Source organism: Arachis stenosperma, chromosome 6 (genome assembly GCF_014773155.1).
Source record: "Arachis stenosperma cultivar V10309 chromosome 6, arast.V10309.gnm1.PFL2, whole genome shotgun sequence".
NCBI classification, from domain to species: Eukaryota; Viridiplantae; Streptophyta; class Magnoliopsida; order Fabales; family Fabaceae; genus Arachis; species Arachis stenosperma.
The window spans coordinates 124,892,314-124,964,402 of NC_080382.1; the positions used below are offsets into that span (position 1 = coordinate 124,892,314).

Consider the following 72,089-nt stretch of genomic DNA (forward strand, 5'->3'; position numbering starts at 1 on the left):
TTATTTCTGCTGAGGACATGATGGATGCAGATTTGTTAAAAAGGATGGTCTTAAATAACTTCTGTAAGTACTTCTACTTGTCCACCAAATAGCCTAATTTGTTAGGAAGGTTAGTTATCGAGATGGTATTAAAGACTCTAATAAATTGGTTTAAAGTTCAACCCTTGTTGCTTTATTTTCCATAATTAAGTTGCTGCAAGATAAAATGGGCTAACGCTCTATGTGGTTTCATATTTGGCTCATAATTCCATGAACTACTATAAGTTCTTTGTTGATGTAGCTGGTTTTACTCTTATATACAAGTCAAATATATAGATCAGAACCTTATTGGTCTGTAATAGATTTGGTATATGTTGTATACAAAAAGGGTGTATTCTTGAGTTAAGAAAATTGTTGTTGACTTATCAATAGACCAAGATAAATCAACTGTTGTATGATACAATTGTAATTGGTAGAAACTAAATTAACTACTAAGATTTATTGTTTTTACTATGTAGCTGAAGCAAAAAGTGCATGAGGTGCTTAGCCTACAGATGCTGAGGATAAAACATATGATGGAACAACCAAGAGACGTGGAAGGATAATGCTAAATTTGTGAAGAAACTTGCAACTAAAAATAATAGAAGTTGAAGTCTTCATAAAGCTTGTAAATCCTTGTAAAATAAGTTAGGCACCATCTACGCCACTTTTAGATCTTTATTACTTTCACATTGGAGATACAATGAAGGCTTGTTTTGTTTCTTTTTATTTCATGTTGAAAAAGTAACAAGAAGCAACTATTATTTATTGTGTACAATTTTGATTCCATCATCAAAATAGAAGAATCAATGATGCCAAAAGTTGTGTGATTATTATTAGTTAAATTGCATTTGGTTCAGACAAATCATTGTTGTTAATCATTCTATTAGGAAAAATCTTCATTGATTAAAAAGAAAACAATGCAATTCTTAAAGAAATACAAATATATACAATTGCAATATAAGAAAACTCGAAAAAAGTATAAAGTAACATCCATTTAGTATGAAAAAGGAACATCCTGCTACTTGCTAGAAGTAACCTCCACTTAGATCTTTGTAAAAATAATCAAGTACCTACATGGAGAAACATGTCAAGGATTTCAAAAAAAAAAGTCCATGCAATTCTTAAAGAAATACACATCCACAACTGCAACGCAAGAAAACTCGAAAAAAGTATAAAGTAACATCCGTTTAGTATGAAAAAGAAACATCCCGCTACTTGCCAGAAGTAACATCCACTTAGATATTTGCAAAAATAATCACTTATATATTTGCAAAAACAATCAGGTACCTACACGGAGAAACATGTTGAGTAAGATTAAAAAAAAAGTCATGCAATTCTTAAAGAAATACAACATCCACAACTATAACACAAGACAACTCAAAAAATGTATAAAGTAACATCTAGTTAGTATGCAAAAAGAACATCACGATGCTTAACAGAAGTAACATCCACTTAGATCTTTGAAAAAACAATCAGTTACCTATATTGAAACACATATCGAGTAGGATTTAAAAAAAAAGAAGAAGGAAAATGTATCAAAAGTGTTACAGAATAAAACAAGAAAAATGTATCAAAAGTGTCTCAAATGGTGACGGTATCCCATGTATACATTATCATGAATTTTCTAGGCATCCTTCTTCTTCTATTATCTTTCTCCCATGCAAAGCATTTTCGTGGGTAACTCCTCTTGCTATAGCATGGTTTTCGTGCTCGGTGCTGTGAATGGGGTTCTTACCTCCTTACGCTTGTTTCTGGGTTGGTTGTGGCATACAGGATGGTTGTCCAACACCTTTAGAGCTTGTTCAATAAATGAATTCTTAGGACCTAGAACTATTTTGAGCATTATTTCCTTTCGAAACTCCTTTAAAATGTCCTAAATGGCAAAATCGGTTATCAGTGAGAGATTTAGAAGCGATAAAGTAATTAGTTTGAACGAATTGTAAGTTAATTATAATAGTATTGTTAAATTGACCTGATCCGAATATAGCAGATCCTGCCTTCAGTTCAGAACTCCAAATAAATCGACTCTTGGACCATGATTAAGACCAAACTTAAATTCGACCGAAATTAAACTAAATTTAATCGAACTTTAGCATCGAAATTCCATACCACCTGTAAAAAACAGCAACATCCAATCTCTAATCACATGCAATTCAGTAAAATTCAACCCCTAATAACAGCAACATCCAATCTCTAATTTCAGCAACATCCAATCTCTAATCACAGCAATTCACCAGCATCCAGCAATTTAGCAAAATTAAATCACATAGACTCCAACCACAGTTCCTGAATCCTAGCACAGATTAGCAAATAAAATTAAACTAAATCTAATCCAATTTTTTTCCTAACTCCCAAACTACATAAAAAAACTAATGTAGCACGTGCAAACAGAATCCAACAAATCAAACGAAAGACCAATAATATAAACTTTTTGAATGGGATAGACCTATCAAATAATTGAAAAAAACCATCAAATCTATAGTAAAAAAAACATCCAATCTCTAATAAAAAGAACCATACAGTTGTCCAACTGGATAATCATCTCATAGCTACCAATAGATCGAGTTAAAACTCCAATAAATCTGTCCAAAAAATCACTTTTTGATGCTACAATTTTAAATGACCACATTCAAACCCAAGTTCAATTTGAAAAAAAAAAATACACTTACTTAGAACTATTTTTTTTAAACTCCCAATCCACAAGAAAAAACACCAGCTAGCATATACAAAAGAAATCCAGCAAACCACACAGAACCAGTAACATGAAAAATTAAGTTTAACTCATACACTCAAACATCTAAAATTACTTAACAAAAATGTCCAGTAATTTAGCAAAATTAAAGAACATCTCATATGAACACCAATCCTAGTATCTGAACCCTAGAACAGATCAGAAGCATCCAATCTCTAACAATTACAATATCCAACCCTTAATTACAGAAACATCCAATTTCTAACAATTGCAACCTCCAATCCTGATTTCAACAACATCCAATTTCTAATTACAGCAATTCAATAGCATACAGCAAATTAGCAAAATTAAATCACATCTATTACCACCGCAGTTCCTGAAACCTAGCACATATTAGTAACATTCACTGTCAAACGAAACCATGCCCATCCATTTACTTGTTACAGCCACCTGAGGAGGTTGTGGAGCAACAGCAAGCAACGTAACTGGAGGAGACGGATCCGCATGTCCAGAAACCACTGCTAGCCTTCATACGGAGGCGTTGACTGGTGCATGATACAGAGCTTCGACCGATCCAACAGTGAAGACAAACCCGCGACAGCGAGATCGAATAGGGCTAGACTCGCGTCCGATGGTGCTGTCGTCGAGCTTGGCGGACTACACAGTGCAGGCAGTGGTTGTTGAAGAAGCCAGCGATGACGTAGGGTGCCAGGTCGGGAGGGTGATGCGCCGTCGTTGGGGGATGCTCACCGCTAGAATTGAGGTGGGAGGTGATAAGCCGTGGTAGTAAAAAGCAGTGGGGTGAAATGGTGAATTTTGAAATATCATGGTAAATACTAGGTAATTGGGGAATGATTTTTTGTTGAATTGGGCTTGGGAGTCCAATCCATTAGAGAGTTAGCAGGAGTTGGCTGGACTCCCTCTTGGTTCCCTAGCAAAGTTGTTCTTTAAAACACTTTTTTTTTAAGGATGTCTAGGTGTCAAACCGTGTTTGGATGAATTTAATAAACCGGTTTAATAGTTTGAAGATTAAAAACCAGAAAAAAACTGATTTTTTTATAATAATAGTAATAAACCCAATTGTTTAGACCATAATTATTAGATCTGGTTCATTTATATAATCGAACCAGGTCATGTTTTTGTTTACTTTTTTTTTACTTCTAAAAACGATGTCGTTTAGCAATCCTAGTCTCTTCCCTCAACCTCACTCTTTCATTGAAACTCGAGCTCTATCATATCTCTCACTGTGGCTCATTACTACTCTCGCGCCCAAGCTCTCTCCCTCTCTCAACTTCGGTCTCTCTCACTGTCTTCGGTGTAGCACTTAAGCTCGTCGTCGCTCTCTCGGCTTCAGTATCTCTCATCGTCTCCGGTTTAGCACTTAGTCGCGCTTGCACGCCTTTCCTGCCCTCGTCGTAGCCGGCGGCAAAAGCAACAGGTCCCATGATCAGTCGTCTTCGTCGCTCTCTGTCATATCACCGTCTCACACTTAGTCTTGCGCTTTGGTTGCACTCCGTCGTTGCCAGCGGCAGAAGCAGCCAGTCCCCGGGTTGGTCGTCGTTATGGTCTTCTTACTTTGACTATGTTGTCAGCTTCCTCCTTGCCGTCATCTTCCTCTCCACTATCATCTTCCTTCGCACAACTAGAAGCTGGTCCTCGACTTGGTGAGTTCCAATAAATTTTTCTATTCTTCTTTTTCTGTTTTGTTGTTGTCTTTGATTTTATTGCTAAGAATATCGCTGAACTAATCTTTTTGTTGCTGAAAATCATTGCTTACATAAATTTGTTACTGATTATCGTCGTCAAACATTGAATTTCTTGCTAATTTATTCAAATAATTACTTAGCTAAATCTTTTTTATGCTGAAAATCGTTATTGAGTTGAATTTGTTAGTGATTGAACTTGGAATTTGTTATTGTCTTAATTAACTATAAATCTTTTCTTTAGGAATCCAAAGAAGAATTAATTAAGTGGGGTTAGCATTAGAATTGTCTATTATCTTTAACTTCTGAATTTGTATAACATATAAAACTGTTTTGATAGCTTTAATTTTGCATGGAAATTCTAATAGATTGTAACTGTTTTTTATTATTTATTGTCTTTTGTTTATTTCATCTCATTAAGATGCAATGGATATTAACTGGAAACTACTTAATTCACAAGAAAATGTTAAAGATTGTATAATAACCGGTGTGGAAGAGAATGTGAGTTGCATTTGTGATTGCGATAACAACAGTAGTTTACTGTAGATTGTAGCCTTTTATTTTAGAATAATTTACACTAATAAATTGAATAAAGTTTAAAATCACACAGATGTTCTAAATAGCTAAATCAATTTTCGTTACACGCATGTCCTAGAATATTTCTATATAAATCGAATCAACTATATTCAATTTAGCTATAATAGTAGTAAATCGAATCAACTAGATTCGATTATATATATATATATATATATATATATATATATATATATATATATATATATATATATATATATATATGCTACAGAAGTGGTAAATCGAATTAACTAGATTTGATTTACTTACTACATATACATGTAAATCGAATATAGTTAATTCGATTTACTAGATCAGCAGCAGTATATATACGTACAGTAAATTGAATCAGCTTGATTCGATTTACTATTTATACAACTTATTGACATTTACTAATTTTAAGTTAATTATATTAACTTTAAAACATAAATGCCAATAAAAAAATACTCCCATTTAGATTCAAATAAAATATAAAAAAACAAAAAAAATAGAAATTCAACTTTTGCATTTTAGTTTAAATTCCAGAATATTTACATTTTTATAAACCTGTGAATTTAAAATGAACAATAAACGATTTCTAAAAATTCATTAAAAATCATTCTTTGATTCATTAGCATCTAAAAATTAATTATTAGAATTTTTGATATTAAAAAAATTAATATAAAATATAGTCCTCCAAAATAGCATAGGAGTTAAAACTTAAACTTTTTCAAAATAAGAAGTAACGATAGTTATATAATATAAAATAACCAACTATAAAATAACCAATTTATTAATTTGATGACATAACTTCTAACTCAAACTTAAATTTTTTAGAGCCGGCTATTTTTCAAAAGGGCATAAGCAAACTATAGCAAGTATAGGCATTAGTGATCAACAATGCAAAAAATAGTCAAAATGAATGAAGATAGGAAATATAATAAAGACGACAACAATTATCAATTATTACCAAATAAAAAGTCAATATTATGGTGCTTTTTAGCACCCGCTGAAACGAGCTGGCAGGTAGCTACGCAAGACGCATGGTCTTGCTATACGTGCATGTATAGATAAAAAACTGATGTAACAATATAAGGTGCAGGATTTTGGATCTGTTTGGGAAGCTTTAAAAATAACGTTTTTGAGCTGTTGACTTATGAAAAGTAATAGTATTAATGTCGGGTGTAATTTTTAAAATCAAATTGCAACTTTCTAAGAAGTTATTTAGGAACTTATAGAGAAATTAAAAAAATAACTTTTCTTATAACAAAAGTTTTTTTATTACATTTATTTTAAAATAAGTACTTTTAGAATTAAAAATCCAAATACAAAATAATTTATTTATAAGCTACTTTTAATATAGTCATTTATTGTCTAAACTATTTTTTCAAAAAAAATTTAATTAAGTTGTTTACCCAAATTGGAGCTTTGTCGGTTCTCTACTTTGATTAATTACTACATAAAGTGGACTAATTTCCAAGTTTGAACAAATTGGTAAGAGAGCAGGGACGGACCCAAGCACAGCAATGAGGGGGCACTTGCCCCCACAGTGTTATTAATTTTTGTTTTAAAAATATAGTTATATATAATATGCCCCCACTTTAAATTTTAAATGATACCACTACAAATAAAATAAATTCAATTAGCTAAAGTTTTAAATTAATTTTTTTATTTTTATATCATTTTGATTATTATTTAACCTAATCAAATTTAATTATTGTACCGTTACTCTTTTATCCTCTTAAACCCTCTTTTTATTTTTATATTTTCAACCTTCTTTTTCTATTCCTTATTTAGTGGTCATCTTCTTTTCATCAAAAAATAAATTTTAAATTTTCTATTTTTTTATATAGCTCTCCATGACTCTATGTATCTTTCAGTTTTATTATTTCTCTTTTTTATATTTTTAATTATAATTTTTAATTCAAACAATTATAGTTTAGGTATTAATTTAATATTTTATTTTTTTTGTGACTTTACATATTTTATTTTATTCTCGATCTATTCATTCTTATTACTTATTTTTTTATCTTTTGTTCTATTATATGTACCTATGTTGCATATAAAATTTTAAAATAAACTAATTAATTTACCAATTTAAAATATTTTTTATTTTTTAAAAATAATGATAAAAAAATATTTTAATTACAATATATAACTAAACAGATGTATAAAATCTTTCATCTAACATTATATCAAAATTAAATTAAAAAATATATAACAAATTTAATTATTTTAAAAAGAAATAAAAAAATTGTAAATTATGTTTCTATTATTTTATATAAACATACTTTTTATATAAAGATTTAATTTTCTAGTATTTATATATAATTTTAATTTCAAATTATAAATACTAATGTATCATTAAGCGTTAATATGCCAGTTAATTGACTTAATTCAGTCTTCTTTTATTAAATGTGTATAAAATATTAGTTAGAATAATAAGTTATCTATAGTTTAATAAAATATTTTAATTTTAAGTTTTAGAAATAAAAAAATATTTTTTAAAAAAAAATTATATATAATGAATAGTATTTTAAGAATAAAAGTATTCACTAACTCTTTCTAATTTTTATATCTTAGTATAATTAATAATATTTAACAAAACTTATTTAATATATATATATTTTTTCCGTCATTCCTAAAATTTTCTGGATCCGTCACGGTAAAAGAGTTAATTTTTGTCCATTTTTGTTGTTGATGGGTATGGACATTCCCTTCTCTTCTCAGGTGGGGGGGGGGGTTGCATGATGTTTCGTTTGATAAAATATTATGTGGGTTGTGATGCTGATAATAATAATGATAATAATAATAATAATAATAATAATAATAATAATAATAATAATAATAAGAGCTGTAAAAATGTGTCAACATTGAAGAGTTATTGTACAAACTAGTGAAGCTATAAATGAAGGAGGTACTTATATGATATTACTTTGTTGTTGTAGTTTTATTTTATTCAAAGAAAATGTTTATGATTTTTTTATTATGGATTATAAATATGTTTTGAATTAAACAGAGTTAATAATTCTTCTCATATAGTTTTGAGGGTAAAACGTGCATATAAGCCAATGGCATACATAAATTTCACAATTCAGCTAAACGGAAAAACGAGACATGAATCAACCAAAGCATACTTATATGTAATTCGAATCAGACCAACTCGAACTATAAACGTGAGTAATTTGAATTAGAGCTGTTCGAATTATATGAAGGGTAATTCGAAGCTGATCAATTCGAACTATGAACTCATGAATTCATAGGTAGTTCGAAGAGAGCTTATTCGAATTATGCATAGTATAGTTCGAATCACCCTGACTTGAATTATATAGTGAGCAAACATTAGGTAGTTCGAATCCAGCTGATTTGAATTATGAAGGGGCAGATGTGTATAAGTATGGTGTGAATGTGAGTTTCTCTCATTACAGTGACAAAATGGCTAGTGTGGAGAGTTTTGTAGTGTTAGTGCATTACAGAGAGTCAATTAAGAGAAAAATACGATCTAGTGTGAAGTTCACTGATAAGGATCTTCTGAGTATTTTTATGAGACCTACGACGAGATTTGATGACTTCGTGAATTCTATAATACAGAAACTTGGGCTGTAAAGCATGAAATGGTTTCATAAGTTATTCTATCGCATTCCGATCTCAGTGCTGCGAGATGACGTAAAGTACGATTGTTTTATCGTAGGGAGTGATGAGGTTTTGCAGGTCCACTTCTATTATCGTTGGCAGTTTTCTGAGGTTAGGACACCTGAGCTGTTGGCAAAGTTGGTTGATGTGGTATCTAGCTCGGGGGGTTCGAACCGGAATACCCACACTATAGGCATGGTAGCCGGTTCTAACTCGAGACCTATTGGTGCATTTTCGTCCGTGCCTATGAATGCACCTCGAGACGAGCCTGTCGCCTCCCCGTCGTTCGCCGTTGATCTCAACTGCAGTAGTGGCAGAGAGGTTGGTATCGTGGATAGGGTGCCGACTTCTTTACAGTGTGGGGCACCGGCTGGTATGAGTGATGCATTGTTGGATGATGATGATGATGATGATGTGGAGCTGGACCACATTGCTGATGACAGTAGCGATGACATTGCAGCGAGTAATCCAGCTGGGACTGGTGGTAGTTCTAGCTCTGGGACACAGCAGTATCCTCCGCACTTTTCATCTTTGGACTTGGATGCCACGAGACAGGAGGGGGTTCCTAGGGAACCCACTGGATTTGGTGCTAGAGATACCCAAGGTACTAGAGGTCTTACAGGGTTTCAGGTTGGTTAGCAGTTTCAGTATAAAGAGGAGGCTGTGTTAAGCGTGAAGACGTATAGCATCCGACACGGGGTACGGTACAAAGTGGTGGAGTCCAATTATCGCAGGTACGTTGGGAAGTGTACCGAATTTGGGAACGGGTGCACATGGTTGATTAGGTTAAGTCTCCGGCAGTGCAAGGGTATTTGGGAGGTGAAACGGTACAACAGACTTCATACCTGTCTCGTGACGTCGATCTCGAGCGACCACAAGAGTCTTGATTATCATGTGATCTCAGCCTTCATCATGCCAATGGTTAGAGCTGATGCATCCTCTGCATCAAGGTACTGCTGAATGTGACAGAGGCACACTTTGGGTTCATGCCGACTTATAGGAGGGTCTGGTTGGCGAAGCAGAAGGCCGTCGCCCATATTTACGGTGATTGGGATAGTCATACAACGAGCTGCCGCGGTGGGTCTTAGGAGTTCAGCTAACTATGCCTGGCAGTGTTGCAATGCTGAGGATGAGTCCTATTCGTGGGGGGGGGGGGGGAGGGCAGGTGGACGGCTCTCAAGCCTATTTCACCGGCTTTTCTGGACGTTCTCACCATGTATTGAGGCATTCCGGCATCGCAAGCTATTGGTGAGTATTGACGGGACCCACTTGTATGGTAAATATGGGGGTACGTTGCTCGTTGCGATTGCACAGGACGGGAACTCCAACATCCTGCCTGTTGCATTTGCACTTGTGGAGGGTGAGAATGCGGAGTACTAGTCATTTTTTCTTTCCCATCTCTGCCAGCACGTGACCCTGCAACCGGGTCTCCTAGTGATATTGGATAGGCACAATGGTATCAAGGCTGCACTTGAGGCTTCAGATGGAGGATGGATACCACCTGTTGCATACCGTGCATTCTGTATTCGACATATGGCCGTAATTTTTGCTCTCACATTCAAGGGTAAGGATGCAAGGAGGCTTCTTGTGAATGCAGCTTATACCACTAACAAAACCACCAACAAAACCACCAACAAAACCACTAGCATCATTCACTAACGAAACCACTAACAAAACCACTAGCATCATTCACTAACGAAACCACAAATAAAACCACTAATAAAATCGTTAACAAAACCACTAACAAAATCATTTACAAAATCACTTACAAAACCACTAATATTATTCACTAACAAAATCAATAACAAAACCAATGACAAAACCACTAGCATCATTCACCCCCTAAACCACTAACAAAACCCTTAATAAAACCACTAACATCATTCACTATCAAAACTACTAATAAAACCCCTAAAATAATTCACTAACAATGCCACTAACATCATTCACTGTCAAAACCACTAACAAAAAATATATAAAAAAAAGTTATTCGCTCCCATTTTAAAAGAACAAGTTCGCACTAACCTCTTTGTTGATAACACCAACTATATGGGCTACTCCATCAAAACGATAAAGTCTGTCCGGATTATCCCCCATCGGCTAAATATTTTGTTCAAGCCTTTGTTGGAGTCGTTTTGGGTCGTTTTCTCTGGAATTTGGTGGGGTTTGGATTTGGAATAGTGGTTCGAATGAGGTTAGTTCGGACTTCTTATATAGGCAAAACAGGGAGTAATTCGAAACAGCTTGTTTCAAATTACTATGAGTACCAAAACTTGAGTAGTTTGAACCTAGCCAATTCGAGTTAGTGTGTCTTAGTGTGTGTGTGTGTGTAATTCGAATCAGCTTGATTCGAATTAGTGTGTGTATAATTCGAATCAGGGTGATTCGAATTAGTGCTTGAGTGTGTGTGTGTGTGTGTGTGTGTGTGTGTGTGTGTGTGTGTGTAATTCGAATCAGTATGATTCGAATTACTATGAATGTGTAATTTGAATTGCACTAATTCGAACTATATAGAAAAGTGCTATTGGTGGAACCTTGTAACGTTTTTTACTTTGGTGGAATCATGTAAATATACCCAATGCTTGGTTTATATGGGTCATTTGCCCTAGTTTTGAGTTATAATTAACGAAATAGGTTAAGAGAAAAAGAGAAAAAGAGTTGTGCTTTAAATGCCAAAGAATTTCCTTTCATTAAGTTTTATAGATTGTGACAACGTGTTAGGTCATAGGTGATTGTTATGTTAGTCAAATCCATATCAATTTCATCTGGCCTGGTTAATGTTTGAAATTAGTGTAAGTATGATTGGTTTGATTTTATGTTTTTAACCAAATACAGGGATGTAGTTTTGCTTCCCTCTAGGTTTAAATTCAGCATGTGTGCTCCTAATATAATTTATAAGAACTTGCTTGGGGAGTGATTACATGGAGGTCTTTCCTTGCATCTAAGTAGAATAGAGAAATTTCCTATTAACAGATCTTTTATATTTTGGTCGTTGATAGCAATCTATTAATAAAATTATTCTCTATGTTAGTAAACTAAGTACTAATTCAGTTGCCAGCATACAATTTTAGGAAATGATTTGAGTTATGAGAAGACAATGTTAGGGACTACCTTAACTATTCTTTTGGAAAAAAGAATATGACTAAAATGAGATAACTGAGACTAATACCAATTTATGTGTCAGTGACAATTTTAATTGATTTATCTTGAATTTCATAGTTCAACGTAAGCATAGATTCCATTCTGCATTAGGAGTTGTAGTTATATGTAGCATAGTTATGTCAATATATAGGGCCTCGGTCCTATTTTATATGGCTAAAAGAATAAAAGATCCTACAGCTAACAAGGCCAAATTTTCAAAAATTTCACAAAACCAAAAGTTTTTACAAGCCAAAAGTCTTAGAGCCAATCCGCAGGCTACCTAATCTTTTTTTTTTTAAAACATTGCCAATTTGCTATGCATGCACAAACAAGGCTTTTATGTGAAAAATTATGCATTCACTCTCACTTTCAGTACCGCGGCAGATTAGTCCTTGACCTGTCGGGTTGGGGGATACCGTGGGAAACCAAAGCTTTTGATCCGATCCAAAGAAATTACACTATATTCCATAAATAAGTTAGTGACGGTCAAACAGGCACTAGTTAGCTTCTTGACTTTGTGGTTTGTGCACTATTAACAATTCTGTAGAAAAGCTTATCTCAACTTTGATACTAAATCACAATCAATCTATCTATTTTGTATTTATGAGTGGACCCTATTTTTTTAATCACACTTTGTTATTTATGGATAATACATTGAAATGAATAATGAAGAGGAACATGCACCATATACATATATGGTTAATTAATTAATTAATATCATTCTTCAACTATCATCTACCACCTCAAACTCTCACCTCTCCAGTTTAGCTTTCAAGTTGAATGCATGAAATTATAATTAATCAAACGAACTCTATTGTTTTATACTTTTTATAAGTATAATATAAGAGTTTACTTTCAACATACGTAAAGAACTTTACATTGCAAACTCACTTTAAATGCTTTCACTTAAAATATGGTCTTTGACGAAGTTTGTGGTGTAAGGGATATAAGTAAGTATAGTTAGTTGTGGAGTTAGTTAGGCTGTTACGTAGGGAATATAAAGTTAGTTATTCTGTTAAAGCCTACCAACTATATGTATATACACTCATGTAATGTGGCAGTGTTGATTGGCCAATTCATTCTCTTCCCTCATCAAAATAAATATAGAGCCTAGCCAAAGATCCCTGTATTTTCATACTACATCAGTTTGGTATTGCACGAAAATCAATAATAGAATGATCAATGATGTACATACAATTTATATAGTGTTGTAATATAGATAAGGAATGAAGCACAAGAATCTAGAATGAAATATCATGGAATCTGTTGAATATGTACATTTGTGTGTATATGATGTAGTATAATGGAAATTGAATGTGGAAACTATGTTTATGGTTGAGTATGGAAATATGAGTGTGATGAAGGAAGAATGGAAAATAGTTAATCAAATTAGGAGAAGTAGAAAAGAAAGACAATCAATGTTCCTACTCAGTCATATTTATACTATTCCCTGCTTATAACTAACTCCACTTTCGTAACTGGGCTTAGGTTGAGTCCATTTATAACTGTTATATATGGCTTGAAATATAAGAATGGAACAGCTCCGTTTTAAACTCTCTTTCCATTCCTTTTTGAGACATCAATTAGAATTTTAGATGAAGAGACAAGAGAGAGTGATTTGGGAATAAAATATTTTCCCTTCCTACCTCTATTATTACCATTTTCAACACTAAAAAATCAAACACCACTCCTAAACAATCAAAATATATTGTTCACAACTATTAAAAGATTAAACAAAAAGATCTAAAACTAGAAGAGTTGAAAAAGAAACAAAAAATGGAAATATGAAATGATATGTAAAAACTCAAAAACAATTAACATTTACTTTGTTGGAATCAGGATAACATGACTCCAGCAAATTAAGAAGAACCAAAATAACTAAGGCAGTTATCCAAATGAACACCAGATGCAGCAATGCGAGGAACAAACTTTTCTTGATTGAGCATAGCTTAAGCAATAGCCCATACTGAATTGAAATAGTGTATATTTCTAAGCTATCAACTGTTGGACTATGACTTCAGACAAAGGTAAAATCAGTGATGATTTTTTGAAATTAGAAAGTCCATGAGCCACTTGCTGCATTGATAGTCTTGACTTTGGATTTAGAGCGCAAGCATGCCAATGCCAATGTTACCACCTAAACTTTAGCTTGAATGTCTTTTTGACATGATGGTAAACGGATGCGTGAGTCCAAGAGATCTTTTACTATTATGTTTTTGCTAGAAGATTTGAACAAAGATGAGATTAGATCTTCCGGGCGTCTTCCCATTAATGTTTCCAATGCCACCACTCCAAAACTGTATACATCACATTTTTCTGTCACAGTCAACATATAGGCCAATTCTGTGCAATAGACCATGAAAGTTGTCAACAAATCTAATTTCTCAGATTTAATTATACATTAATTAAAGTATCAAAACATTTTACAATTTTTTTGTAAAGCAATAACTTCACCTGGTGCAAGATATTCATATGTTCCAAATTTCACGGTTTGGTTTGAAGAATCAGGATCAAGAAGTCTAGCTGTGCCAAAGTCTGAGACAACAGCATGCAATTGAGTTCAACAAAATGTTGTTGCTTGTTACATCTATGTGAACTATTGCTGGGGAACAATCATGATGCATATAAGACAAAGCATTAGTTGTTCCACTAACGATATTCACTCTTTGGCTCCAACTTAGCTCCTCAACTTCATCATCAATTCTCAAGGCATAAAATAAGCTTCCTCTTTCCATGTATTCATAAACTAGAAATATACACCGATTATAAAGACAAAATCCATGAAGCTTGACAATGTTTTTATGGATGATTTGTGTTAATATCTTGACCTCATTACGGAAACTCTTATCAAAAGAAGGATTTTGAGACTCCAATTGATGAAGTTTCTTCAATGCAACAACTTTGCCACTTGGAAGTTGTGCTCTATACACACTGCCATATGCACCAGTTCCTTTACAGTATCTGATATCAAAGTCCTGCGTTGCTTCAATGATATCTTCAAAAACAATTTTCCCATTGTAGTTCCATATAGAAAACAAGTCACTATTCTTTGCTATCAATTCCTCAATTTTTCTACTTTTGATGCGTCTTGTGAAAAGCAATATTGCTAGAATTATGATATAAGAATGATGCAGGTGATAGGGACAACAATTATAATGAGGTGCTTAATTTTACTAGTTTGTGAGACAGAACGGCAAGATCTTAAGTTTGGTGTATTGCAACCAATTAAGGAATCTTCTTTAAAAGAACAATAGTCAGGTAACTCTGACTTCATGCCAACTTCTTGAGAAAAGTTAAAGGAATTGTATAAAAGGTTTATATGCCATATTGCAGCAAGTTCCTTATGTAATACACCTGTGAAGTTGTTATCACTAAGATCCAACGTATCTAGTATAGAATTCTCTCCAACCATAACTGGGACCTCACTGTGAAGCAAATTATGATTAAGGTTGAGGTTAACAACACAACTAGCTTGGGAAGTAATGCTTCCATTCAAAAAATTGTAGCTTAAGTCTAGTATTACTAATGCTGAGGAACAAAAAATAATAGGAAATGGAATAGATCCTATTAGCTTGTTGTGAGAAAGATTCAATATAAAATACTTGTGTTTGCAAAATATAATTGTATTGTACCAAACAATTGATTTGATGAGAGAAGTAAAGAATGCAAGTTGGCAAGTGGAAAAAGTTGTGGAGGAATAACGCCGGACAATTTATTATGAGAAAGATCTAAAACCATTAGATTATGCAAATTTATTAAATGCGAAGGAATAGAACCATTAATTTGATTGAGTTCTATATACAACTCTTGCAACTGAGTTAAAGGAAGAGAGAGTTCATTCTCTAATTAACCAAAAGAAGAAGGAATGACGCCACTAAGAAAATTGAAAGAAATATCAAGGTGCTTTAAGTTGAGTGAGATTTGAAAGTGTTGGAGGTAGCTTACCATGAAGATTATTATGGGACAGATCAAGGTAAGAAAGCTTAGTGAGAGTACCAATTTCTTTGGGGATGCTTCCGGTAAACCCCATGCTATAAAGATCCAAAGAGACCAAAATACTAATATTTTTTTTTTCTAATAAATACTTGAAGGATTTAGTGAGTCATGTCGGAAAATAGACCGGGACTGTTATGCCCAATGAAAAAAACGTTGGGAATTCATCTGTATATTAATCTTTTTAGGGACTAAAATATTTGATTTTAAAATCTTAGTGGCTGATTTGGGTAATTACTCTGGCGAAAGATTAATTTGTCTGACAAAGTAAAACTTTGGGGATGTTTTTGTGTATTAATTTTTCTTGAGACTAAAATATTCGCTTTTTTTCTAACCAAGTTGGATTGGTCTAGTGGTTAGCTCACTAATCTGCTTAATTAAGTGTCGGGGATTCGAATCATGCCTTGTGCATGCAACAACCCTTAGCTAGCGGCAAATCCTTAAATCGAGCTCAGTACGTCCTCGGATTAGTCCTTAGCTTGCCAGGCTGGAGGATATCGTGAAAAACAAAAATGTTCGCTTTTAAAATCTGAGACTGAATTGTGTAATTACTAGTAAAAAAAAATCAATTGCTTAAATAATAATAATTTCTTACCTTATTCATCGTTTAATCAGCAGTTGTTTTCACTTTTGCTATCTCCCCATAGATTAGAGTGGAAACAGAGGAATTTGTGCAAGTTATTATATTTTCCTATTCAAACATTATAATTAAACAACTTTTCACAAAAATGAACAATGTGACAAAAGAAAAAACCAATATTTACTATACATAAAATGAAAGTCATATTGAGATGTTAAAACTGAAAAAAAAAATTACTTAACTAGTAAAATGATCAATTTTAATTGAGTATCTTTATGCTTGGATACAGTATTTGACATACAACAAGGGCCAAGAGAAACGTCAAAGCTGAAAAATTCAGCTTAACCAATATAAATTAACCTTCAATATGCTTGGTTGTCACGTGTTTCACAAAAAAATGGAAGTAAAAAAATCGGCACCAAGAGAAAAGGTAAAAAATGGGTTAGACGAGAATCTAACTAAGTACTATTATAAGAGACTAATAGCACTTCATTTGGTTGCATGCAAAGATTAAATTTAATATAAAAAAACCTACATTTATTCTTAAAACAAACATTTTTTTCATGTTTAAACAACACAAGATGCAATAATAAAAGGAGGAACAAAATTTACATTATTATTAAGCTTAGCTCAAACAACTCATAATTGTTCAAAATTAGGAAGTTGATATGCCACTTGCTGTATTGATGGTCTTGACTTTAGCGCAAGCATGCCAATGCCAATGTTAGTACTTGAACTATTGTTTGAGTGTCTCTTTGACATAATGGTAAGTGGATGCGTGAATCCAAGAGATCTTTTATCATTATGTTTTTGTTAGCCAAGTTGAACAATGACAATATTAGATCTCCTGGATGTCTTCCCATTAATGTTTCCAATGCCACCACTCCAAAGCTGTAAACATCACACTTTTCTGTCACAGTCATTGTATAGGCCAATTCTATAGCACAGACCAAGAATGGTGTTAAGAACCCAATTTTTATCTCATATTCAAGAACTAAATCTATTTAATAAAATATCAAAAGATTTTACAAGAAAATATCACCTGGTGCAAGTATCCATATGTTCCAACTTATAATGTTTGATTTGAAGAATCAAGATCAAGAAGTCTAGTAGTTCCGAAGTCTGAGACAACAGTATGCAACTCTAAGTTCAACAAAGTGTTGTTGCTTGTTACATCTCTATGAAACTATCGGTGGGAAATAGTCATGATGCATGTAAGTTAAAGCATTAGCTGTTCCACTAACGATATTCACCCTTTTGCTCCAACTTAAATCCTTAGCTTCATCATTATCTGTCATGGTGATGCATGTGCATCATTGGCAGTTTTTACTTGTTATTTTAATTGTTTTTAGTTTGTTTTCATGCAAATTTAGTTAATAAACAAGTGAATTTATATGTAATGAATCATCAAGCATGAGTGGAATTTGTAGCTATTTCATGAACATACAAGAGTTATTTGATGCAATAAGTAATGTTGAAGAAATGCATTGATTGAGTAGATTGTATTGCACTTAGAGCCCATTTGGGAAGTAGCAGAAGCTACTTTTTTTACTTTTGGATTATGAAAATTTGCAATATGCGTGTTTGGCACCATTTAAAAAAAAGCTTTTAATTTCTCAAAAATTTAATTCACAGCTTTTTGAAGAAGTAGAAATATATGATTTCTCTGCTTTTTGATAAGTCATTCTACCACTTCCTTAAAAAAATTTAACTTCAAAACAAAAAACATCTACTTTCCTTCTTGACTCTCTGTGAAAAATATTTCCTGTTTCTGTTGGAAATACTGACCCTCCATCACCATTTTGACACAAGGTCTGCTGGAAGTACTAGCCTTCCACCATCATTCTCATGCAATGTTCCATCTGCTGGAAGAAGTATTGATCCTCCACCACCAGACAATGTTCCATCTGAACAACCTACTTCATATATTCCTTCTAGGTATTTTTTTTTATCATTTTATCACTCTATTTTTATTATTAAATTTGTATTTAACCGTGGTATGAAATTTTAATTTTAATTTTATTTTTTTCACATGTGATTTTATTTTTATATAGCTTGCTATTATTTTCATAGTTAATTATAGCAAATTCTTGACCTCAATAAAGGAGAAGGGAGTTCTAATAGGAGTAAAAAAATAAAAAATAGCAACAAAATATACATTGACACATATTTTATATTTATTTTTTATTTTCACCTACCATATCATACATAATATTAGTGATTAGGTTATGTAAAATCAATATTCAATATTGAAAAGTATTTGTTGTCATTGTTATTTTAATATTCATTCTCTTGCGTAAACAATTTTGTATTTTTTGAGTTATTTATCCAAACGCTACAACTTTAAAATAAGTACTTTTATAACTAAAATTCAAACACAAAATAACTTATTTATAAGTTGCTATTAATAAAAGTCCTTATACTTTAAGCTCTTTTTCCAAAAGAGTTTATTTAAGTTATTTACCCAAACTGGACCTTAGATGGAATGAAATATCTTGTATTGATTCATGGAATATCAAGCTTTGATACAATGTATTTCGTTGATGAGGAAAAGCAGAGAAAGAGAAAGCAGAGCCCTGAAGTAGCGTTGGTACTGGTGCTGGGTTGAGAGCTGGAATTGCCAAATGCCCAGCAATGAATCCCTTGGGAGCTAGACCTGGCGCTGGATTTAGAGTTGGCAAGGACAACACCAAGAGCTGCCCTGGGAGCTGGACTGGGCGTTGGAATGGGCGCTGGAAAGGGTGCTTGATTAAACCAACGCTAAGAGCTACCTTGGGAGCTAGATTTGGCGTTGGAATGGAAGTTGGAATGAAAGTGGGAGTTGCCTTGGGAGCATGTTGGCGTTGGAATGGAAGTTGGAATAGGCGTTGGCAAGAACAACGCTAACGGAGGTAGTCACACGTATGCGTGACCCACGCGTACGCGTGACAAGTGAAAACAACGTCAATATTGAATTGGCGCTGCTTAAAACAACGCCTGCGACGAAGGTCACACGTACACGTGGGCGATGCGTACGCGTGAGGATGAGAATTTTGCCTCCAGAAGTAAAGCTTTGGCGTTGGAATGGGCATTGGAATGTGCGCTATTTCAAACAACGCCTGCGACGAAGGCCACGTGTATGCGTGGGCAACGCGTACACGTGAGAATGAGAATTTTTTCCCCTGGAAGTAAGGCCCTGGCATTGGAATGGGCGCTGCTTCAAATAATGCCTGCGACAAGTGCCAGCAACGCCCAAGATAAAGGGCGCTCGATTGAACAACGCCAGCAACAACACCAAATATTAAAGGCATTATTTGGGGCAACGCCAAGGCTTCCCAATGCCTATAAATCATGCCCAAGAAGCCCACTTCTGGAAGCACACTTCGAAGGTACACCTGAAGCTTAGAATTAGTATAAATAGAAGGGGCTTTGAACTGTAAAAAGAGACTCCCTAGCTGGGATTACACATCACTTTTCATACTTTGCTTGTACTTAGTTCTTAGTTTATTTTCCAGCATTGTAATTTTGAATTCTTAGTGTAATAGAGCAATGATTCACTAAACACCAATTTCATTAGGGGGAAGAGCTCTACAAAGATTGGAATGGATTAATGTTCTTCTTTTTCTCTTCTTGATTCTATCTTGTTATCTTTGAGAAGAGTTTCCGTTCTTCAAAGATCCAATTGGATCTATTATAACTCTATGTGAACTTTAGAAAAGGAATCATAGTAATTCAGTTTGTAACTCTTTTCTCACAATGAATTTGGCTTGATTCAGAGTTGATATTGTGACATGTAATCTCTTCGAAATTGGGTCTTAGGAGTTGTGTGATCTTGGATTAGATATTGTGCCTTGTTTATCTAAGAGAGAGCTTCCGTTCTTTAAAGATCCAATTCAATCAGAAGAGGGATTGGATCATTTAGAATTCTCTGTGAACCTTGGAAAAGGAATCATAGCAATTCAGTTTGAAACTCTCTTCTCATAATGAGTTTGATCTTGATTCAAAGTTGATACATGACATATAATCACTTTGAAATTGGGATCTTATGAGTTGTGTGGGTTTAGATTATAGATTATGCTTCATATCTTTGCATGAGCATTGGATCAAGGAATTGGCATTTGATCATGAATTGAGAAATTGAGTAACCAAGAAATTGGAGCTCAACTACATATGATCCGCCATAGATCTAAACATTGCATGCAAAAGAGAGAAGAGAAGTTCATTGATTCAGGAAGATCCAAGCATCTCCAATCTCTAATGAACCTTACCCATTAGTATTTCCTTACTTCATTTCATCCCCCTTCCTGATCGAAATTTCCTTTACAATTCTATTACATTTTCGCAAGTTAATTTCCTTGTCATTTATCTTCCAAAATTTACTTTTATGCGCTTTAAATTCTTAGCAATTTACTTTCTTCTCTTTATATTTCCAGTCATTTAAATTCGTCATTATAATTCACCCAAATCCCATTATCTTGCTTGTTCAACTAGAATAGCTAATGGATTAAAACTGCTTAATCAATCAATCCTTGTGGGATCGACTTTATTCTGAGTGAGTTATTACTTGATTACGATTTGGTATACTTGTTGGTGGAATATTGTTCATCAAATTCATATCACATGGCCCGAACTAAGCCATGACTGGCGCTCAAGGGACAAGTCCCTCAGCAAGCCAACCGACTAAATTTTCAGAAAAAAACAGACAGAATCACCTTTATTCCTAGAATCTTACCAACATGAATATTATCTTCCTATATCAATAGTAAACATCCATTTTCAAGGACAACAACAATAACATATTGCAATCATATCCAAAACCCAACATGTCAAAAGTCGCATAATATATATTAAGTTGATAACTAAAGTACATAGTTAAATCTATATTTTACATAACCAAGTCATACTTACTATCTAAACAGTTTGAGATTTAAAATAACATAACCCACACGAAAACCCTGCCTGTAACATATGGAGCATTGACAAACTCTAGATTTTTGCATGAAGGTTCCATTACATATCACATATCCCTTCGAAAGAAGAAGGGCTCACCGAAATGAATAAGATCTACTGTGGGGCGGGTGGAATGGAACCTGAAATGACACCTGTATCTAAAAAATATGGAAATATGATAGGGTGAGTTTTGCAACTCAAAAAGCAAACATTATATCTATAACCCACACGAGACAATACAAATTTTACCTTGAAAGTTATAATTCTTTTCAAAGATGAGAAATTCATATTAATTAATTTTGCAAACAAATAGAAAAATAGTTAAGCGAATGAACTGAAATGGGAGTTCTCATTCTAGAAGTCAAATTAAATCAAATATTACACATTTAGGGCAGCTCCACCTCTAAGCTCTAAGGGTAGCCCTTCCCTCTCGTATGTCCGTACGGTATAACAGATCTAACGTGTGGCTTACACGTTGGGCTAGCAACACCCTTGCTAGCTGAGGTCTGAGTTAGATGCATCTAAGTTAACGTCATAACTGCCGTTAACTACGGTTTTCTAGTCAGAGTCTCCCAAATCAATCCAAACCAAATCACTTATAACATATTACTAAATTTCATAATAAATCAAATATATATAAGAATGCATACTAAAATTTAATTAAAGTTTAATAAAATCAAGTAAAAAACATGTATTCTTTACAAAATATATAAATATCGTCTCGTATGTATTTTTATAAAATTTTAAGTTTTTCACAAATCAATATTTATTTCAAGAATTCAAAAATCACAATAATCAAATATTTTCAAAATCTAAAAATAATTATTCAATTTAAATGTTTATAATAATACACTTAAAAATAACTATAAACATAATATCCACTCACAACTTGGTTTTAAAGAACCAGAAGCAACTCTAACCGTGCTAGCGAGCTATCACTTGATATCCAATAACTTTACAACTCTAGAAATATGACAATAACAATATTTGTAAGCTAACAATACTGTCAATTAAAAAATTTTTACTCAAATTTGATAGAAGTCCCAATTTTTTTAACTCTAATTCAGATTTATGCATATCCTAAATATAGGGAAGACAAAAGTTGGAGATATAGCTAATTATTGAGTCAAAGAGTTACCTTGAAGCCTTAATAATAACCAAAACTCAAAAGTTGAATTCTTTCTTCATTCATTAAGTTGAAATTTTATTATTTGAGGATTTTGAGAAAATAAGATTTTGAATAAATATAGATAGAGTAGAGAAAAAAAAGGAAGAAAGATGATGAAGGTGAGTTTGATGATATTGGGTGGTTGGTTGCAAAGAGAAGAGATAAGAAAGAGATGAGAAAATGTAGTTAGGAAGAAAAGGGAAGAGAGGGTTTTAAATTTTGTTTTTCGAAAGAAATGAAAAGAAAGTGAAAGATAGAAGGGGGAGCCGAGAGAGAGGTGAACAGAGACAAGGAATATTTAAGTGGGGGCATGTGCCCCCTACGTGCTCTCCCTTTTTTCTTCTTTTTTTCCTCTTTCTCTCTCTCAATTACTATATTCTCTCCCCCTTAAGAAATTCGGTCCCCGAATTTCAAACTTATATGATAATTACCTTTAGTTTCAAACAAATACGGATAGTTGTCTTACATGGCATCCTCAACCTCCCAAGTTGTTTCTTCTTCCAAATGGTTTTTCCAAACAACTTTCACAGATGCTATCTCTTTAGAACATAGTTTCTTTACTTGGCGATCAACTATAGCCACTGGTTCCTCTTCAAATGATAAATCCTCCCTTAGCTCTATGGCTTGTGGTGCGAGCACATGAGATGGGTCAGGAAGATATTTGCGCAACATTGATATGTGAAACACTGGATGGATCATGCACAACTCAGGTGGCAATGCCAAGCGGTAAACAACTGCACCTATTCTATCCAATATTCTAAATGTACCAATGTAACGAGGACTAAGCTTGCCTCTTTTCCCAAACCTCATCACTTCTTTCATAGGTGACACTCTAAGAAATACCTGATCACCCACTAAAAACTCTTAGTTATGCCTTCTGTTATCAACATAAGCCTTCTGCCTACTCTGAGATGCTAATAAATGTTCTCTAATTAAGCGAACCTTCTCAATTGCATCTTGTACCAAATTTGACCCCAAAAGCTTAACCTCACCAACCTCAAACCACCTAATAGGTAACCTACATCTTCTCCTATAAAGAGCCTCAAATGGTGCCAGTTGAATGCTAGCTTGATAACTATAATTATAAGAGAACTCGATCAAAGGTAGATAGCTGTCCCAATTCCCATCAAAATCTAGAACACAACACCTTAACATGTCTTCCAATGTTTGGATCGTCCTTTCTGATTGTCCATAGGTTTGAGAGGTGAAAAGTTATGCTAAGATCCAAACGATTTCCTAACACTTTCTGAAAAGATTTCAAAAAATGAGAGGTGAACTGAGGTCAGTGATCAGAAATAATGGACACTGGAATTCCATGTAGTTTAACTATCTCATCAACATAAAGTTGAGCATATCGAGCTGCACTAAAAGTTATTTTCACCGAAAAAAAAGTGGGTTGACTTCGCCATTCTATCCATAATTACCCAAATTGAATCAAAACCCTTAAAGCTAGGAGGTAAACCTGTTACAAAATCTGTCATAATCCTCTCCCACTTCCATTCAGGTATCTCAATTTGTTGCAATAACCCAGCAGGTCTTTGATGTTCAGCTTTAACTTGTTGGCAAGTCAAGCAATGAGAAACAAAAACTCCTATGTCTTTCTTCATGCCTTCCTACCAAAACAATTGTTTTAAATCTTGATACATATTGTTGGAGCTCGGGTGAACCGTGTACTTAGAATTGTGAGCCTTCTCCAAAATAGTTTTCCTCATGTCGTAGTTATCTGGCATACATAAGCATTGACTACAATGCAAAACATCTTGATCAAGGGAAAAGTCTAAGTTCTTCCCATTGTGAATCTCTTCTATAAGCTTTCTTAACTTTGGGTTATCACTTTATGCTGACTTGATTTGTTCTATCAAAGAAGATTGAGCTTGAACTTGTGCTAAGAAAACTCCTGATTCTCCAAGATCAAATTGAATTCCACCAGCCTCCAATTGGTGGACTTCTTCAACAGTTGGTCTCCTTGCAAGAGTGATATGGGCCAAGCTACCCATAGATTTTCTACTGAGGTCATCCGCCACAATATTTATCTTTCCAGGATGATACAAAATGGTACGATCGTAATCCTTTAGCAACTCCATCCATCTCTGTTGCCTCAAATTTAAATTTTTTTATTGAAATATATACTTCAAACTCTTGTGATCCGTATAGATCTCACAGGTCTCACCATAAAGGTAGTGTCTCCAAATCTTCAAAGCAAAAATGACTGCTATCATTTTCAAGTCATGAGTTGGATAATTCTGCTCATGCTTCTTGAGTTGTCGTGATGCATAGGCAATAACATGGCTATGCTGCATTAATACAAAACCAAGTCTTATTCGAGACGCATCAAAGAAGACTGAGAATCCTCTAGACCCAGAAGGTAAAACAAGAATCGGCGCTGAGGTTAGACAAGCCTTAAGTGTCTGAAAACTTTCCTCACAAGCTTTTGACCATTGAAACTTTACATTTTTCTGGGCTAACTTGGTTAATGGTGTAGAAATTCTAGAGAAGTCCTTGATGAATCACCGATAGTAGCTGGCCAACCCTAGAAAGCTACGAATTTCTCTGAACCGCTTCAACCTTCTTTGGATCCATTATGATTACATCTTTTGATACAACATGCCCCAAAAATGTCACTTGATCAAGCCAAAACTCACATTTAGAAAACTTAGCATAAAGCTTGTGATCTCTTAAGGTTTGCAACAATCCTCAAATGATACTCATGCTCCGTAGCACTTTTTGAATACACCAAGACATCATCGATGAAGACGATAACAAAACGATATAAGAAAGGTTTGAAGACTCGATTCATCAAGTCCATGAAAGCTGCAGGCGCATTCGTTAGACCAAAGAACATTACTAAGAACTCATAATGTCCATAATGAGTACGAAAGGTAGTTTTTAGAATGTATCCCTCTTTTATCTTCAATTAATGGTACCTTGAACGCAGGTCGATTTTAGAAAAATAGGTAGCTCCTTGAAGTTGATCAAACAAATCATCAATCCTTAGCAATGGATACTTGTTGCAAACCGTTATCTTATTGAGTTGACGATAGTCCACACATAGTCACATCGTCTTATCCTTCTTCTTTACGAATAGAATAGGAGCTCCCCATGGAGAAGTGCTAGGATGAATGAATCCTTTCTCTAGCATGTCCTCCAATTGAACATTTAATTCTCGTAACTCGATTGGAGCCATACGATAGGGAGGAATGGACACATCATGGACTCCCAGAATTAATTCTATAGAAAATTCAACTTCGCGGTCAGGTGGTATCCTTGGTAACTCATCAAGAAACACATCAGAAAATTCTCTAACTATAGGAACCTGATCAAGACTAGGTACTTTAGCATCAACAACTCTAACAACTGCTAGAAATCCTTAGTTTTTCTTATTCATCAATTGCATAGCACTCATAGATGAGATGATGCTAGCTAAAGTGGGACAATTGTCACCCTTAAAAATAAAAGGTGAGATACCTGGAATATCAAACTTCACAGTTTTTGAGTAACAACCTACATCAGCATGACAAGCTGCTAACCAATCCATGCCTAGAATAACATCAATATCTTCCATTGGTTCTAGAAGAATTAAGTCAGCTAAGATATCAACCATATTAATTCTAACAACACAAGACCGAAACACGACTCGAACCACCATGGAGACTCTAAGTGGAGTGCCAATATGAAATGGGTGGGACAATAGTTCAGATTGTTTATCGAAACGAGATGCAAGATGGGGAGATACATATAAATAAAGAGAACCCGTATCAAATAACACTCGAGCATCTAAAGAACAAACTTGTAAAGTACTTTCCATCACAGCATTAAAAGCTTGAGCATCCTGACGTGTTAAAGCGTACACACGTGCCTTATCTCTCCCTGTTTGACTCCTTCCTCTGTTATAAGTCTGACCCCTGTCACCTACTCCTTTGCCACTAAGACTAGAAGAATTTCCAATAGACATAGCTGAAGATGATGGCATTGGTGTTGTAGGACGTGCAATACCTGGAGTAAAGCCTCCTCTAGATTTGGACAATCTATCCTAAAATGACCAGATTGACCACAACCAAAACATGCTCCAGTGACCTTGAAACATATATCGGAATGGTAAATCTCACACTGCTGGCAGTAAGATTTACTTAGAATTTTCTGATTAGAACCTTATGCACTATATTGAGAAGTGCTCCCAACAAAAGATCTTGGACACGAAACACTCATGGAAACAGATCCAGAAAAAGCAACCCCAACAAAAGATGTTTGAGGACGAGCTCGATAACCCGAATAACCTTGCTGATTAGTCTTACCATGATGAGACTAAAATCCTCCTGAACTGGATCCACTATCCGCTTACAACTTGGTTAGAACTGGAAGCAACTTTGAGCGTGCCACCGAGCTACCAATTGATGTCCAATAACTTTAAAACTCTAGAAATATAACAATAATAATATTTGTAAGCTAACAATGTTGTTAATTAACAAAATCTTACTCAATTTGCCAGAAGCCCTAAATTTTCTAATCCTAATTCGAATTTATGCATACTCATAAATATAGGAATGACAAAAATTAAAGATATAGCTAATTATTGAGTCAAAGAGTTACCTTGAAACCTCAATAATAACCAGAACCCAAAAGGTGAATGCTTCCTTCACTCATTAAGTTGAAATTCCATGATTTAGAATTTTGAGAAAATGAGATTTTGAATAAATAGAGATAGAGTAGAGAAGAAAAAGGAAGCGAGATGATGAAGGTGAGTTTGATGATATTGCGTGATTGGTTGCAAAGAGAAGAGATAAGAAAGAGATGAGAAAATATAATTGTAAAGGGAAAGGAAGAGAGGGTTTTAATTTTGTTTTTGGAAAGAAATAAAAAAAATAAAAGACAGAAAGGGCGGGGGACAAGGAATATTTAAGTGGGGGCATGTGCCCCCCACGTGCTCGTCCTTCCTTCTTCTTCTTTTCTCTCTCTCTCTCTCTCTCTCTCTCTCTATTATATCATCCATACTTAAGGCATAAAATAAGTTTCTTGGTTCCATGTATTTGTATACGAAAAATATGCACCGATTGTGGAGACAAAATTCATGAAGCTTGATAATGTTTCTATGACGAATTTGTGACAACATCTTAATCTCGTTGTGGAAACTCTTGGCAAAAGATGGATTTTGTGACTCTCTTAGGTGAAGTTTCTTCAATGCAACAATTTTGCCACTTGGAAGTTGGGCTTTGTACACACTGCCATAAGCACCAGTTCCTATGCAGTATCTTATATCAAAATCCTGTGTTGCTTTGATGATGTTTTTAAATGCAATTTTTCCATCATAGTTCTATGTGAAAAATAGGTCTCCATTCTTTTTTTAACTTTGTTCAAATTTAACCTTGTTGGTGCATCGAATATAACATAATATACCCTCAAAAATGATAAGTAGGAAGCAACAAGTGATGGGAAGAGCAATTACAATTAGGTTTTTTAGTTTTTTTTTTTAATTTGAACAGAAGAATTAACAGACTTTGGAGTATTACCAATTAATAATTTTGCATGAAAACCTTTGTATCCTTGTGAACACTAAAAAAAGTTAAATGACAAATTTATGAGGTATAGTTGTAAATTCTATAGTTAAGGTACCTGTGAGATTATTGTAGCTAAGATCCAAACTTGATAAAGAAAATTCTCTCTAAGGAATATAAGGATTATCTTTAATGGACAAAAAAGATACGCTACCACCAAGAAAATTGTAGCTCATGTTAAGTTTATCAATATAACCTATTTTTGAAGGAATATTTTTACTTAACAAATTATTACTCAAGTCTACTTTTTCAAAACTCATGAAACAGTTTAGTATCAAAAATGGGTTCAATCCTTTTAACTTGTTATTGGATAAGTTTACGTCACAAAGAGAATCAAGATTTTTTTTTATCTCTGATACCCAATTGATTGTTAGAAAGGTGAAGAGAGACCAATTTCGTGAGCTGAAATAGCTTAAGTGGTATAACACTAGATATCATATTATGAGAAAGATACAAAGTGTGTAGGTTGATCAAATTTTGAAACTTTGAAGAAATAGAACCATTTATTTGATTGAATTATATGTATAATGAAAGATTTAATATTTGTAATTGTTTCAAATTTTTTATTTTTATTGATTTATGTCCTTCAATTTAATCTGAATCTAAGTAGAGATATGTCAAATTCTTTGATTGTCTCAAAGTAAAAGGAATTGAACCATTGAGTAAATTATATGAAAGATTCAATGATATAAAATTACTTAAATTATGTATTTGTAGTGGTATGAGACCTTCAATTTGATTTGAATCTAACTTCAGATATATCAATTTTTTCAATAGACCAAAAGTAGATGAAATGATGCTACTAAGAGAATTAAAAGAAACATGAAGGAACTCAAGATGAGTGAGGTTTGAAAATTTTAAATGCAGCTTACCATAAAAGATTATTACTCGACAAAACAACATAAAAAAAGTGTGTAAGAGTACCAATTTCTTTGGAAATGCTTCCCTTAAGCCCCATTCCATCAAAACTCATGAGAAACCAAATTGGGGAAGGCCGTGAAGTTCAAAGTCTGTAGCCACAATGATTTGGACTCGTAATTCAATTCCCATCCGTAAATCCCTACAACACTTCCAGCATCGTTGCAGTTGATGCCCCTCCAATCGCAATGGTTTGAGTCATTGGCGTGATGACTACCCCACCAACCATTCTGACTGTCTTTTCGAATTATTGAAGGAAGACGAAGGCGGCTCCACGGTGGTGAGGTTGGGTGCATTTGGTGGAAATATCCTATAAGAGCCTGTGGTAGAAAACAAAAGCACCACTGCTGTAATAAGTAAAGCAGTTACTACATTTTGCCACCATTTTATATATTATTTTGTTCTCAAAGAAAGAAGAGGCTCTTGTACATACAATGAGTTAGTGTGTATGTTTATATACCAATACCATGCATGCACAAACACGGTTTCATTGTGGAAAACAATAGTCTTAGAACATCGGTACATTTTGTGATTTGTAGTCATTAATTAATTATTATTAATATTTTTAATGATATGAGATTATATCTAATAATATAAGATTACACACTCTTTTTTTATAGTTAAATACTGATTAAATTTTAATAAAAGGACTGATCTGTGAGATTTTTTCTTTGGAAAATTATGCATTCACTTTCACTTTCAACTTTGGAAGCTTCCGGTCCAAAGAGATTGCAATGTTCTTGTGGAATCATAATGAACGTGTCAAATGGTCACTAAATAGCTACACTTGTGTAATAATGCACATATATGGTTCCTCTTAAAAACAAGTTATAAAAATAGGGTCCACACAACAATTTAGAATAAATACATTGACTGAAATTTTGTATCAAACTTGAGATCAGAGTTGTTAATTAATTAATGGGAAAGTTACATGGCTCAAGTTAATTCTAATATTCTTCGACTATCATCTGCCACCTCAAACTCCTTACCATGCATTAATTTAGCTCTCAAGTTGAAAATCTAAAATGGTAACTAATTTGTTGAGCTATGAAGCATATGTTTTATACTTTTTATAAATATGGTTTAAAACATAAAAATTAAAATAATTACTCACATATAGACATCAACATACGAAAATAATAAAAATATTGACGCGTGTTATATTAAAGAGTTTAGTTAATTATATCAAATTATTTAATGGTTCTTAATTATTATTTTTATATAAAAATATTTTCATATGAATAATCACTGAATAATAATAATAGGGTCCTATCACTCCTATCCCTTGTCTTGCAAAGTCTTCTATACTCATCTTGCAAGACTTCGGGCAACTTAACCGTAACAATTACTTGGTTGCATGTATCAACATGATATGACCAATATGCATAAATAGTGGAGAGGTTACTTTCTATGGATTTAGATCCTCTAAAATTTGAATTTCACTTTAGAGAGTGAAGTGTGATTTTCTATCCTTAAATAATTTCTCTTTCAATTCCTTTTTCATATTTATTATTAATCCCACTCCCACTTATGAAATCAATGATAAGAAATTACACTTTATTCTCTAAAATAAAATTCAAACTTTAGAGGATCCAAATCCACTCTCTATAATATAGCATTTATGTTTGTGGAAATTAAAGATAGAAAGAAATCAACATGTAAAGTGGGCCCGTTAGAATTGAAGCACTTTGATTATTATAAATTAATGCCATTAATTAATTTAAAAACTACTTAATACTTACTCTTCTAGTTAAATAAGTGTAAAAATTTTCAATTTCACTTTATATATACACCAATCTAAAGACAGAATCTTAATTGAAGCTCAAATCCATGTGGAATTAGTTCTTCATGCATGCTTGGAGATACTTCAAAAAACCAAAAAGAAAAAAGGAAAAAATAAAAGAAAGGTTGCCATTTGCCAAAGAGGAATAACTTGTTTTAACTATCTTAAACTCTTAATACCATTTCCTACAAGCTCTGACTCTTAATTTGTCCATTCCTCACATTACGCATCAAATTTATTTCCAGTTCATGGATAAAGTTAGTGATAAAGCTAATAAAGTTGAGTTACCAAAAAGGGCTTCATATTGATTTGATAAACAAAATTGAAAAGAAAATATGAAGAACGTGTGAGATGGGGATATAGAATCTCTATATTAAAATGTTTAGCTTGACTCTGACTTTTATTCTCTCTTTTCCTGCAATTTCTTGTTAAGTCACTTTAACAACATTATGCATCAATTGCAATTTGAAAAAAAAAAGTTATATAAAACTATGTAATAATACATTAATTGGAAGTTAAAATGTGATTCTACCAAAATATTTATAATTACTTATTAGAACTGGATCTTGAGCAAATTCATCCATCTATAGCTGATAATTATGTTGTGTTCTCCTTAATGAATTTGTAACCTCTGTCCTTCATCCTGTAGTATACTCCAATTTTAGGACAATATGCTAAATTTTAACTCATCCCTGTAGGGAAAAAAGAAAAAAGCCACAAATGGATAAAATGAAACAAACAAGGACATATAATGTCCACTGATTAGATTAAAACTTGGTTTGGAAAAACTTTTTAAAAAGAAAATTGTCCTTTTCAAAAGTACGAGCATCTAATTGTGTTTGATAAATAAAAAAGATATACCTGTACTTGCAGCTTTTAAAAGTTAGAAGTATTTTTGAAACTATTTAAAGGATTGCTTTTCAAAATTAGCTTGTAAAAACTAAAGTAAAAACAGGAAGTCATGTATTTAAAAGAAATGATAACATCAGAAATGAATGAACTCGAAAAAAATTGCAACTAGTGAAGTGACAACGATAGAAACTGGCCTGTGATAAATTGCTCAATTGAGAAAAAAAAATTGAGGCTCTTGTGAGAAAATTGGATCAAGCAGAACACACTACAATTGAAAGGGAAAGAACAAAGGAAGAACCATGGCAAGCCTATAAAAAAACCTTGCTTTAAATGCTTTCTCTTAAAATTTGGTCTTTGACAGAGTTCACTAGCCTCAGTTGATCCATATGTCTAACTCCACCTAGCAAAGCAATGATTATTTACTGGATTTATTATAGGATTTTGAATAGACAAGGTATAGCAAGACATTCAGGTTTAAAATAGCAAAAAGATATCCCATAAATAATAACAATTAATTACCTTCTAATCAGTAGTTATCGTTACTATTGCTGCCTCTCCAGAGAGAAAATAGAGGAATTTGTGAAAGCAAGGAGCCCAGGAACCCAATAAGGGATTGGTCTGTTACCTCATCTACTGTAGTATCGGAATCCCGCCAGAACTTGATTATATGTAGACTTTCTTCCTCTGTCGATCTTTGAATGATAATCTTAGAAGCATACCCTTTTTTCTTCATCTGCAGGCATATCTCAGACGGATTGTTTGCCGTCAAGGTGACCATGTACAACCATCCCTTTTCGGACAAAAGATGGTCTGCAACAGGCAGAACCCGATCAATTACTCTCCTTCCATTTTCCCCTCCAGCCCAAGAAGAGATAATACCTTCAGCGCCGACTTCATCTTCGGGAGTAGGTACGTAAGGAGGGTTTACAACCATGACATCAACCAAACCAGCTAGACGGTTCTCTAGCCCAGATGCAATATCTGTTAATATCAACTCTGCGTCAACCCGGTGTGCGTCCAATGTTTCACGGGTCACCTTAACTGCATTTGGGTTTATGTCAGTTGCGATATAGTTGACGCCACCTCTTTCCCGCCCAAGAATAAGAGCAAGGGAAGTAATGACATATCCGCTGCCACAGCCAATCTCCATACACATTGTAGGACTATGTTCCAACAAGTTAGAGCGATCAGCAAGAAGAGCGTCAACAAGCGCAAAAGAATCATCACATGGTTCATAAACCTCGTTATGTGAACTCACAAGCCGAATTTGGGCAGTTCTATTCTCCTTGTATGAAGCCTATTTATAGCAGAAAATTGTTGTTAGTGTAAACATCAATGGTTCAATGTAATTCAAAGGTGAAGGGAGATGTGGGGAAGTAGTCGCAATAAAACACTTCTGCTGCCTTACCATTTCAGCAGTGTCCACTTCAGCAATGATATACAAATATCTTGAATCGAATCCAGTTCTCAATTGCTCTCCTCAATGTCAGGCAAAATTACCATGTCAGCTTCTTCTGGACTCCTAAGCCCTGAACCCAAAATTGCGGAACTATTAGAAACAAGTAGCATAAAGAAGTAGGAGAAACAAGCAAATAAGTGTCAAGTGTCAACAATATAATTTCTGCAAATGTCTTGAACCATATTATTTAGGTATTGTTGATTCTGTATATTAATAATATAAAACATAATAGCAATATATATATAAGAGCAAGTGTTTTATATATCACACAAGCACTTAAATATCTTTAACTTGATCTTGTCTTCCCACAGAATATAGGAGAAACTAGGAAAAAAGTCATTAGTAGAGTCCAACACTTCAAACTTTGACAGTGTGCCATAATGCACCTTATGTTAAATTCATGTAGCGTTGAGGTCCAGATACATGATTTTATGAGATGTTGGCAGAGGAACACCAAGTAAGTAGGCTAGTTTAGAAGGAAAGATTATCTCCAGAAGCTGGAACTGCGGATGTAACTTCAAGAAGCTCCAGTTGCTTTGTCAAAGAAATCAGGCTTTCATAAATCATTTCAGACTGTGGATGTAATGCATCCTTTACCACAAACTCATGAACAATGCCATTGATCTCAATGGAGCTGCAACCAGGAAGCTTATCTACCCCTCTTTCCTTCATTAGTTTCCTTGCACTCCTTGCCTCCTTCAACATTTTCGCTTCACTGTACATGCTAGCAAGGAGAACATAATTCCCACTATCTTGAGGATCCATCTCAAGGAGCTTCATAGCTGCCCTCTCCCCAATCTGAACATTGCCATGAACACGACAAGCAAAGAATAAAGCACCCCACACCGCAGCATCCGCTTCTATAGGCAAATTGCGGATAAGCTCTTCAGCATCCTCCAGATGACCAGCCCTTCCTAGAAGATCCACCATGCAAGAGTAGTGTTTAAGCTTAGGGAATATATTGAATTTGGAGCTCATTTGAGAAAAATATTTGCGGCCTTCTTCAACTAAACCTCCATGGCAACAAGCTGATAAGACACCAAGAAAGGTGATCTCATCAGGCATCAATCCAATACGAATCATTTCTGAGAAATAGTATATAGCATCAGGAGAATTCCCATTAAATGCTAAACCGCAAATAATAGTTGTCCAGGTCAAACAATTTCTTTGAGGAAGCTCTTGAAAAACCTGGAGAGCCCTGTCAATATTTCCGCACTTGGCATACATGTCAACTAGAGCAGTTCCCAAGGTGACATCTACAGAAAGATTTTTTCTTTCAATATAATGGTGAATCCATATTCCAACATCAAGTATTCCTAGTTGTGAACATGCACACAAGCAGTTGATCATGGTCACTTTGTCAGGCTCTGTATTATTAATTTGCATTTCATGGAATAAAGTCAATGCCTCCTTACTATGCTTTGTTTGAACACAGCCACTGATGATTGCATTCCAAGGAACAACACTCTTCTCTGGAACTTTATATAAAATTTTCCTAGCAATATCAAGATAACCGAATCTGGCATATCCAAGAACCATTGTAGTCCATGAAACAATGGTCTTCTGTGCCATGTTATCAAATAAAACTTGTGCAGCCAATAGGTCTCCACACTTCACATACATGTCCATAAGTGCATTAATAAGTGGAACTGTCAACTCAAGCTTATGTTCTTTGATGTAACGATGAAATTCTCTACCAAGATTCAAATCATGTAACCGAGAACAAGAAGAAACCAACCCAATCATTGTAATCTCATTTGGTTTCACCTTCTCAACCTCCATTTCCTGATAGAGTTTTATAGCATCAATCTCCAGTCCTCTTCTAACACATCCCGTAATCATCGCATTCCAAGTTACCAGGTCCCTCACACATCCTCTATTGAACACATCATATGCTGCCTCTAAGTTCCCATAGGACAGTAGCATAGAGATTAATGCATTGTGCACAAATAAGTTAAATTCGAACCCAAACTTTAATACATGTCCAAATATAGTATGACCTACACAATTTAGAGAAGGAGAAGAACATGCTTTAAGCAATAACGGATACGTATGATTATCTGGCTTCAACCCATCATACTGCAACATTTTCTTGTACAAAACAAGTGCTCCATCTAAGTCTCCACTTTCTATATATCCCCTAATTGCGTATTCCAAGAAAAGACATTTGGTTCGTTTGTATGATATAAAATTTTTGTGCAATATCCAAGAATTTGAGATTCTGAGAGAGCGCAGAAAGCAACAAGGCGACTTGCAGCAAGCTATTGTCTATTAAGCCTGTTAAGGTCATTTGAGCTTGAATTTGCTTTAACTGAACCAAGGATTTACATATTTCTAAGAGAGAAAGAAGTGGGTTTCTTTGAACAAAACTGTGGGTTGTGTTCCAATTGATGTGTTTGGCATAGGGCAACAATGAGCGAGTATGTAAACAAGAACAAAAGCCTAAAAATTCGGCTGGGATCAAAGAAGACAATGATCTGAGTTTGCTGACATAAAGAAAGAGCATGGCTGAAATTTCCCCTGCTTCTTAAGAATGTAGCCAAAAACTATTGTCACTTACATGAACATGGTAGATGACAAACTTCAGTACACACAACACTTTTGATATAAACCGTAGGAACAATCAACAACAAATATGAATCACAAGGAAAGCTAAAATTAAGATGTCAAAATCATATGCAGGCATTATCAACAACAACAACAACATCAACAATGGTTTAAGATCGAAGGAAAAACAAAACAAAAAACATAACAACATAGTCCAATAAAAAAGCTAAAGTGAATAATCCAATGAATTGTAATACATGTCTATGCATTAGAACCCCTTTTGATAAGAAAAACAGAAAAAGAACACAACTTTCTTATAACTGAGACATGGGTTATCGGCAGAACAAAAAAAGACATTACATTGATATAATGAAATGTGTTCGTTGAGTGAATAAAAAGAAAAGGGGGCTTACAGGGAAGGAGAGAAGGAATCAGGGTTGTACGACATCACAGAGAAAGGAAGAAAGTGGTTGAAGAAGCTTCAGAAAACAAGAGCTTTAGGTTTGAGTTAGGCATCGAAGGAGTCAGATTTTGATAGAAGCAGTCGCCACCATAGTTGTTAGAACCGAAGCGGTGATCGAACTGGTCAAACTACTGGGTCACTGGGTCATTGATTCAACCGGTTGACTCGATCTCACGTAAATAAAAATTATAAAATAATCAAAAACTTAAAATTAAAATTTGAAATACATATTGTCACTAACATTTTAATAACAATTGTCTCAATTTCTAAAAATAACTAATTTGAGACTTGTTTTTATTGCTTCCCATAAAAGACAATTGTGACTAGAATTTTCAAAAGTATATAATCATAAACCCTTCATGCACAGAATATGAACTAATTCCGCCAAATCATTATTTGTCAAAGTCGTATGTTGCAGATAAAAGGGATAAAAGAATGCAATAAAGTTTCAAAAGTTTGAACTTTTAAACATAAAGCTTAGAATTGAGAAGTGCCAAATACTCCTAGTTTAAACCCCTGCAAACAAAACCAAGCCATCACAGATTATGCAACAAAATAAACATGAGCATAACAATATACATTTCCAGAACCTATCCACTATAAAAAACAATATAAACAAAGCAGTAACTCAAATTCACAGAACCTATCCACTATCCAACAATATAAATTCATAGAACAATATAAAAAACAACACCAACAATATAAGAACAGCATCTCAATTCACCATACTAATATAAAAACAGCAACAAATCAACGCTAAACACCAATCATCAGCAAAAAAAAAAAAAAAAACATCAAACAGTCACTAAACCTACATATATTACACTACATATATTCCAATGTATCAACAAAACTTGAATAATCTGCCAAGAATCAACAAATTATAATCAACAAAAATCAAGAATCAACTGATCAGTTAATCAATTAATCCGTTAAACAGATTATAATCCAGTAACCGAATAACTAAAAAAAAATTAAAAAGCTTACCTGATGATGTGATGTGATGTGAAGGCAGAACGCAGGCAGAGAAGAGGGAGACCAAGCACGGCGAAGCAGAGACCGGATAGGGGAGGCAGCAGCAACAAGACGAGAGACGGAGGCCGTGCGGAGACTGAAGACGACGAGAGACGCACACGAGACAACGAGCAGAGAAGAGGGAGACCAAGCACGACGGCGACGCAGACGGAGAGGCAGAGGCGAAGACGCAGTGAAGGTGATGCACAGGAGCCGGAGAGCCGAGGCAAAGGAGCCGGTGAGGTGGCAGGAGCCGGTGAGGTGGCAGCAGCCGTGCGGTGGCGGTCAGCGGATGGTTTTTTTGAGTGTGAGAGGAAGAGCACTCAGTGAGATTGAGATTTGAGAGAAAGAGGGGGGAGGGGGACCCGGGGGGTGGGGGGCATGGTTGCTTCGAGAAGGGTTACTGGGTTTGGGTGCTTGGGTAGGGTAGGGTTTCTTTCCGTTTTTTTTTTTTTTTTCTGAAAAAACGGTCCGGGTTTTAAATCCGCCGGTTCTCCGATTTTTATCAAAATCGGACGGTCCAACTAAGCCATACCATTCTTTTTATACGATCAGATTACTCAATCAGACCAACCTTGTGACTGGTTCGCCAATTTTCTGATCCGACCGGATAGGTCGGTCCGGTTCTAACAACACTGGTTGCCACTTCTGAGTCTCAGAATAACACTTCAGGAGAATAATTTCAGTAATTTTATGGTAATGTATTTTATTTAGCAAAATATAGAATTTTTATAACGAAATTCTGCCAACCCTTGCATAGATTTGGTTATAGAACCATTGATACGTGAACGAATAAAAAGTATTTATTTATGCATTATATTGAAAGAAGAAAAAATATTTTTGTATCTCAAAACTATAACATCATATTTACAGGTACAATATTAATTTTTAAAAATTTTTTATTTTGATACACATATTGTGGATGATTAGAATTATAAGGTAGTACTGTTTTAGTATTTTTTTTTATAATATTACGGAATTACTAAGAACTAATTCATTACGAATTTAAATTCTGATTGACTAACAAATTAGTACATATATAAATTCAAACTTTGAAAATTTCGAGTAAGCGGATGATTTGATCGACTAAAATTGTTTAATTTGTAATATACTTTTATAGTTTTATAAATCAAACTAACCCATAAAAGCCAACGAACTATAACTCAAATGGCATAATTTCTTCATACTCACCTAGAGGTCGTGGGTTCGAATTTTTCTATTTTTGGAGAGAGAAAAAACCAGAAATTTTACTAATGGACGAAAAGTGTTAGACTGCTGGCCATTTGGCCCATATGAACTAAAATTGTTGGCCCTCAAATTTTTCTCAACATATAAACAACGGAACTTAAAAAATGAAAAATGTGAAAAATATACAATATATATCTGGATATTATAAAAAAAAAAACGTGTACCACCACAGCTTAGTGGATAGAATAATTACAAAACATTTTGTGCTATAACATTTACAAATTGCCTTAAGAATTCAAGCTATAATTTTTTCTTTTTTTCCCTTAAAAAAAATTAAAAATAGTAATAGGATCGCTCTAATTTAATATAATAAGCTCTCTTTTTAATTTTCACTTTCACCACCTTTTTTTACCCTATGATAACATTGCTGAATTTTTTTGGGACACTGGTATGATGCTAATTACCAGTGTCTCAAGAAAAGCATCAAACTTGACATATTATGTGTTTTAGTACATTTCAGCCCATCAAAAACAGTTTCTATTTTTGGAGAGAAAAAAAACCATAAAATTATTATACAAGAGATTTTAAAAAGAGGGGAGAAATTTTACTAATGGACGAAAAGTGTTAGACTGCTGGCCATTTGGCTCATATGAACTAAAATTGTTGGCCCTCAAATTTTTCTCAACATATAAACAACGGAACTTAAAAAATGAAAAATGTGAAAAATATACAATATATATCTGGATATTATAAAAAAAAACCTGTACCACCACAGCTTAGTGGATAGAATAATTACAAAACATTTTGTGCTATAACATTTACAAATTGCCTTAAGAATTCAAGCTATAATTTTTTCTTTTTTTTCCCTTAAAAAAAATTAAAAATAGTAATAGGATCGCTCTAATTTAATATAATAAGCTCTCTTTTTAATTTTCACTTTCACCACCTTTTTTTACCCTATGATAACATTGCTGAATTTTTTTGGGACACTGGTATGATGCTAATTACCAGTGTCTCAAGAAAAGCATCAAACTTGACATATTATGTGTTTTAGTACATTTCAGCCCATCAAAAACAGTGCAGCAGAGCTTCATGAAAAGGCTGAAGCAACATGGAAGTACATGCAATGTCACTGCTGTGATGATTCTTGAATTATAGATGTAAGAGATGGATGAAGACAAGCCCTTTTATTGAGCGTGCTTCACTTCTTCCATCAACATATTCTTTCCCTAGCAGCCACCTCGGCCGGATATCATAATGAAATGAATCACAGTTGAAAGAATCAGTGACTGATGAAACAAGCATAACATGTAGCAACATATGAAATTTCTGACACTATCAATGTTAACTTTTTACTATTACGTAATTAACATCTACGAGATTCATTTAAATACAGCTTAGATCCTCACATTTTCTTAGTAGGACAAAGAATGAATTAAACATAGAATATAATAAGATAAAGGCAGCAAAAGCAACTCAAATTTGCAATCCATGAGAGTAGATAAACGTATCACTCAAAAATGAATTCAACATTTTTTATGAGCTGGATTACAATAATCGATCATGTTGATTCTGTAAAATACTGTTAACTATAATATTTCTCCCAAATGAATTATAGCATCCAAATCCATTGAGTCATGATAGGAAAGCAAATTGTTTATATAAGAAAATGCACCACGAAGTTTTCTGGTTCTTCTGCAGGTGGAGGAGGGTCATATCTTCCATGCAAAAGTGCTCATCAATGCCAGTCCAAGCTACCATTACACCTGTTCAAGAAAAAACTTAAAATAAATAAATAAAAGCTATATTTCTTGCATTAACAAAAGATAACAACCTAATTTGGTTTTTTGAGAACTTTGACTACTTACAACTAATAGCAACTCAAAAGCTATATTATTACCATTGTTAGTACAAAGTCGGGGAGGAAGGCATACAAGTTGCAAGCCATTCTTCTTCACAACAATATCAAGATGAGATCGAACATAATGATTTGATGCAACACCACTAGAGATAACTTGCAATAGATGGCATAAAATAGAAAGTTATTTAGATTTTTCAATGTAAAATAAATAGAATAGGAAGGATTGATGTCATTTGAAAGAAAGAAACTACTCAGACTTCAAATAACCAGGTGTCTTATAGAAGCTTCTATCTTTAATGCCCATTGTATTGCACGTTCACACTTTTTTTCAAGATGTAACACTGTAATTCGCTGACCACATATAGAAATAAGACATCAATTAGACATAAATTAAAGATGATCAAGACAGAACAGATGCAGTGATTTCACCCAAGTCATTATCTAGACCTAATATAGATAAGTTTCGCATGCCATAACGTACAAAACCTACAAAAACATAACTAACCTGAAAAGCAGCAGCAATATCAGTCCAGGCCAATCGATCTTCCTTACTTGCAGAAGAAATAGGGATCTTGGCATCACTGCAAAAAATTTCATAGCCCATATCCTCATATGTATGTAATAATAAATTGAAAAATGTTTGCATAATTTATCGCTACTATACAAAAATACTTTTCACAACATGCAATCATTCTTTTATTATCTGATTACACGAAGCTAACACTAACAGAATGTGAAAATTAGTCTTTTATTTATTTATTTATTGATAAAAGAAGAATATTAGTAAGGCAGAGAAGAAATACACAAGTATATGGGAAAACAGGAGATCCTCCTTATAAGAGTAAAGCCAAACAAAAGTAAAACTATAAAGGAAACACATCAGAAACCAGTCACGTACTTAACTTCAAAGCAGAAATCTTTTATATAGTATGGCAAACAAATATAACAGAGCACATGCAATGATATAAAGGATAGATTATCCAGCTTCTACTAGGTTTATGAGTTATGACCTAGCTCCCCCATAATTTTTATAAATATAAAATATAACAAAAACAGCAGAAAATACTTACGTACATCTTTTTGGATTTGATTGCCAACCTTACTTGGATTTTAGACCAGTATAGGAGAAGTTGCAATCCTTGTGCTGCTTCATTAGAACCTAAAATAAAAATAAGAGTTAACTTAAAATCTCCACTAGAAGCATAACAACCACCATAGTCATGTCAGATGGAAAAATCAAGATGGGTGGGATATAATATTCTAAGAATACTTACTGAAAATCTTATTGATTTGGCATTTCCCTCTTTAGCAAGCTCCTCTATAGAAGGACCACCGCTTCTCCTCAAATTAAGTCCAAGTCATTTGGCTATCTTGTCATATGCTTCACCAATTGCATCATCTATTGTTGTTCCAAGTTATACATATTGCCCCAGATCATAAGCTAGAATGAGTAGATTATGTCCCCTTACAAAACAATATATTGCCATCATCATCATCAAAGATAGCCACATGTAATAGTCAGCAGTGACACCATCAAATCATATGTTTGTTATGAGTATGAATGGCTTAAAAATATTTTGTATTATTGATTATTCTAATTATAAAAGACATAAGAACATATCAAAACTTAAAAAAAAAAAGATGGAAAGAATAACCAAGATGTTAATATTGGATGTAAGCTAAATAAAAATTGAACTAAAAAAAATTGAAGAACTTTGTGAGGAAATTGAATAGATCAAAGAAAATACATGGTAAGCCTTAACCATGTCCTTAACCTCACGCATATAGTAATGAATTAATGATTATATGTTCATTGTATTTAGCAAAGCATTAGAGTTCTAAATAGAAAAAAAAATATTGCTTCAATAATAATAATTTCTTACCTTATTCATCTTCTAATTAGCAGTTATTTCACTATTGCTATCTCCCTGGAGATTATGCTATCAATTGATGAACTGTAATAATCTCAGCAAAAAGCAATGACAATGACTGTTTAGAAGTAGAAAGCTCGTGCAACACTTGCTGCATTCATGGTCTTGACGTTGGATTAGAATGCAAGCATGTTAATGCCAATGTTACTACATGAACTATAGCTTGAGTTTCTTTTTGACTTAATGATAAACGGATGTGTGTATCCAAGAGATCTTTTACCATTATGTTTTTGTTAGAAGAGTCATTGATGAGTGGATAATTTGTACGCTTTTTGGCATTGTTTTTAGTATGTTTTTAGTATATTTAGTTGAGTTTTTAATATATTTTAATTAGTTTTTAGTTAAAATTCACTTTTCTGGACTTTACTATGAGTTTGTGTGTTTTTCTGTGATTTCAGGTATTTTCTGGCTGAAATTGAGGGACCTGAGCAAAAATCTGATTCAGAGACTGAAAAGGACTGCAGATGCTGTTGGATTCTGACCTCCCTGCACTCGAAGTGGATTTTCTGGAGTTACAGAGGCCCAATTGGCGCGCTCTCAACGGCGTTGGAAAGTATACATCCTGGGCTTTCCAGCAATATATGATAGTCCATACTTTGCCCAAGATTTGATGGCCCAAACCGGCGTTCAAAGTCACCTTCAGAATTCCCAGCGTTAAACGCCGGAACTGGCACCAAAGTGGGAGTTAAACGCCCAAACTGGCACAAAAGCTGGTGTTTAACTCCAAGAAGAGTCTCTACATGAAAATGCTTCATTGCTCAGCCCAAGCACACACCAAGTGGGCCCGGAAGTGGATTTTTATGTCATTTACTCATCTTTGTAATTCTTAAGCTACTAGTTCCCTATAAATAGGACCTTTTACTATTGTATTTTCATCTTCGGATCATTTTTGATCTTAGGATCATCTTTGGACATCTAGTTCTTAGATCATTGGGAGGCTGGCCTCACGGCCATGCCTAGACCTTGTTCTTATGTATTTTCAATGGTGGAGTTTCTACACACCATAGATTAAGGTGTGGAGCTCTGCTGTACCTCGAGTATTAATGCAATTACTATTGTTCTTCTATTCAATTCAGCTTGTTCTTGTTCCAAGATATCACTTGTTCTTCAACTTGATGAATGTGATGATCCGTGACACTCATCATCATTCTCACCTATGAACGTGTGACTGACAACCACCTCCGTTCTACCTTAGATTGGGTGAATATCTCTTGGATTCCTGATACACGACGCATGGTTGATCGCCTGACAACCGAGCGCTCGCCTGACAACCGAGCCAGCCATTCCGTTAGATCAGAGTCTTCGTGGTATAGGCTAGAACTGATGGCGGCATTCAAGAGAATCCGGAAGGTCTAAACCTTGTCTGTGGTATTCTGAGTAGGATTCAATGATTGAATGACTGTGACGTGCTTCAAACTCGCGATTGTGGGGCGTTAGTGACAGACACAAAAGAATCACTGGATTCTATTCCGACATGATCGAGAACCGACAGCTGGATAGCCGTGCCGTGACAGGGTGCGTTGAACATTTCCACTGAGAGGATGGGAGGTAGCCACTGACAACGGTGAAACCCTTGCATAAGCTTGCCATGGAAAGGAGTAAGAAGGATTGGATAAAGACAGTAAGAAAGCAGAGAGACGGAAGGGACAAAGCATCTCCATTCGCTTATCTGAAGTTCTCACCAATGAATTGCATAAGTATCTCTATCTTTATCTTTATGTTTTATTCATCATCTATACCCATTTGAGTCTGCCTGACTGAGATTTACAAGGTGACCATAGCTTGCTTCATACCAACAATCTCCGTGGGATCGACCCTTACTCGCGTAAGGTTTATTACTTGGACGACCCAGTGCACTTGCTGGTTAGTTGTGCGAAGTTGTGTTTATGCCATGGTATTGAGCACCAAGTTTTTGGGGCCATTACTAGGGATTATTTGAGTTGTGAAAAGTAATGATCACAATTTCGCACACCAAGTTTTTGGCGCCATTGCCGGGGATTGTTTCGTGTATGGACAACTGACGGTTCATCTTGTTGCTTAGATTAGGTATTTTTTTTTTCAGAATTTCTTTAAGAATGAATTCTAGAGTTTCATGGTGATCTGTTGAAATCTGGCTGGCTGTGAAGCCATGTCTAATCTTATTGGACCGAGGTTTCAACTTATCATCACAAGAGCTTGTTGATCCATATCAATCTTGCTGTTGGAGCAATGATCTGCTGAGGCTTGGCTGGCCATTGGCCATGTCTAGTGTTTTGGACCGGAGCTTTCTTTGAAAGCTTGGCTGGCTGTGAAGCCATGTCTAATTCCTGGACCGGAGTCTTAGACTAGCATTGCACTGATTCCTGGAATTCTAATTAAGAATTCTGAAACCCTTATTTTCTTTTTTCATATAATTTTCGAAAAAGCACAAAAAAATTTACAAAATCATAAAAACAAAAAAATACTTTATGTTTCTTGTTTGAGTCTAGTGTCTTATTTTAAGTTTGGTGTCTTGCATGCATTGTTTATTTGATATTGGTTCTATTTCCAAGTCAATAATACAGAGAACTGAAGATTCAGTACATGCAGCAGAGGAATTATACAGAAAAAGCTGGGCGTTCAAAACGGCCAGTGAAGAAGGCAGACTGGCGTTTAAACGCCAGTTAGGGTGCCTGGCTGGGCGTTTAACGCCCAAAAGGGTAGTGCATTGGGCGTTAAACGCCAGAATGTGCACCATTCTGGGCGTTTAACGCCAGGATGGCATAAGAGGGAAGATTTTGTTTTTAATGCAGATTTTTTTCAAGTTTTCAAAATTTTTCAAAATCAAATCTTTTTCAAATCAAATCTTTTCAATCAAATCTTTTTCAAAATCAATTTCTTTCCCTTTTCAAAGATACTTGCTAACAATTAATGATTTGATTGAACATTTCAAGTATGTTGCCTTTTCTGTTGAGAAAGGTTTAATGTTTGAATTATATCTTTTCTTGTTAGGCAAGTCATTAATTTTTAAAATCAAATCTTTTCAAATTGTTTTTCAAATCATATCTTTTCAATCATATCTTTTTAAAACCATAACTTCTCAATCATATCTTCTTAATCATATCTTTTTCAAAATTAAGTTTTCAATCATATCTTCTTCAAAATCTTTTTCAAAATGATTTTAAATTTTTTTTATTTTCGAAAAAAAAAAACTCTTCCTCTCTTCTCACATCCTTCTATTTATGGAGTACTACTCCTCCTCAATGCACAATTCGAACTCTATCTCACTAAGTTCGAATTCTTCTACCTCTTCCTTCTATTTTTCTGTTCCTCTGACACCTCAAGGAATCTCTATACTGTGACATAGAGGATTCCACATTTTCTTGTTCTCTTCTCTTTCATATGAGCAGGAGCAAAGACAAAAGTATTCTTGTTGAGGCTGACCCTGAACCTGAAAGGACCTTGAAGCGAAAACTAAGAGAAGCTAAGGCACAACTCTCTGAGGACCTAACAGAAATCTTCAAGGAAGAAGAAACCATGGCCGCCGAAAACAACAACAATGCAAACAATGCAAGGAAGGTGCTGGATGACTTTACTGCACCTACTCCCGACTTCTATGGGAGAAGCATCTCTATCCCTGCCATTGGAGCAAACAACTTTGAGGTTAAGTCTCAATTAGTTTCTCTAATGCAACAGAATTGCAAGTTCCATGGACTTCCATTGGAAGATCCTCATCAGTTTTTAGCTGAATTCTTGCAAATCTGTGACACAGTCAAGACTAATGGGGTCGATCCTGAGGTCTACAGACTTATGCTATTCCCTTTTGCTGTAAGAGACAGAGCTAGAATATGGTTGGATTCACAACCCAAAGAAAGTCTGAACTCTTGGGAAAAGCTAGTCAATGCCTTCTTGGCAAAGTTCTTTCCACCTCAAAAATTGAGTAAGCTTAGAGTGGAAGTCCAAACCTTCAGACAGAAGGAAGGAGAATCCCTCTATGAAGCTTGGGAAAGATACAAACAATTGATCAGAAAATGTCCTTCTGACATGTTTTCTGAATGGAGCATCATAGGTATTTTCTATGATGGTCTGTCTGAACTGTCCAAGATGTCTTTGGATAGCTCTGCTGGAGGATCTCTTCATCTGAAGAAGACGCCTACAGAAGCTCAAGAACTAATTGAAATGGTTGCAAATAACCAATTCATGTACACTTCTGAAAGAAATCCTGTGAACAATGGGACAAATCAGAAGAAAGGAGTTCTTGAGATTGATACTCTGAAAGTCATACTAGCTCAGAACAAAATATTGACTCAGCAAGTCAATTCGATTTCTCAAAGTCTGTCTGGAATGCAAAATGCACCAGGCAGTACTAAGAATGCTTCATCTGAAGAAGAAGCTTATGATCCTGAGAACCCTTCAATGGAAGAGGTGAATTACATGGGAGAACCCTATGGAAACACCTATAATTCCTCATGGAGAAATCATCCAAATTTCTCATGGAAGGATCAACAGAGACCTCAACAAGGTTTCAACAACAATAATGGTAGAAGAAATGGGTTTAGCAATGGCAAGCCTTTTCCATCATCTTCTCAGCAACAGACAGAGAATTCTAAGCAGAACCACTCTGACTTAGCAACCATGGTCTCTGATCTAATCAAAACCACTCAAAATTTCATGAATGAAACAAGGTCCTCCATTAGGAATTTGGAGGCACAAGTGGGACAGCTGAGCAAGAAATTTACTGAACTCCCTCCTAGTACTCTTCCAAGCAATACAGAAGAGAATCCAAAAGGAGAGTGCAAGGCCATTAACATGGCCGAATTTGGAGAGGAAGGAGAGGCAGAAAACGCCACTGAGGAAGACCTCAATGGACGTCCACTGGCCTTCAATGAGTTCCCTAATAAGGAACCATGGGAATCTGAGGCTCAAAATGAGACCATAGAGATTCCATTGGATTTACTTCTGCCATTCATGAGCTCTGATGAGTATTCTTCCTCTGAAGAGGATGAGTATGTCACTGAAGAGCAAGTTGCTAAATACCTTAGAGCAATCATGAAGCTAAATGACAAGTTATTTGGTAATGAGACTTGGGAGGATGAACCTCCTTTGCTCACCAAAGAAATAGATGACTTGTCTAGGCAGAAATTACCTCAAAAGAGACAAGATCCTGGAAAGTTCTCAATTCCTTGCGCCATAGGCACCATGACCTTCAAGAAGGCCTTGTGTGACCTAGGGTCAAGTGTAAACCTCATGCCTCTCTCTGTAATGGAGAAGCTAGGGATCTTTTAGGTACAAGCTGCAAGAATCTCACTAGAGATGGCAGACAATTCAAGAAAACAAGCTTATGGACTTGTAGAGGATGTTCTGGTTAAGATTAAAGACCATTACATTCCTGCTGATTTCATAGTCCTAGAGACTGGGAAGTGCATGGATGAATCCATCATCCTTGGCAGACCCTTCCTGGCCACAGCAAAGGCTGTGATTGATGTGGACAGAGGTGAATTGATCATTCAAGTGAATGAAGAATCCTTTATGTTTAAGGCTCAAGGATATCCCTCTGTCACCATGGAGAGGAAGCATGAAGAGCTTCTCTCAAAACAGAGCCCCCATAGTCAAACTCTAAGTTTGGTGTTGGGAGGCCACAACCAACTTCTAAGTTTGGTGTTGAACCCCCACATTCAAACTCTAAGTTTGGTGTTGAGAGGTTCCAACATTGCTCTGAGCATCTGTGAGGCTCCATGAGAGCCCTCTGTCAAGCTACTGACATTAAAGAAGCGCTTGTTGGGAGGCAACCCAATATTATATTTTATCTATTTTCTTTTGCTATTTTATGTTTTCTGTAGGTTGATGATCATGAGAAGTCACAAAATCAATTGAAAAAGCAAAAACAGAATGAAAAATAGGAAGAAAAATAGCACACCCTGGAGGAAGAACCTACTGGCGTTTAAACGCCAGTAAGGCTAGCAGATGGGCGTTTAACGCCCAGTCTGGCACCATTCTGGGCGTTTAACGCCAGAAAGGGGCACCAGACTGGCGTTAAACGCCAGAAAAGGGCAAGCACTTGGCGTTAAACGCCAGAAATGGGCACCAGCCCGGCGTTTAACGCCAGAATTGGCTCAGAATGCATTTTTGCATGTCATTTGGTGCAGAGATGACTTTTCCTTGACACCTCAGGATCTGTGGACCCCACAGGATCCCCACCAACCCCCACCACCCTCTTTCTTCTTCACCCATTCACCAATCACCTCAATACCTCTTCCCCAAAAACCCTTCACCTATCAAATCCCATATTTCTCTTCACTACTCATATCCATCCTTCATAAAACCCCACCTACCTCACCATTCAAATTCAAACCACTTTCCCTCCCAAACCCACCCTTACATGACCGAAACCTACCCCTCTCTTCTCCCTATATAAACCCATCTTCACTCCTTCATTTTCACACAACCTAAACACCACTTCTCCCCTTTTGGCCGAACCATAAGCCATCCCCATCTCCTCCATTTTCTTCTTCTTCTACTCTCTTCTTTCTTCTTTTGCTCGAGGACGAGCAAACCTTTTAAGTTTGGTGTGGTAAAAGCATTGCTTTTTGTTTTTCCATAACCATTTATGGCATCTAAGGCCGGAGAAACCTCTAGAAAGAGGAATGGGAAGGCAAAAGCTTCCACCTCCGAGTCATGGAAGATGGAGAGATTCATCTCAAGGGTGCATCAAGACCACTTCTATGAAGTTGTGGCCTTGAAGAAGGTGATCCCGGAGGTCCCTTTCAAACTCAAAAAGAGTGAATATCCGGAGATCCGACATGAGATTCGAAGAAGAGGTTGGGAAGTTCTTACCAACCCCATTCAACAAGTCGGAATCTTGATGGTTCAAGAGTTCTATGCCAATGCATGGATCACCAAGAACCATGATCAAAGTGTGAACCCGGACCCAAAGAATTGGCTTACAATGGTTCGGGGGAAATACTTAGATTTCAGTCCAGAAAATATAAGGTTGGCATTCAACTTGCCCATGATGCAGGGAGATGAACATCCTTATACTAGAAGGGTCAACTTTGATCAAAGGTTGGACCAAGTCCTCACTGACATTTGTGAAGAGGGCGCCCAATGGAAGAGAGATTCAAGAGGGAAGCCGGTTCAACTGAGAAGGCATGACCTCAAGCCCATGGCTAGAGGATGGTTGGAGTTTATCCAACGCTCAATCATTCCCACTAGCAACCGGTCCGAAGTTACTCTAGACCGGGCCATCATGATCCATAGTATCATGATTGGAGAAGAAGTAGAAGTTCATGAGGTTATAGCCCAAGAACTCTATAAGGTGGCGGACAAGTCCTCTACCTTGGCAAGGTTAGCCTTTCCTCATCTCATTTGTCACCTCTGTTATTCAGTAGGAGTTGACATAGAAGGAGACATCCTCATTGATGAGGACAAGCCCATCACCAAGAAAAGGATGGAGCAAACAAGAGACCCCTCTCATCATGAAATCCCTGAGATGCCTCAAGGGATGCACTTTCCTCCACAAAACTATTGGGAGCAAATCAACACCTCCCTAGGAGAATTGAGTTCCAACATGGGACAACTAAGGGTGGAGCACCAAGAACATTCCATCCTCCTCCATGAAATTAGAGAAGATCAAAGAATCATGAGAGAGGAGCAACAAAGGCAAGGAAGAGACATTGAGGAGCTCAAGCACTCCATAAGACCTTCAAGAGGAAGAACAAGCCGCCATCACTAAGGTGGACCCGTTCTTTAATCTTCTTGTTCTTTATTTTCTTGTTTTTCGAAAATTTATGCTTATGTTTATCTATGTTTGTGTCTTATGATCATTAGTGTCTTAGTGTCTATGCCTTAAAGTTATGAATGTCCTATGAATCCATCACCTTTCTTAAATGAATGAAAAATGTTCTTAATTGAAAAAAGAGAAGAATTGCATGAATTTCAGATTTTATAACAGATTAATTATATTGATGTGGTGGCAATACTTTTGTTCTCTGAATGTATGCTTAAACAGTGCATATGTCTTTTGAATTTGTGGTTCATGAATGTTAAAATTGTTGGCTCTTGAAAGAATGATGAAAAAGGAGACATGTTACTGAGGATCTGAAAAATCATAAAAATGATTCTTGAAGCAAGAAAAAGCAGTGAATACAAAAAAAAGAAGAAAAAGAATGAAAAAAAGGGAGAAAGAGAAAAAGAAAGAAAAAGAAAGAAATAAAGTTTTGATCCAAAGCAAAAAGAGTGTGCTTAAGAACCCTGGACACCTCTAATTGGGGACTCTAGCAAAGCTGAGTCACAATCTGAAAAGGTTCACCCAATTATGTGTCTGTGGCATGTATGTATCCGGTGGTAATACTGGAAGACAGAGTGCTTTGGGCCACGGCCAAGACTCATAAAGTAGCTGTGTTCAAGAATCATCATACTTAACTAGGAGAATCAATGACACTATCTGGATTCTGAGTTCCAAAAGAAGCCAATCATTCTGAATTTCAAAGGATAGAGTGAGATGCCAAAACTGTTCAGAGGCAAAAAGCTAAAAGCCCCGCTCATCTAATTAATACTGATCTTCATAGATGTTTTTGGAGTTCATTGCATATTCTCTTCTCTTTATCTTATTTGATTTTCAGTTGCTTGAGGACAAGCAACAATTTAAGTTTGGTGTTGTGATGAGCGGATAATTTGTACGCTTTTTGGCATTATTTTTAGTATGTTTTTAGTATATTTAGTTGAGTTTTTAATATATTTTTATTAGTTTTTAGTTAAAATTCACTTTTCTGGACTTTACTATGAGTTTGTGTGTTTTTCTGTGATTTCAGGTATTTTCTGGCTGAAATTGGGGGACCTGAGCAAAAATCTGATTCAGAGACTGAAAAGGACTGCAGATGCTGTTGGATTCTGACCTCCCTACACTCGAAGTGGATTTTCTGGAGTTACAGAGGCCCAATTGGCGTGCTCTCAACGGCGTTGGAAAGTAGACATCCTGGGCTTTCCATCAATATATGATAGTCCATACTTTGCCCAAGATTTGATGGCCCAAACTGGCGTTCAAAGTCACCTTCAGAATTCCCAGCGTTAAATGTCGGAACTGGCACCAAAGTGGGAGTTAAACGCCCAAACTGGCACAAAAGCTGGCGTTTAACTCTAAGAAGAGTCTCTACACGAAAATGCTTCATTGCTCAGCCCAAGCACACACCAAGTGGGCCCGGAAGTGGATTTTTATGTCATTTACTCATCTTTGTAATTCTTAAGCTACTAGTTCCCTATAAATAGGACCTTTTACTATTGTATTTTCATCTTCGGATCATTTTTGATCTTAGGATCATCTTTGGACATCTAGTTCTTAGATCATTGGGAGGCTGGCCTCACGGCCATGCCTAGACCTTGTTCTTATGTATTTTCAACGGTGGAGTTTCTACACACCATAGATTAAGGTGTGGAGCTCTGCTGTACCTCGAGTATTAATGCAATTACTATTGTTCTTCTATTCAATTCAGCTTGTTCTTGTTCCAAGATATCACTTGTTCTTCAACTTGATGAATGTGATGATCCGTGACACTCATCATCATTCTCACCTATGAACGTGTGACTGACAACCACCTCCGTTCTACCTTAGATTGGGTGAATATCTCTTGGATTCCTGATACACGACGCATGGTTGATCGCCTGACAACCGAGTGCTCGCCTGACAACCGAGCCAGCCATTCCGTGAGATCAGAGTCTTCGTGGTATAGGCTAGAACTGATGGCGGCATTCAAGAGAATCCGGAAGGTCTAAACCTTGTCTGTGGTATTCTGAGTAGGATTCAATGATTGAATGACTGTGACGTGCTTCAAACTCGCAATTGTGGGGCGTTAGTGACAGACGCAAAAGAATCACTGGATTCTATTCCGACATGATCGAGAACCGACAGCTGGATAGCCGTGCCGTGACAGGGTGCGTTGAACATTTCCACTGAGAGGATGGGAGGTAGCCACTGACAACGGTGAAACCCTTGCATAAGCTTGCCATGGAAAGGAGTAAGAAGGATTGGATGAAGACAGTAGGAAAGCAGAGAGACGGAAGGGACAAAGCATCTCCATTCGCTTATCTGAAGTTCTCACCAATGAATTGCATAAGTATCTCTATCTTTATCTTTATGTTTTATTCATCATCTATACCCATTTGAGTCTGCCTGACTGAGATTTACAAGGTGACCATAGCTTGCTTCATACCAACAATCTCCGTGGGATTGACCCTTACTCGCATAAAGTTTATTACTTGGACGACCCAGTGCACTTGCTGGTTAGTTGTGCGAAGTTGTGTTTATGCCATGGTATTGAGCACCAAGTTTTTGGGGCCATTACTAGGGATTATTTGAGTTGTGAAAAGTAGTGATCACAATTTCGCACACCAAGTTTTTGGCGCCGTTGCCGGGGATTGTTTCGTGTATGGACAACTGACGGTTCATCTTGTTGCTTAGATTAGGTATTTTTTTTTTCAGAATTTCTTTAAAAATGAATTCTAGAGTTTCATGGTGATCTGTTGAAATCTGGCTGGCTGTGAAGCCATGTCTAATCTTATTGGACCGAGGTTTCAACTTATCATCACAAGAGCTTGTTGATCCCTATCAATCTTGCTGTTGGAGCAATGATCTGCTAAGGCTTGGCTGGCCATTGGCCATGTCTAGTGTTTTGGACCGGAGCTTTCTTTGAAAGCTTGGCTGGCTGTGAAGCCATGTCTAATTCCTGGACCGGAGTCTTAGACTAGCATTGCACTGATTCCTGGAATTCTAATTAAGAATTCTGAAACCCTTATTTTCGTTTTTCATATAATTTTCGAAAAAGCACAAAAAAATTTACAAAATCGTAAAAACAAAAAAATACTTTATGTTTCTTGTTTGAGTCTAGTGTCTTATTTTAAGTTTGGTGTCTTGCATGCATTGTTTATTTGATATTGGTTCTATTTCCAAGTCAATAATACAGAGAACTGAAGATTCAGTACATGCAGCAGAGGAATTATACAGAAAAAGCTGGGCGTTCAAAACGGCCAGTGAAGAAGGCAGACTGGCGTTTAAACGCCAGCCAGGGTGCCTGGCTGGGCGTTTAACGCCCAAAAGGGTAGTGCATTGGGTGTTAAACGCCAGAATGTGCACCATTCTGGGCGTTTAACGCCAGGATGGCACAAGAGGGAAGATTTTGTTTTTAATGCAGATTTTTTTCAAGTTTTCAAAATTTTTCAAAATCAAATCTTTTTCAAATCAAATCTTTTCAATCAAATCTTTTTCAAAATCAATTTCTTTCCCTTTTCAAAGATACTTGCTAACAATTAATGATTTGATTGAACATTTCAAGTATGTTGCCTTTTCTGTTGAGAAAGGTTTAATGTTTGAATCATATCTTTTCTTGTTAGGCAAGTCATTAATTTTTAAAATCAAATCTTTTCAAATTGTTTTTCAAATCATATCTTTTCAATCATATCTTTTTAAAACCATAACTTCTCAATCATATCTTCTTAATCATATCTTTTTCAAAATTAAGTTTTCAATCATATCTTCTTCAAAATCTTTTTCAAAATGATTTTAAAATTTTTTTTTATTTTCGAAAAAAAAAATTCTTCCTCTCTTCTCACATCCTTCTATTTATGGAGTACTACTCCTCCTCAATGCACAATTCGAACTCTATCTCACTAAGTTCGAATTCTTCTACCTCTTCCTTCTATTTTTCTGTTCCTCTGACACCTCAAGGAATCTCTATACTGTGACATAGAGGATTCCATATTTTCTTGTTCTCTTCTCTTTCCTATGAGCAGGAGCAAAGACAAAAGCATTCTTGTTGAGGCTGACCCTGAACTTGAAAGGACCTTGAAGCGAAAACTAAGAGAAGCTAAGGCACAACTCTCTGAGGACCTAACAGAAATCTTCAAGGAAGAAGAAACCATGGCCGCCGAAAACAACAATGCAAACAATGCAAGGAAGGTGCTGGATGACTTTACTGCACCTACTCCCGACTTCTTTGGGAGAAGCATCTCTATCCCTGCCATTGGAGCAAACAACTTTGAGCTTAAGCCTCAATTAGTTTCTCTAATACAACAGAATTGTAAGTTCCATGGACTTCCATTGGAAGATCCTCATCAGTTTTTAGCTGAATTCTTGCAAATCTGTGACACAGTCAAGACTAAGGGGGTCGACTCTGAGGTCTACAGACTTATGCTATTCCCTTTTGCTGTAAGAGACATAGCTAGAATATGGTTGGATTCACAACCTAAAGAAAGCCTGAACTCTTGGGAAAAGCTAGTCAATGCCTTCTTGGCAAAGTTCTTTCCACCTCAAAAATTGAGTAAGCTTAGAGTGGAAGTCCAAACCTTCAGACAGAAGGAAGGAGAATCCCTCTATGAAGCTTGGGAAAGATACAAACAATTGATCAGAAAATGTCCTTCTGACATGTTTTCTGAATGGAGCATCATAGGTATTTTCTATGATGGTCTGTCTGAACTGTCCAAGATGTCTTTGGATAGCTGATGAGCGGATAATTTATACGCTTTTTGGCATTGTTTTTAGGTAGTTTTTAGTAAGTTCAAGCTACTTTTAGGGATGTTTTCATTAGTTTTTATGTTAAATTCACATTTCTGGACTTTACTATGAGTTTGTGTGTTTTTCTGTGATTTCAGGTAATTTCTGGCTGAAATTGAGGGACTTGAGCAAAACTCTGAAAAAGGCTGACAAAAAGGACTGCTGATGCTGTTGGAATCTGACCTCTCTGCACTCAAAATGGATTTTCTGGAGCTACAGAACTCCAAATGGCGCGCTCTCAACGGCGTTGGAAAGTAGACATCTAGATCTTTCCAGCAATATATAATAGTCCATACTTTATTCGGAATTTGATGACGTAACTTGGCGTTGAACGCCAAGTACATGCTGCTGTCTGGAGTTAAACGCCAGAAAAACGTCATGATCCGGAGTTGAACGCCCAAAACACGTCATAACTCGGAGTTCAACTCCAATAAAAGCCTCAGCTCGTAGATAGATTAAGCTCAGCCCAAACATACACCAAGTGGGCCCCGGAAGTGGATTTATGCATCAATTACTTACTCATGTAAACCCTAGGAGCTAGTTTATTATAAATAGAACTTTTTACTATCATATTATCATCCTGGATTGTATTTTGAATCCTGTGATCACATTTAGGGGGCTGGCCATTCGGCCATGCCTGAACCTTTCACTTATGTATTTTCAACGGTGGAGTTTCTGCACACCATAGATTAAGGGTGTGGAGCTCTGCTGTACCTCAAGTTTCAATACAATTACTATTACTTTCTATTCAATTCTCTTTTATTCTTATTCCAAGATATACGTTGCACAACACTTTGATGAATATGATGATCCATGACACTCATCATCATTCTCAACTATGAACGCGCGTGACTGACAACCACTTCCGTTCTACCTTAGGCCGGGCGCATATCTCTTAGATTCCCCAACAGAATCTTTGTGGTATAAGCTAGATAGATGGCGGCATTCATGGGGATCCGGAAAGTCTAACCTTGTCTGTGGTATTCCGAGTAGGATCCTGGGAATCCGGAAAGTCTAACCTTGTCTGTGGTATTCCGAGTAGGATTCCGGTATTGAATGACTGTGACGAGCTTCAAACTCCTGAAGGCTGGGCGTGATGACAAACGCAAAAGGATCAATGGATTCTATTCCAACCTGATTAAGAACCGACAGATGATTAGCCGTGCTGTGACAGAGCATTTGGACCATTTTCACTGAGAGGATGGGATGTAGCTATCAACCAAGGGTGATGCCTCCAGACGATTAGCCGTGCAGTGACAGCGCATAGGACCATTTTCCCGAGAGGATTAAAAGTAGCCATTGATGATAGTGATGCCCAACATACAGCTTGCCATGGAAAGGAGTAAGAAGGATTGAAGGAAGAGTGAGTAGGAAAGTAGAGATTCAAGAGGAGCACAGCATCTCCATACACTTATCTGAAATTTCCACTATTAATTTACATAAGTATTTCTATCCCTTTTTATTTTCTTTTTATTTTTATTAATCATATTTGATTTTCTAAATTCCATAATTTTATCCTCCTGACTGGGATTTACAAGATGACCATAGCTTGCTTCATACCAACAATCCCTGTGGGATCGACCCTTACTCACGTAAGGTTTACTTGGACGACCCAGTACACTTGCTGGTTAGTTGAACGGAGTTGTGTCCACACATAAGTGCCATAATAATGATTCCATACAACAACAAAGAATACTACATTGATGTGATCACAATTTCGTCCACCAATAGCTCTGCTGGAGGATCTCTTCATCTGAAGAAGATGCCTACAGAAGCTCAAGAACTAATTGAAATGGTTGCAAATAACTAATTTATGTACACTTCTGAAAGAAATCCTGTGAACAATGGGACAAATCAGAAGAAAGGAGTTCTTGAGATTGATACTCTGAAAGCCATACTAGCTCAGAACAAAATATTGACTCAGCAAGTCAACTCGATTTCTCAAAGTCTGTCTGGAATGCAAAATGCACCAGGCAGTACTAAGAATGCTTCATCTGAAGAAGAAGCTTATGATCCTGAGAACCCTTCAATGGAAGAGGTGAATTACATGGGAGAACCCTATGGAAACACCTATAATTCCTCATGGAGAAATCATCCAAATTTCTCATGGAAGGATCAACAGAGACCTCAACAAGGTTTCAACAACAATAATGGTAGAAGAAATGGGTTTAGCAATGGCAAGCCTTTTCCATCATCTTCTCAGCAACAGACAGAGAATTCTAAGCAGAACCACTCTGACTTAGCAACCATGGTCTCTGATCTAATCAAAACCACTCAAAATTTCATGAATGAAACAAGGTCCTCTATTAGGAATTTGGAGGCACAAGTGGGACAGCTGAGCAAGAAAATTACTGAACTCCCTCCTAGTACTCTTCCAAGCAATACAGAAGAGAATCCAAAAGGAGAGTGCAAGGCCATTAACATGGCCAAATTTGGAGAGGAAGGAGAGGCAGTAAATGCCACTGAGGAAGACCTCAATGGACATCCACTGGCCTCCAATGAGTTCCCTAATAAGGAACCATGGGAATCTGAGGCTCAAAATGAGACCATAGAGATTCCATTGGATTTACTTCTGCCATTCATGAGCTCTGATGAGTATTCTTCCTCTGAAGAGGATGAGTATGTCACTGAAGAGCAAGTTGCTAAATACCTTGGAGCAATCATGAAGCTAAATGACAAGTTATTTGGTAATGAGACTTGGGAGGATGAACCTCCTTTGCTCACCAAAGAAATAGATGACTTGTCTAGGCAGAAATTACCTCAAAAGAGACAAGATCCTGGAAAGTTCTCAATTCCTTGCGCCATAGGCACCATGACCTTCAAGAAGGCCTTGTGTGACCTAGGGTCAAGTGTAAATCTCATGCCTCTCTCTGTAATGGAGAAGCTAGGGATCTTTGAGGTACAAGCTGCAAGAATCTCACTAGAGATGGCAGACAATTCAAGAAAACAAGCTTATAGACTTGTAGAGGATGTTCTGGTTAAGATTAAAGACCATTACATCCCTGCTGATTTCATAGTCCTAGAGACTGGGAAGTGCATGGATGAATCCATCATCCTTGGCAGACCCTTCCTGGCCACAGCAAAGGCTGTGATTGATGTGGACAGAGGTGAATTGATCATTCAAGTGAATGAAGAATCCTTTGTGTTTAAGGCTCAAGGATATCCCTCTGTCACCATGGAGAGGAAGCATGAAGAGCTTCTCTCAAAACAGAGCCCCCATAGTCAAACTCTAAGTTTGGTGATGGGAGGCCACAACCAACTTCTAAGTTTGGTGTTGAACCCCCACATTCAAACTCTAAGTTTGGTGTTGGGAGGTTCCAACATTGCTCTGAGCATCTGTGAGGCTCCATGAGAGCCCTCTGTCAAGCTACTGACAATAAAGAAGCGCTTGTTGGGAGGCAACCCAATGTTATATTTTATCTATTTTCTTTTGCTATTTTATGTTTTCTGTAGGTTGATGATCATGAGAAGTCACAAAATCAATTGAAAAAGCAAAAACGGAATGAAAAACAGGAAGAAAAATAGCACACCCTGGAGGAAGAACCTACTGGCGTTTAAACGCCAGTAAGGCTAGCAGATGGGCGTTTAACGCCCAGTCTGGCACCATTCTGGGCGTTTAACGCCAGAAAAGGGCACCAGACTGGCGTTAAACGCCAGAAAAGGGCAAGCACTTGGCGTTAAACGCCAGAAATGGGCACCAGCCCGGCGTTTAACGCCAGAATTGGCTCAGAATGCATTTTTGCATGCCATTTGGTGCATGGATGACTTTTCCTTGACACCTCAGGATCTGTGGACCCCACAGGATCCCCACCAACCCCCACCACCCTCTTTCTTCTTCACCCATTCACCAATCACCTCAATACCTCTTCCCCAAAAACCCTTCACCTATCAAATCCCATCTTTCTCTTCACCACTCATATCCATCCTTCATAAAACCCCACCTACCTCACCATTCAAATTCAAACCACTTTCCCTCCCAAACCCACCCTTACATGACCGAAACCTACCCCTCTCTTCTCCCTATATAAACCCATCTTCACTCCTTCAATTTCACACAACCTAAACACCACTTCTCCCCTTTTGGCCGAACCATAAGCCATCCCCATCTCCTCCATTTTCTTCTTCTTCTACTCTCTTCTTTCTTCTTTTGCTCGAGGACGAGCAAACCTTTTAAGTTTGGTGTGATAAAAGCATTGCTTTTTATTTTTCCATAACCATTTATGGCATCTAAGGCCGGAGAAACCTCTAGAAAGAGGAATGGGAAGGCAAAAGCTTCCACCTCCGAGTCATGGAAGATGGAGAGATTCATCTCAAGGGTGCATCAAGACCACTTCTATGAAGTTGTGGCCTTGAAGAAGGTGATCCCGGAGGTCCCTTTCAAACTCAAAAAGAGTGAATATCCGGAGATCCGACATGAGATTCGAAGAAGAGGTTGGGAAGTTCTTACCAACCCCATTCAACAAGTCGAAATCTTGATGGTTCAAGAGTTCTATGCCAATGCATGGATCACCAAGAACCATGATCAAAGTGTGAACCCGGACCCAAAGAATTGGCTTACAATGGTTCGGGGGAAATACTTAGATTTCAGTCCAGAAAATATAAGGTTGGCATTCAACTTGCCCATGATGCAGGGAGATGAACATCCTTACACTAGAAGGGTCAACTTTGATCAAAGGTTGGACCAAGTCCTCACTGACATTTGTGAAGAGGGCGCCCAATGGAAGAGAGATTCAAGAAGGAAGCCGGTTCAACTGAGAAGGCATGACCTCAAGCCCATGGCTAGAGGATTGTTGGAGTTTATCCAACGCTCAATCATTCCCACTAGCAACCGGTCCGAAGTTACTCTAGACCAGGCCATCAGGATCCATAGTATCATGATTGGAGAAGAAGTAGAAGTTCATGAGGTTATAGCCCAAGAACTCTATAAGGTGGCGGATAAGTCCTCTACCTTGGCAAGGTTAGCCTTTCCTCATCTCATTTGTCACCTCTGTTATTCAGTAGGAGTTGACATAGAAGGAGACATCCTCATTGATGAGGACAAGCCCATCACCAAGAAAAGGATGGAGCAAACAAGAGACCCCTCTCATCATGAAATCCCTGAGATGCCTCAAGGGATGTACTTTCCTCCACAAAACTATTGGGAGCAAATCAACACCTCCCTAGGAGAATTGAGTTCCAACATGGGACAACTAAGGGTGGAGCACCAAGAACATTCCATCCTCCTCCATGAAATTAGAGAAGATCAAAGAATCATGAGAGAGGAGCAACAAAGGCAAGGAAGAGACATTGAGGAGCTCAAGCACTCCATAAGACCTTCAAGAGGAAGAACAAGCCGTCATCACTAAGGTGGACCCGTTCTTTAATCTCCTTGTTCTTTATTTTCTTGTTTTTCGAAAATTTATGCTTATGTTTATCTATGTTTGTGTCTTATGATTATTAGTGTCTTAGTGTCTATGCCTTAAAGTTATGAATGTCCTATGAATCCATCACCTTTCTTAAATGAATGAAAAATGTTCTTAATTGAAAAAAGAGAAGAATTGCATGAATTTCAGATTTTATAACAGATTAATTATATTGATGTGGTGGCAATACTTTTGTTCTCTGAATGTATGCTTAAACAGTGCATATGTCTTTTGAATTTGTGGTTCATGAATGTTAAAATTGTTGGCTCTTGAAAGAATGATGAAAAAGGAGACATGTTACAGAGGATCTAAAAAATCATAAAAATGATTCTTGAAGCAAGAAAAAGCAGTGAATACAAAAAAAAAAGAAGAAAAAGAACGAAAAAAAAGGGAGAAAGAGAAAAAGAAAGAAAAAGAAAGAAATAAAGTTGTGATCCAAGGCAAAAAGAGTGTGCTTAAGAACCCTGGATACCTCTAATTGGGGACTCTAGCAAAGCTGAGTCACAATCTGAAAAGGTTCACCCAATTATGTGTCTGTGGCATGTATGTATCCGGTGGTAATACTGGAAGACAGAGTGCTTTGGGCCACGGCCAAGACTCATAAAGTAGCTGTGTTCAAGAATCATCATACTTAACTAGGAGAATCAATGACACTATCTGGATTCTGAGTTCCTAAAGAAGCCAATCATTCTGAATTTCAAAGGATAGAGTGAGATGCCAAAACTGTTCAGAGGCAAAAAGCTAAAAGCCCCGCTCATCTAATTAATACTGATCTTCATAGATGTTTTTGGAGTTCATTGCATATTCTCTTCTCTTTATCTTATTTGATTTTCAGTTGCTTGAGGACAAGCAACAATTTAAGTTTGGTGTTGTGATGAGCGGATAATTTGTACGCTTTTTGGCATTGTTTTTAATATGTTTTTAGTATATTTAGTTGAGTTTTTAATATATTTTTATTAGTTTTTAGTTAAAATTCACTTTTCTGGACTTTACTATGAGTTTGTGTATTTTTCTGTGATTTCAGGTATTTTCTGGCTGAAATTGGGGGACCTGAGCAAAAATTTGATTCAGAGACTGAAAAGGACTGCAGATGCTATTGGATTCTGACCTCCCTGCACTCGAAGTGGATTTTCTGGAGTTACAGAGGCCCAATTGGCGCGCTCTCAACAGCGTTGTAAAGTAGACATCCTGGGCTTTCCAGCAATATATGATAGTCCATACTTTGCCCAAGATTTGATGGCCCAAACCGGCGTTCAAATTCACCTTCAGAATTCCCAGCGTTAAACGCCGGAACTGGCACCAAAGTGGGAGTTAAACGCCCAAACTGGCACAAAAGCTGGCGTTTAACTCCAAGAAGAGTCTCTACACGAAAATGCTTCATTGCTCAGCCCAAGCACACACTAAGTGGGCCCGGAAGTGGATTTTTATGTCATTTACTCATCTTTGTAATTCTTAAGCTACTAGTTCCCTATAAATAGGACCTTTTACTATTGTATTTTCATCTTCGGATCATTTTTGATCTTAGGATCATCTTTGGACATCTAGTTCTTAGATCATTGGGAGGCTGGCCTCACGGCCATGCCTAGACCTTGTTCTTATGTATTTTCAACGGTAGAGTTTCTACACACCATAGATTAAGGTGTGGAGCTCTGCTGTACCTCGAGTATTAATGCAATTACTATTGTTCTTCTATTCAATTCAGCTTGTTCTTGTTCCAAGATATCACTTGTTCTTCAACTTGATGAATGTGATGATCCGTGACACTCATCATCATTCTCACCTATGAACGTGTGACTGACAACCACCTCCGTTCTACCTTAGATTGGGTGAATATCTCTTGGATTCCTGATACATGACGCATGGTTGATCGCCTGACAACTGAGCGCTCGCCTGACAACCGGGCCAGCCATTCCGTGAGATCAGAGTCTTCGTGGTATAGGTTAGAACTGATGGCGGCATTCAAGAGAATTCGGAAGGTCTAAACCTTGTCTGTGGTATTCTGAGTAGGATTCAATGATTGAATGACTGTGACGTGCTTCAAACTCGCGATTGTGGGGCGTTAGTGACAGACGCAAAAGAATCACTGGATTCTATTCCGACATGATCGAGAACCGACAGCTGGATAGCCGTGCCGTGACAGGGTGCGTTGAACATTTCCACTGAGAGGATGGGAGGTAGCCACTGACAACGGTGAAACCCTTGCATATGCTTGCCATGGAAAGGAGTAAGAAGGATTGGATGAAGACAGTAGGAAAGCAGAGAGACGGAAGGGACAAAGCATCTCCATTCGCTTATCTGAAGTTCTCACCAATGAATTCCATAAGTATCTCTATCTTTATCTTTATGTTTTATTCATCATTTATACCCATTTGAGTCTGCCTGACTGAGATTTACAAGGTGACCATAGCTTGCTTCATACCAACAATCTCCGTGGGATCGACCCTTACTCGCGTAAGGTTTATTACTTGGACGACCCAGTGCACTTGCTGGTTAGTTGTGCGAAGTTGTGTTTATGCCATGGTATTGAGCACCAAGTTTTTGGGGCCATTACTAGGGATTATTTGAGTTGTGAAAAGTAGTGATCACAATTTCGCACAACAGTCATCTAGCAAAGATGAGATTAGCTCTCTTGGGTGACTCCCATTAAAGTTCCAATGCCACGACTCCAAAACTATAGACGTCACACTTTTCTGTCATAGTCATTATATGAGCCAACTCTGCATAATGAATAAAGAATAATCTCAATGAAATTAATTTCATATATTCAAGAATTGATAAATCTATTTACTAAAAGCATTAAAGATTTTTTAAGAAAACTTCACCTGGTGCAAAGTATCCATATGTTCCAACTTGTAATGTCTGATTTGAAGAATCAGGATCAAGAAGTCTAGTAGTTCTAAAGTCTAAGACAACAACATGCAACCTTGAGTTCAACAAAATGTTGTTGCTTGTTACATCTTTGAGAACTATTGGCGAGAAACAAGCATGATGCATGTAAGACAATGCATTAGCTGTTCCGTTAATGATATCCACCCTCTTGCTCCAACTTAACTCCTTAGCCTCTTCATCATCCATGTTCAAGGCATAAAATAAGCTCCCTTTTTCATGTATTCGTATACTAAAAATATGCACCGATGGTGGAGACAAAATCCATGGAGCTTGACAATGTTTCTGTGACGGATTTGTGATAACATCTTTACCTCGTTTCGGAAGCTCTTGTCAAAAGATGGATTTTGTGACTCCCTTTATTGAAGTTTCTTCAATGCAAAAATTTTGCCATTTAAAAGTTGTGCTCTATACACAAAGTCATAAGTACCAGTTTCTATGCAGTATCTGATGTCAAATCGTGTGTTGCTTCAATGATATCTTCAAATGCAATTTTACCATCATAGTTTAATATAGAAAACAAATCTCTATTCTTTTCTGAACATGGTTAAACTTTAACCTTCTTGGTGCGCCGAATAAAACAAAATATACCCACAAAAATGACAAGGAGAAAGAAACAACAGATAAAAAGAGAAATTATACCTAGATGCCTTGATTTTTTGGTGTTTTGATCTTGAACAGAAGAGTTGATAGACATTGGAGTACTACCATTCATTGATTTTGCATAAAAACCCTAGCAGCCTTATGGACACCCAAAAAAGTTGAATGACAAATTTATATCAGATATACTTGCAAGTTCTATAGGAAAATTCCCTGTGAGATTATTGTAGCTAAGATCTAAACTTGATAAAAAAAGATTTTTTTTCCCAAGAATATAAGGACCATCCTTAATGGACAAAAAGGGTACACTACAACTAAGAAGATTGTGGCTCCTATCAAGTTTCTTAATATAACCAATTTTTGAGGGAATGTTTACACTTAACAGATTATTACTCAAGTCAACTTCACCAAAACTGATACAGTTTAGCATGGGAGATGAGATCAATCTCTCTAACTTGTTATTGGATAGGTTTACATCACAAAGAGAATTAAGAATTCCTATCTCTAATGGAGGATAATATTCCTGGTTTTGACATTTTGCGTTGGTGGAAATTGAAATCAATGAAGTATTATGCTCTAGCTCACATGGCTAGGGATTTGTTGGCTATTCCCGTCTCTACCGTGTCTCTGAGTCGGCATTTAGTACTAGTGGTCATGTGCTTGACCAATTTAGAAGCTCATTAAGTCCTTCTACTGTTGAGTCTCTAATTTGCTCACAAAATTGGTTGAAGACTCAAGAGAAGATGTATGACTTAAAGCAAGAACTTGAGGACCAAGAAAAACTTGAATTAGGTAACTATTTTTAAATTATATTTCTTTAAATTATTATGTAATTGTTGTTATTGTTGTGTCTCTAATAATAATTTAATTACGGTTAGTGTAGAGCTCTCAGTTTTAACAATATCTAATCAAGCCATTGGAGTTGATGTTGTTTACAACAATTTAAGGTTAACATTTTTATTTACTGTTATTTGTTGGATTTCTTTTAATTAATCAATTTTATATGTTGACATTAGCTAATTATATGCTGATTTTTTGAAGGTCACAACTCCTCTCTTGAATATGCTTGGTTGATGGAGTGAAGGATTATGGAGTGAAGACTTTGAAAAATAAATCTTTCTATTGCACTTTTGTATTGACCTTCTAATGTTTAGATTTTATTGTATTTTGGTTTTAGCTTTTTTCAAAGATTATTCACTAGACTTTTGTATTTAACTTCTAATATTTCTATTGCACTTTTATATTTTCATTAGACAAGATTATTCACTATTAATATATTTGGATTTTGATAAATTTAGTTTTTAATGTATTTGGTGTTTAATATGTTTGCATTATTTTTGTTGATGTTACATGTTTATTGTATTTGTTGAATTTTTAACATAAAAATTTGCCAATTTATTTTTTTTTTTAATTTCAAAATCATCGGATATCCGCTACCCGAACCGAACCAACCCACTCTTAATCGGTTTGATTTGGTTCGGGTACAAGCATAAAAAACGCAAATCCGAACCAAACCGAACCATTATTTTTTGATTGGTTTGGTTCTAATTTTACCTTGAACTCGAACTAAACCGACCCGTGCTCACCCCTAGGTCAAACTCGTGAACTAAAATAGTTCAGGTGGTATAACATCAGATATCATATTATGAGAAATATGTAAAATACGCAGGTTGATCAAATTCTAAAATTCTGAAGGAATGGAACTATTTATTTGATTGAATTCTATGTATAACTCTTGTAAAAAAACTAATGCTCCTATTTCAAGGGGGATTGAATTCCGATAATGATATCCACCCTCTTACTCCAACTTAACTCCTTAGCTTTTTCATCATCCATGTTCAAGGCATAAAATAAGCTTCCTCTTTCCATGTATTCGTATACCAAAAACTTGCACCGATGGTGGAGACAAAATTCATAGAGCTTGACAATATTTCTATAATGGATTTATGACATCTTTACCTCGTTTCGGAAGCTTTTGTCAAAAGATGGATTTTGTGACTCCCTTTAACGAAGTTTCTTCAATGTAAAAATTTTGCCATTTAAAAATTGTGCTCAGTACACATAGTCATAAGAACTAGTTTCTATGCAGCATCTGATGTCAAAATCCTATGTTGCTTCAGTGATGCCTTCAAATGCAATTTTACTATCATAGTTTTGTATAAAAAATAAGTCTCTATTCTTTTTTGAACTTGGGTTAAACTTTAACCTTCTTGGTGCGCCGAATAAAATAAATATACCCACAAAATTGACAAGGAGGAAGAAACAACTAATAAAAAGAGAAATTATACCTAGGTTCCTTGATTTTTTGGTGTTTTGATCTTCAACGAAAAAGTTGATAGACATTGGAATATTACCAATCATTGATTTTGCATAAAAATACTTGCAGCCTTGTGGATACTAAAAAAAGTTGAATGACAAATTTATATGAGGTATGCTTGCAAGTTCTATAGGTAAATTTCCTGTGAGATTATTGTAGTTAAGATCCAAACTTGATAAAAAAAAAAAGATTGTCCCAAGGATATAAAGATAATCCTTAATGGACAAAAAGGGTACACTACCACTAAGAAGATTGTGTCTCCTATTAAGTTTCTTAACATAACCGATTTTTGAGGAAATGTTTCCATGTAACAAATTATTACCCAAGTCAACTTCACCAAAACTGATACAGTTTACGATGGGAGATGGGATCAATCCCTCTAACTTGTTATTGGATAGGTTTACATCACAAAGAGAATAAAGAATTCCTATCTCTAATGGTATGTTTCCACCCAATTTATTGTTAGAAAGATGGAACGAGGTCAAACTCGTGAACTAAAATAGTTTAGGTTGTATAACCCCAGATATTATATTATGTGAAAGATGTAAAATACGCAGGTTGATCAAATTTTGAAATTCTGAAGGAATGGAACCATTTATTTGATTGAATTCTATGTATAACTCTTGTAAAGACACCAATGCTCCTAATTTGAGAGGGATTGAATTCTGTTAATGATATCCACCCTCTTACTCCAACTTAACTCCTTAGCTTCTTCATCATCCATGTTCAAGGCATAAAATAAGCTTCCTCTTTCCATGTATTCGAATGCCAAAAACATGCACCGATGGTGGAGACAAAATACATCGAGCTTGACAATGTTTCTGTAACAGATTTGTGACAACAACTTTACCTCGTTTTGGAAGCTCTTGCCAAAAGATGGATTTTGTGAATTCCTTTAGTGAAGTTTCTTAAATGCCAAAATTTTTTCATTTGAAAGTTGTGCTCAGTACACATAGTCATAAGTACTAGTTTCTATGCAGTATTTGATGTCAAAGTCCTATGTTGCTTCAATGATGTCTTCAAATGCAATTTTATCATCATAGTTCCATATAGAAAATAAGTATGTATTCTTTTCTGGACTTGGTTAAACTTTAACCTTCTCGGTGCGCCAAATAAAAGAAAATATACCCACAAAATTGAGAAGAAGAAAGAAATAAGTGATAGGAAGAGCAATTATACCTAGGTGCCTTGATTTTTTGGTGTTTTGATCTTGAATGGAAGAGTTGACAAACATTGAAGTATTACCACTAATTGATTTTGCATAAAAATACTTGCAGCCTTATGGACACTAAAAAAAGTTGAATGACAAATTTATATGAGGTATGCTTACAAGTTCTATAGGTAAATTTCCTATGAGATTATTGTAGCTAAGATCCAAACTTGATAATAAAAAAAATTTTGTCCCAAGGATATAAAGACCATCCTTAACGGAAAAAAAAAACACTACTACTAAGAAGATTGTGGCTCATATCAAGTTTCTTAACATAACCGATTTTTGAGAGAATGTTTCCACTTAACAGATTATTAGTCAAGTCAACTTCACCAAAACTAATACAGTTTAGCATGGCAGATGGGGTCAATCCCACTAACTTGTTATTGAATAGGTTTACATCACAAAGAGAATTAAGAATTCCTATCTCTATTGGTATGTTTCCACCCAATTGATTGTTAGAAATATGGAACGAGGTCAAACTCGTGAACTAAAATAGTTTTGGTGGTATAACACCAGATATCATATTATGAGAAAGATATAAAATACGCAGGTTGATCAAATTCTGAAACTCTGAAGGAATGGAACAATTTATTTGATTGAATTCTATGTATAACTCTTGTAAAGACACCAATGCTCCTATTTCAAGAGGGATTGAATTCCGTTAATGATATCCACACTCTTGCTCCAACTTAGCTCCTTAGCTTCTTCATCATCCATGTTCAAGACATAAAATAACCTTCATATTTCCATGTATTCGTATGCCAAAAACATGCACCGATGGTGGAGACAAAATCCATCGAGCTTGACAAAGTTTCTATGACGGATTTGTGACAACATCTTTACCTCGTTTCGGTAGCTCTTGTCAAAAGATGGATTTTGTGATTCACTTTAGTGAAGTTTTTTAAATGCAAAAATTTTGTCATTTGCACGTTGTGCTCTGTACACATAGTTATAAGTACCAGTTTCTATGCAGTATCTGATGTCAAACCCTGTGTTGCTTCGATAATATCTTCAAATGCAATTTTACCATCATAATTCCATATAGAAAATAAGTCTCTATTCTTTTCTGAACATGGTTAAACTTTAACCATCTTGGTGTGCCGAATAAGACAAAATATACCCACAAAAATGACAAGGAGAAAGAAACAACTGATCGAAAGAGCAACTATACCTAGGTGCGTTGATTTTTTGGTGTTTTGATCTTGAACGGAAGAGTTGACAGACATTAGAGTACAATCAATCGTTGATTTTGCATAAAAACCCATGCAGCCTTGTGGATACTAAAAAAAGTTGAATGACAAATTTATATGAGATATGCTTGCAAGTTCTATAGGTAAATTTCCTGTGAGATTATTGTAGCTAAGATCCAAACTTGATAAAAAAAGATTTTGTCCCAAGAATATAAAAACCATCTTTAATGGACAAAAATGGTACACTACAACTAAGAAGATTGTGTCTCCTATTAAGTTTCTTAACATAACCGATATTTTAGAAAATGTTTCCACTTAACAAATTATTACTCAAGTCAACTTCACCAAAACTAGTACAGTTTAGCATGGGAGATGGGATCAATCCCTCTAACTTGTTATTGAATATGTTAACATCACAAATAGAATCAAGAATTCTTATCTCTAATGGTATGTTTTCACCCAATTGATTGTTAGAAAGTTGGAACTTGGTCAAACTCGTGAACTAAAAGAGTTTAGGTGGTATAACACCAGATATTATATTATGAGAAATATATAAAATGCGTAGGTTGATCAAATTCTGAAGTTCTGAAGGAATGAAATCATTTATTTGATTGAATTCTATGTATAACTCTTGTAAAGACACCAATGCTTCTATTTTGAGAGGGATTGAATTCTGTTAATGATATCCACCCTCTTGTTCCAACTTAACTCCTTAGCTTCTTCATCATCCATGTTCAAGGCATAAAATAAGCTTCCTCTTTCCATGTATTCGTATGCCAAAAATATGCACCGATAGTGGAGACAAAATCCATCGATCTTGATAATGTTTATGTGACGGATTTGTGACAACATCTTTACTTCGTTTCGGAAGCTCTTGTCAAAAGATGGATTTTGTGACTCCCTTTTGTGAAGTTTCTTAAATGCAAAAATTTTGCTATTTGAAAGCTGTGCTCAATACACATAGTCATAAGTACCAGTTTCTATGTAGTATCTGATGTCAAAGTCCTGTGTTGCTTCAATGATGTCTTCAAAGGCAATTTTACCATCATAGTTCCATACAGAAAACAAGTCTCTATTCTTTTCTGAATTTGGTAAAACTTTAACTTTTTTGAGGCACCGAATAAAATATAATATACCCACAAAAATGACAATGAAGAAAAAACAACTGATAGAAAAAGCAATTATACCAAGGTGCCTGAATTTTTTAGTTTTTTGATCTTGAATGGAAGAGTTGATAGACATTGGAGTATTACTAATCATTGATTTTGCATAAAAATACTTGCAGCCTTGTGGACACTAAAAAAAGTTGAATGACAAATTTATATGAGATATGCTTGCAAGTTATATAGGTAAATTTCCTATAAGATTATTGTAGCTAAGATCCAAACTTGATAAAAAAAAAAGATTTTGTCCCAAGGATATAAGGACCATCCTTAATGGACAAAAAGGATACACTAACACTAAGAAGATTGTGGCTCATATCAAGTTTCTTAACATAACTGATTTTTTAGGAAATGTTTTCATTTAACAGATTATTAGTCAAGTCAACTTCACCAAAATTGATACAATTTAGCATGGAAGACGGGATCAATCCCACTAACTTGTTATTGGATAGGTTTTCATCAGAAATAGAGTCAAGAATTCGTATCTCTAATGGTATGTTTCTGCCCAATAGATTGTTAGAAAGATGGAACAAGGTCAAACTAGCGAACTAAGCACTTTTGGTGGTATAACATCAGATATCATATTATGAAAAAGATGTAAAATGCGCAGGTTGATCAAATTCTGAAATTCTGAAGGAATGGAACCATTTATTTGATTGAATTCTATGTATAACTCTTGTAAAGACAACAATGCTCCTATTTCAAAAGGGATTGAATACTGTTAATGATATCCACACTCTTGCTCTAACTTAACTCCTTAGCTTCTTCATCATCCATGTTCAAGCCATAAAATAAGCTTTCTCTTTCCATGTATTCGTATGCCAAAAATATGCACCGATGGCGGAGACAAAATCCATCGAGCTTGACAATGTTTCTGTGACGGATTTGTGACAACATCTTTACCTCATTTCGGAAGCTCTTGTCAAAGGATGGATTTTGTGACTCCCTTTTGTGAAGTTTCTTGAATGCAAAAATTTTGCCATTTGAAAGTTGTGCTCAGTACACATTGTATGCAGTATCTGATGTCAAAGTCCTGTGTTGCTTCAATGATGTCTTCAAATGCAATTTTACCATCATAGTTCCATATAGAAAACAAGTCTCTATTCTTTTCTGAACTTGGTTAAACTTTAACCTTCTTGGGGCACCAAATAAAACAAAATATAACCACAAAAATGACAAGGAGGAAGAAACAACTGATCGAAAGAGAAATTATACCTAAGTGCCTTGATTTTTTGGTGTTTTGATCTTGAACGGAAGAGTTGACAGACATTGGAGTACTACCAATAATTGATTTTGCATAAAAATTCTTGTAGCCTTGTGGACACTCAAAAAAGTTTAATGAAAACTTTATATGAGGTATACTTGCAAGTTCTATAGGTAAATTCCATGTGAGATTATTGTAGCTAAGATCCAAACTTGATAAAAAAGATTTTTTCCTAGAATATAAGGACCATCCTTAATGGACAAAAAAGGTACACTATCACTAAGAAGATTGTGGCTCCTATCAAGTTTCTTAACATAACCGATTTTGGAGGGAATGTTTCCACTTAACAGAATATTACTGAAGTCAACTATACTAAAACTAATACAATTTAGCATAGGAGATGGGATCAATCCCTCTAACTTGTTATTGGATAGGTTTACATCACAAAGAGAATCAAGAATTTCTATCTCTAATGGTATGTTTCCACCCAATTGATTGTTAGAAAGAAGGAACGAGGTCAAACTCATGAACTAAAATAGTTTTGGTGGTATAACACTGGTGCACGAAATTGCGATCACTACTTTTCACAACTCAAATAATCCCTGGTAATGAATCCAAAAACTTGGTGCTCAATACCATGGTATAAACACAACTTCGCACAACTAACCAACAAGTGCACTGGGTCATCCAAGTAATAAACCTTACGCGAGTAAGGGTCGATCCCACGGAGATTGTTGGTATGAAGCAAGCTATGGTCACCTTGTAAATCTTAGTCAGGCAGATTCAAATGGTTATAGATGATATATGAATAAAACATAAAGATAAAGATAGAGATACTTATGTAATTCATTGGTGAGAATTTCAGATAAGCGAATGGAGATGCTTTGTCCCTTCCGTCTCTCTGCTTTCCTACGGTCTTCATCCAATCCTTCTTACTCCTTTCCATGGCAAGCTGTATGATGGGCATCACCATTGTCAGTGGCTACAGTCCCATCCTCTCAGTGAAAATGTTCAACGCACCCTGTCACGGCACGGCTAATCATCTGTCGGTTCTCAATCAGGTTGGAATAGAATCCATTGATTCTTTTGCGTCTGTCACTAACGCCCAGCCTTCAGGAGTTTGAAGCCCGTCACAGTCATTCAATCATTGAATCCTACTCAGAATACCACAGACAAGGTTTAGACCTTCCGGATTCTCTTGAATGCCGCCATCAATTCTAGCTTATACCACGAAGATTCCGATTAAGAAATCCAAGAGATAAACATTCAAGCCTTGTTTGCTTGTAGAACGGGAATGGTTGTCAGGCACGCGTTCATAAGTGAGAATGATGATGAGCGTCACATAATCATCACATTCATCAAGTTCTTGAGTGCGAATGAATATCTTGGAATAAGAACAAGCTGAATTGAATAGAAGAACAATAGTAATTGCATTAATACTCGAGGTACAGCAGAGCTCCACACCTTAATCTATGGTGTGTAGAAACTCCACCGTTAAAAATACATAAGAACAAGGTCTAGGCATGGCCGAATGGCCAGCCCCCAAAATATGATCAAAAGACTCCAAAGATCAAAAGATGATCAGAGATCCAAATATGAAAATACAATAGCAAAAGGTCCTATTTGTAGAGAACTAGT

At 35.8% G+C, this 72,089-nt stretch overlaps 1 protein-coding gene, 2 non-coding genes and 3 pseudogenes across 6 annotated transcripts; all 6 read right to left on the minus strand.

Annotated features, from left to right (window-relative positions):
* Nucleotides 1-13,879: 13,879 nt before the first annotated feature.
* LOC130934541 (MDIS1-interacting receptor like kinase 2-like) lies at nt 13,880-15,772 on the minus strand (annotated as a pseudogene).
* Nucleotides 15,773-31,126: 15,354 nt separating this feature from the next.
* On the minus strand, nt 31,127-33,047 carry LOC130936296 (uncharacterized). 4 transcript variants are annotated; one of them, XR_009068088.1, is made up of 4 exons: nt 32,923-33,047; nt 32,034-32,811; nt 31,835-31,914; nt 31,127-31,305 (listed from the first exon to the last, which is right to left on the minus strand). XR_009068088.1 is itself a non-coding variant. In XM_057866342.1 (3 exons), exons 1-2 carry the CDS (start codon nt 32,923-32,925, stop codon nt 32,041-32,043), a joined length of 774 nt encoding a protein of 257 aa, XP_057722325.1. In that variant the 5' UTR covers nt 32,926-33,047; the 3' UTR covers nt 31,127-31,305; nt 32,034-32,040. The 4 variants fall into 4 exon arrangements, 2 of the variants coding, with proteins under 2 accessions (XP_057722325.1, XP_057722324.1); XR_009068087.1 differs by having other exon boundaries at nt 31,127-31,354; XM_057866342.1 differs by lacking the exon at nt 31,835-31,914.
* On the minus strand, nt 32,957-35,605 carry LOC130936295 (pentatricopeptide repeat-containing protein At2g22410, mitochondrial-like; annotated as a pseudogene).
* A 3,709-nt stretch (nt 35,606-39,314) lies between these two features.
* On the minus strand, nt 39,315-41,557 carry LOC130934542 (probable tRNA N6-adenosine threonylcarbamoyltransferase, mitochondrial; annotated as a pseudogene).
* A 4,320-nt stretch (nt 41,558-45,877) lies between these two features.
* LOC130938490 (small nucleolar RNA R71) lies at nt 45,878-45,981 on the minus strand. Its single transcript, XR_009069653.1, has one exon. It is a non-coding gene; the product is annotated as a small nucleolar RNA R71 (small nucleolar RNA).
* An 8,264-nt stretch (nt 45,982-54,245) lies between these two features.
* LOC130938491 (small nucleolar RNA R71) lies at nt 54,246-54,349 on the minus strand. Its single transcript, XR_009069654.1, has one exon. It is a non-coding gene; the product is annotated as a small nucleolar RNA R71 (small nucleolar RNA).
* Nucleotides 54,350-72,089: the final 17,740 nt, after the last annotated feature.